This window comes from Phocoena phocoena, chromosome 12, assembly GCF_963924675.1.
Source record: "Phocoena phocoena chromosome 12, mPhoPho1.1, whole genome shotgun sequence".
NCBI classification, from domain to species: Eukaryota; Metazoa; Chordata; class Mammalia; order Artiodactyla; family Phocoenidae; genus Phocoena; species Phocoena phocoena.
The window spans coordinates 15,890,884-15,954,291 of record NC_089230.1 but is presented as its reverse complement, the minus strand read 5'-3'; the positions used below and the strand labels follow the sequence as shown (position 1 = coordinate 15,954,291).

At 39.1% G+C, this 63,408-nt stretch overlaps 1 protein-coding gene across 1 annotated transcript; it reads right to left on the bottom strand.

Annotated features, from left to right (window-relative positions):
* Window positions 1-20,301: 20,301 nt before the first annotated feature.
* PPIL4 (peptidylprolyl isomerase like 4) lies at window positions 20,302-54,771 on the bottom strand. Its single transcript, XM_065888787.1, has 13 exons — window positions 54,666-54,771; window positions 49,713-49,780; window positions 49,561-49,625; window positions 48,860-48,977; window positions 48,122-48,264; window positions 47,518-47,614; window positions 46,652-46,768; window positions 41,711-41,835; window positions 40,152-40,218; window positions 34,802-34,913; window positions 31,968-32,064; window positions 27,053-27,200; window positions 20,302-21,090 (listed from the first exon to the last, which is right to left on the bottom strand). The coding sequence occupies exons 1-13, from the start codon at window positions 54,733-54,735 to the stop codon at window positions 20,839-20,841; spliced, it is 1,479 nt and encodes a 492-aa protein (XP_065744859.1). The 5' UTR covers window positions 54,736-54,771; the 3' UTR covers window positions 20,302-20,838.
* Window positions 54,772-63,408: the final 8,637 nt, after the last annotated feature.

The following is a 63,408-nucleotide window of genomic DNA, read 5'->3' as shown; positions in this document are numbered from 1 at the left end:
CCACTGCCAAACGTTCCTGATCTGCCAGGAAACTAGACACCTGCCAAAAAACATCTAGTCTAGAAGATACTTTCAGGAGCACAGAGACAGGTTTCAGATGTGCTTGAGAGCTCTAGTCCTTCTGAGTTCATAAAATTAAAACATCTTCAAAGACCACAGCAAGAGTTTTTACTTAAACTGAAGAGTTTCCTCTCATTAATCTTTCTCCCACAAAAGCCCTCTTTTTTAAAATAATAACAGAAAGCTTACTGAGAATTTTTTTATGTGCTAGACATGGTGCTCACACTTGACAAATTCTCATTCAGTCCTATGACAACCCTTCAAGGGAGGTACACAAAAGCCCTCTTGACATTAACTACAATTTTGCTAGAATGAGCAAGGTTTCACCCAAAGGAGGTTAAAGATGCTTACCTAATTGTTTTCTACTGAGCCCTCAAAGTAACTGAAGGAGATGATATTGCTAGGACGCCACGCATCCAAGAACTGCTCCCCCTTCCCCGTGTGCTCTGTCTCTCTCCTCCCACCCCTGGACCCAAGTCTGACAGCATTCTGTCACACTGAGGGATGGCCAGGGGACATGCACTCACCAGCAGGGCGTGTCGAGGGCCCTCACAGTGGATGCTGTGCTCCCCTCAGCAGCGGTCACACGCTGTCCTCCCTGCTGGCCAGGTGTCCCCGAGGCCCGGGGAGCCACTTCAGGCCAAAGCTCCACTTCCTTTCACCAGAGTCATGTTCAGCTGCAAAGGTAGTTTTGCTTTGCACTTAAAAAAAAAAAAAAAAAGGAAAGGAAGAAAGCAATCAGATGAGGGAGGGAGATAAAGCCTGTGCCTCAGTATGAGTCACTGAATCAAAGTTCAACAACCACATGCAAAACACGCTCTGTGAGGGCAGGGCTGGCCGCAGACAAAAGCATGAGCTCTCTGGTCTCCGACAGTGGACACAGCTGCTCCCACTCATGCCTCCAGAGGAGAAGAGCATCTGAACTTAGATGCTCCTTAGGAGGCTGGGTGCTCACAACTTCACAAACAAAACTACAGCATGGGGCTTCCCTGGTGGCGCAGTGGTTGAGAGTCCGCCTGCCGATGCAGGGGACATGGGTTCGTGCCCCGGTCTGGGAGGATCCCACGTGCCGCGGAGCGGCTGGGCCCGTGAGCCATGGCCGCTGAGCCTGCGCGTCCGGAGCCTGTGCTCCGCAACGGGAGAGGCCACAGCAGTGAAAGGCCTGCGTACCGCAAAACAAAACAAAACAAACAAAAAATACGGAATGCAGGAGCCAAGAGGGGGCAGGGCAGGGAGAGAACAGACATGGCTGTGGAGACTCCGTGCACGGGGGTGTGGGCAAGTGCCTGCCATCACAGGGGTGCCAGGCAGGTCACAAAGTCCTTCCAGCTCGAGGATCAGGGCACTGGCCTCTGTTGGGGATTATATGACCCTGGGCTCCCCTCTCTGCAGCCCTGTATGGGGTGTGCAGCTGCTTCTCTCTCACTGTGGCAGGAGGAGCCTAACCCTGGACACCGTGACCCCAGCGTCCGGCGGCCCAGCTTGCTGCAGCCTCAACAGGTACAGGCAACAGACCCCGAGCTCTGTGGTTATCTCCTGCATTGGAGGATGCCCATCAGGGGTCAGAAGAAGAGGAAGGAACACAATCAAATTCCAGAGCAGCCCACCTGCCAGCAAGTGACAACGGCCCTAAAGTGACTTGTCCAGAAATGCACAGTCAGCCAGATGGTCAAACTGAGTTTAGATCCTGGGAGTTGGTGCTGAGGAAATAAAGTCACAAGTTACCAGACCTTTGCTGCTTTTCTTTATTTATTCCCCATCTGTCTCCCACAGAAGATTGGACGCAGTCTGGAATATTAAAGCACCTATAGAATGGATCATCTAAATAAAAAAAAGTACAATCAGAGGAGGGGAGGGGTAAATTAGGAGTTTGAGACTAACATCAACACACTACTATATATAAAATAGATAAGCAACAAGGACCTACTGTATAGCACAGGGAATATACTCAATATTTTGTATTAACCTGTAAGGGAAAAGAATCTGAAATATATATATGACCGAATCACTTCGTTGAACACCTGAAACTAACACAACATTGTAAATCAACTATACTCCAATTTTTTTTAAATGATGAAAATTCATAAAATTAATAAAAAATAAAAGAATAAAAGTACAACCAGAAATCATTCAAAGAAAAAAAGAACATGTACTAGAACTGGATGAAAATAGTCACTTCATTTGAACACCAATCATAGCTTAACTTTCCATCAAAGTTTCCTCATCCCCACAATAGCTCTACGCATAGGAATTATTATTGCCATTTTTGAGATGAGGTCATCAAGGTTGAGGAAGGGTAACTAAACTGCCCAAGTTCACTCAGTAAGTGGCTGAGTCAGGATTGAAACCCAGGGCCGACAGGCTCCAAAATACTCTTTCTTTTTTTTTTAATTTAGGCTGCGCCAGGTCTTAGTTGTGGAATCTTCATCGCGGCATGTTTAGTTGCCGCGTGAGGGATCTTTAGTGGGGGCACGCGGACTCTTAGTTGCCACATGTATGTGGTATCTAGTTCCCACACGAGGGATCGAACCCTGGCCCCCTGCATTGGGAGCACAGATTCTTACCCACTGGACCACGAGGGAAATCCCCAAAATACACTCTTTACATGGTCACGTGTAGCCTCTCAGCTCCCACCCCCTAGTAAAGCATGCACAGTTTTCAAGAGAAGTAAATATTTTCCTGACACTGAATTTTAGGAGCAATCAAAGTCCTTATGTTAAGTAACATATCAGATAATATCTTCAGCTCAAGTCCTATAGAAGAGGCATGGGCCATCAAATGCCCCTTCTTTACTGGAAGCCTCCGTCAAAGCGGAATTGTCACACCTCAACTCAGGAGAGGGTTTCTGTGGGGAAATGACCTAATGTTGTCCAAGAGCCTTGTTCTCTGACTGTCTAAGCCAAATAAAGCTATAGAACTCAGAGCCACACACTGCAAAGGGGCTCCTTGGACCATCTCTCCCAAATACCGGATTCTGAGCCACAATATTTTTACGTACAGGATAGAAATCCATCAAGGAAGGAGTTCTCTGTGGAGATTGTCAAGTGCCACCATGCTATGAACTTAATAAAAGATGAACCTGGGCGGTGAACCTTATGAATCCTGATCTGTGTCAACCCCAGGTGAGTGGCACCTCTGCACAGGACAGGCACCACAGTGGCCAGCAGCTAACAGTTTCGCCAAAAAGATGCTTGAATCTGCTCAACTATCAGACAAGTAAGTATTTGGCAGACATCCTAGAATTCTGTGTCTGAAATCTTGGAGATGTTATGTAGACCAGAAAAATTATTACTTAGCTGGCTTCCTGAGAAAAGAGCCACCATCTGGTGACTTTAAATAACATAATCTGATTTAAAGAAATCTCACCTTGATTCCTCTACAGCTAAAATGACTTAGCTGCCACCACTCTGAGAAGCCAAAAGATTTGCACCACTGTTTAGGTTATTTCTCCCCAGTTGTAACTTGCCAGAGGTTACAATTTTAGGTACTGTATCACTCACCCCAAACTAGACTCTGTCTACAGTAGACTGAAAAGAGGACAGCAGCTTCCCACTTGCAGAGGTAACTGGGTCAATGTCTACATGTCTCTAAAGCTATTAGACTTGGAGAACAGTGGCACACTTCCTTCTTCTGCTCTGTTTAAGATTGGCACTGAGTCTGCCCTGAGGCTATTTTTTCTGCACTCTGGCCCTCGTTGTAAGAGACAGAGGTCTGTACTTTCAGGAAGCAGCCTGGAGGTGTTGAGACAGTGTTCCTAAATGTGGGGTACAGACCCTCCCCAGAGAGGAACACACGAACGCGTGGGCAGATGGCATGGGCTGTTTCAGGACCCTGGGAGCCTGCGGATGGACCCAGGGCAGGACCCCTGGCTTGGCTACCTCCCGTCTATGTGTAGCATCAGTGAGCACCAAGAACAGTCTTTTATTGTATGATCTGTTTTCTCTGTGAGCTGAAACAGGGTGCAGCTGTTTGTAGCTAGGGCACGCAAAGGCTCAGCCCTGCTGGAGGTCACCCAGCTTCCTCCCCAGAGACTGCGCTGCTGGCAGCGCGTGGGAGTTCTTGTTTCTCTGTCACCCCATGAACATTTGAGCCTGTGAAACTTTTTGCTTCTTGCCAACCTGATGTGTGAGAAATGGTTTGTCACGTCTCATGGTTATTTTAACTTTTATTTCCCTGATTACTAGTGAACTTGAGGATTTTTTCATATGTTCATGGAGAGTACAGTTTTCTTCTTTTTTCCCTCTATTGCCCATTTTCCTACCGTGTAGTCTTTTCCTTATTAATTGGTATTAACCTTCATATATTCCTCCTACTAATCCTTTATGTTTTGTATATGTATATCTTCTGTAGCTTTCAGCTCCCAGTCAAATGCTTGTCTTTTTAGCTTTGTTTATGATGTTTTGGGGCCTGCAGATGTTTTTCCCTTCATGTAGTCAAATCTACTGGCTTTTCCTTCATCATTTGTGCTTTTTGAATCTTGTTTAAGAAATCCTTCCCTATCCTGAGATTGTAAAGATATTTTCCTAGATTGTCTCTAAAGTTGTAAGTTTCTATTTTTTATAATCAGATCTTTTATCATGATCTGGATTTTTTTTTTTTTACAAATTGTATGAGAAAAGGCGTAAGCTTATCAGGATAGGCAGTTTGGTGTCATGAACTTGAAGTCGGGCTGCCCTGTCACTTACTAGCTGTGTGACCTTGAGCAAATTATTTAACCTCCCTGTGCCTCCATTTTCTCATGTGTAAAATGGGGATAATAATTACACCTATCCCACAAGGATTTCCTGATAATTAAATTAATTAATGCATGTATAGTGCTTAGAAGAGTGCTTGGCATAGAGTAAGTGCTTAATAGTTAGATGTTATTATTATGAGCACAAATTTTAATGAAGATAGGATTACCAGAACTTATGATGGCAAAGTCTAGCACCCAAGGGAACACTGCAAAACTGTCAGAGGGCTACAGGGACAAGTAGAACAACCCTCTGGGTCATCAACAGGGAAGTGTACGTCCACTATCCACACAGAAGCAAGTGGGAAAGCTGCTGTCATTGTTCTATCACTTAGCCAATAATCTAACCTCAGTTGTTATTGGCTTAGCCCAATAATCTAATTTAAAACAATTGTGCATTTAAAACAATTTTTGTTATTAAATAAAATCTATGTGTCACTTTCTTTGAGTTCCACCTGAGATGTTACCATAAACAAGTGCAGGGATTAAGGCAATAAAAACATTGCTTTAAAAAAAAAATTGCTAAATTCATTTCAGTTTCATTTCACACCACGCACCGGGCTGAGAACATAAACACCAACTAAACAAAGTTTCTGCCCCCTGAGTGACACGATTGTCAACAAAGAATGACAGAGACACTGTAAATGTTAGTTGAAGCAGCGTTAGACTAAAGCAACCTCGGCACCACTGATGTCATGGGCTGGATAATTCTTTGCTGTGGGTGCTGCCCTGTGCAGGGTAGGACGTTCATCTGGCCTCTACCCACTAGATTCCAGCGGCACAACCTTCCACATGGCGACAACTAAAAATGGGCCCAGACATTGTCAAGTGTCCCCTGGGGGTAAAATCACCCCTGATTCAGAACTGCTGGGCAAGAGGTTCCATCAAAGAGGAAGTACTGACTGCACGAGGGGCAGAGGAGGCCTTGTGGAGGACAGGGTGGCTTGGGTGACTTCGAAGGATAGGCCAGAGTGTCCCGAGAGAAAGCTGGGTTCTCTGGGATATTCCAGATGGAGGGAAATCTAGGCAGAGGCTCAGAGGGACAGGAAGCATGCCCAGCTCCCTGGGGCTGAGGCTCGGACTCAAGGGGAAACAACTCAGCTTAGGAAAAACTTAACAAGCTTTTTTTTTTTTTTTAGGAAGCATTTTCATTTTTTAAAATACAATTAACTGAATCATTAATATGTTCTTTCACACATGGGTTGTTTTGTCGTGATTTCCATTTCTGGGCCGTCATGAAGCTACCAGGTTGGGAAAACCGAGGGTATCAGAGTACTCGAGGTTATCAAGAGAAAAGCCTGGGGCTTCCCTGGTGGCGCAGTGGTTGAGAGTCCACCCGCCGATGCAGGGGATGCGGGCTCGTGCCCCGGTCCGGGAAGATCCCAGGTGCCGCGGAGCAGCTGGGCCCGTGAGCCATGGCCGCTGAGCCTGCACTTCCGGAGCCTGTGCTCCGCCACAACAGTGAGAGGCCCACGTACCGCAAAAAAAAAAAAAAAAAGAGAAGAGCCTGGCCTTTCAAAGGTCGTCTAATCTTTGAAGCATCTCAGACCTTCTTACCAACCAGAAGTAAGAAAAGTACCGGTTTTCCAGGGCACTGTCCAGCTGACTCTATTCTTTCTCCAACCTTGGTTACCGAATTCGTTGCGCTATTGTTTAGTGTCTGAGTCGCTGACTGAGGGCCCGAATGCCTTTGTGTTTGGTCCTGGAGACAGTCTCTACTTAGATCGTGAGATTGCATCTATGTAATTATAATAAGTTGGCATTTTGGAAAAGCTGCTGCAACCACAGTTACAGTTTCAGTTGACTCTGGGGAACCCACATTTTCTGGAGTCCGTAGTTCTCTCACAAAAAGCCTTGAGGGAAATATGAGACGGTCTAACACTCTAGCCATTGCAAGGAAGAGAGACCGTGAATCAAAAGGTGTGAGGTCTATGGGAAACAGCTGGAGGAACCCAGGTTAAGGGCGTAGAATGAGTGACAATACATGTGTTCAGATAAAGCACTACTCTGGGTCTAATGACAGCAGATGTAAGTGGTCACATTTGAACACCTGCAACACATTCTACGTCTAGAAACTTGGGCTCTAAGGCTCAGCTCCATATTCTCTTAACAGCATCTTTTCTGGCCTCTGGCCAAAGTGCTGCAGAGGCTTTTCTTGAACTTTGCAACACCTCACTCCTTGCAGTGGGTTGAACTGTGCCCCCCAAAAAGATATGTTCAAGTCCTCACCTCCAATATCTGTGAACGTGACTTTACTTGGACATAGGGTCTTTGCAGATGCAATCAAGCTAAGATGCTGTTGCACTGGATGAGGGAGGCCACCACGTCCAATGACTAGTGTCTTTATAAGAGAAAAGATCTGGATACAGAGACACAGAAGAGCTGCAGGGAGGAAGGCCAGGTGAAGAGAAGCAGAGACTGGAGTGATGCAGCTATAAGCACCAGAAGCTAGGAAGAGGCAAGTTACGATTCTTCCCTAGATCTTTCAAAGGGAGCACGGCCCTGCTGACACTTTGACTTTGGACTTCTAGCCTCCAGAACTGTGAGAATCAACCTCTGTTGCTTTAAGCCACCCAGTTGGTGGTAATATGTAATGGCAGCCCTAGGAAACGAATACACCCCTTAACCTCCAAAACGCCTTCCCTCAGGGCTCTTAGCCATGGTAACCGCTGACTAAGCTAAACACACTCCTCCTGTGTAGCGGGAAGAGTTGAGTCCTTGCGCCCAAGGGCTGCTTGGCCGGCCGAGAAGCGGCTGTCTGCACGTGACGCACACGGCCTGTGCCTACACATGCTGGGTGTGTGCAGCGAGAAGACATCTAAGACAAGCCTGAAGATCAAGCAGGTTTTACGGGGATGCCTGTCACATTCTTTCCCATAAGCACACGCTAGGGGAAAAGGCCATGAATGTGTGTCTCTGGTTTACTTTTAGAGAATGAATAGTAGATAATTATCAACATAATGATGAAACACCACTTATGATAAAGTTAAAAACACATTACCGGGCTTCCCTGGTGGCGCAGTGGTTGAGAGTCCGCCTGCCAATGCAGGGGACACGGGTTCGTGCCCCGGTCCGGGAAGATCCCACATGCCGCAGAGCAGCTGGGCCCGTGAGCCATGGCCGCTGGGCCTGCGTGTCCGGAGCCTGTGCTCCACAACAGGAGAGGCCACAACAGTGAGAGGCAAAAAAAACCACATTACTGCCATCTGCTGAGATCACAGAATCTGTGGGCTGGTTTCCCACTGAGGTGAGGCACTCTCCTGCGTGTCAGATGTGCAGAGATGAATCTGACGAGGTGCCTGTTCTCAGGACGGTTCCACGCTAGCCCTACACACACATCCCACCAACGCAGTACGAAGTGAGCAGCCCTCAGCCAGGGGGTCTCCATTCCGACCCTACACCACATCAAAGTTTTACTAAAAGCATGTCCATCTACCACCATTCCAAAGATATTTGAATTGTTTTCTATAACGCTCAATGAGTGATTATGTCACCAAGATTGTATGAGTTTTACAAATTTTATTGGGCGGCCCATTCCACGTTCTGCACCAACTTGGATATCAAACACAGAAGGTGTCAGCGTATATACACCGTCTCCCCTGGGAAGCCTGCTTTGATGTAAATCTGGATTGGGGGCTATGTGTCAATAGATGACAAATGAATCACATGCAGTGCCATCTGAGGAATTCGGTGCCAACCCTTGAGTAACTATACACAACTCCCAGAGTAACTTTCTCAACTATCCCAGTGCCACTTCCTTTGTTAGGAATATGTTCTACTTTTCCACTGCCTGGCAAATCAAGTCCAAGGTGCCCAGTTTTGCATTCAGCTCACTCCCTTCCCTAATCTCCTCCCGCCTTTCCATGCTCTCTGCTTCACAGTCCTCTGCTTTAGTCAGACCAGCATATTACTCTCCCTCCACCTCTTGCCTTTTGATTTGTTTTCTGACTTGGAATCCCAAGCTCTCTCCACCAGATCACACTGCCTGGAGGAAACAAAATTAAACAAAATTTGTCTCTTTTTCAGGAACCAGAGGTCACTGTGGTCTTTTTCTAGATTCACAAAAACAGAGAGGCACTTTTCTAACTTCCCATTTTATGTAAGCTCTCTTGCTCGTAAGTTACCATATTTTTGATTCTTTATGTATCTTGAGCATGCTAGTGTCCTAGGTAAAATAAATAATAGCAATACAACCTTGTAATTGCACATAAAACATCTCTCATAAACTCTGCCCATCTGCCCATTCAATGCACAAGGAATAGGAGAGGAAGCAAAGCTAAAATTAAACCTAATTAGCAGTCCTGGGTGGGTAAGGTAGGGTAAGAGCAAAGAGTGTCCCATTAGAAGGAATAATTGAGGTTACTTGCTTTTTAAAAAGGGCAATTTTAAAAATTAAGGGGATCTCCATATTCTATCATTTAACAACAGGAAGCACAAGCTTCTCTAAAATTTCCCATCAAAACATGGTTTCATAGCAACAGCTACTGAAAGGTAAGTCTTCTGTGATTTCGATTTTACTATCTATAATGCATTCTTTGTGACTCGATCTAGGTGGGTAAGAAATGTCAAATTCAAGATTAAAAATTTTTTATGATGAGTGGAAAACATAGGTATGAAATATATCTTTCAGTAATAAAAAGCAACCAATTTACTAAAAGACGTTTGTGAAAGTACGGACCTATTTAAAGTTTCTCTTCTTTTAGCCTTTAATAGTTCCGATCAAAACCTTTGAAAATTCAACGGGTAAGGGAGATCAAACCTGAAAGTTTACAGCAAAGTTACAAGGAATGAGCAATTTCGTCCCAAAATAACTATTTTTTTCCTCTTAAAGATAAAAATACATACCTACAGCTCACTTTTTTTTTTTTTAAGCAAAAGTAAGATATTACTGGAGCCTGGTTTTAAGAGTTCACCTAAAACCTAGAGAAGCAAAACAGAAGAAGCAGGGAACATGGTCACTTTACCCTACTTGTTAGCAATACTAACATAGCACCACAGCTGCCCTGTATCTAGTCAAGGAGACTTGATGGACACTGTAATTAGAGGTCATCACCATTAAAAACACTTTCTGATTAATAGGACTCAGTGTTTCCATATATACAACTTTGTTAAAACTAGAGTCTTTCATACCTAAGATATCAGCTATTGCAATTAAGGACAGTTTTTCCTTGAAACAATAGGTTCAGAAATTTTTACCACTTTTATTCTTCCCACTGAACCTATTGAATTCAAGTTTTAGTTATCAGTAAGTTTTTTCTTCTCATGACTCCTGTCACAGTCAGCAATCATTTCTCTCTTGCTCATTTATCTTTCAAACCACATTTTAGAATCTTCTGCGTGGACAATATTTATTTTTCTATATTCAGGGTGATAGTTTCTTATGTAATGTCATTACAGTTTTCTTCTATTGGTGGCTAAGGGTTATGTATACTAGCGGAGAGACGTCTGCTCTTAGCAGTGTGGTGGGCTGGATATTCTGAACTGTAACCATACACATGCCAGATAAATCCACATGTAAGATAAATCCAGATAAGTCCCAGCAGTCGTACTTTAAATGCATTGATGAGATTGTAAGACAGTTGGGGAAACTCCTCAAGATCAAAAATATATAAACAAAATGGTAAGCAAACCACCAGCCCTCAATGTAGAGCTCTGGGGACTAACAGCCTCAGGCCACAGTGATGAAAGACATTGATGGAGACTAGACTTTAGGCTTGAAAGAAAGTTCAGAAACTGAATCTAAGATTTTCACATGAAGCCAGGAGATTAGAAGAGAAGGACTAGGCTAGGAAAAAAAAAAAAAATCTTCAGGCATCTTCCCAGCTCTGCAATGATGGAGATGGCGATAGATCCTAATAATAGACTTATCTTCCCTAATATTTTGTAAACTCTCACTATATTCTGCGGTTCAAAAGTACACTATGTATGCACATGGAAATAGTAAGCCAAGAAATTAAAATGGCCCCAAGTGATAACATCACCTGGAGCCTAAAAAATAAACATAAATCTTCTTTGGAGAAAAGCATCCTCAATTCAGATACCTTGGGAGTCCCAAATTATGTATCCCCCATTTAAAAAAACATCAGAAACACACAAAATAATCCACTATGCACAAGTTAGCAGAAAAAAACTAAAGATTCAAATTCTCAAAAAATTTAGATATTGGAATTGTCAAAAACACAATATTAAGTAACCATGGAAACAAAACAGAATGGAAATAAATAAGCAAGGAAAATGTAAAATAACCATACAGGATTTTCTCACCTTCTGAGATGGCCCACACTCTGTCCGTGGAGTGTTTCTCTCTAAATAAATCCGCTTCTTACCTATCAAAATAAATAAATAAAAATAAGCATACAAATTTGAAAAAGAATTAAATGGGACTTCTAAAAATGAATCACTGAAATCAAAAATTCATTGGATGGATTAAATAGCCGATTATGTTTATAGGAAGAAAGAAAGAATCAGTGACCTGGAATATAGATCTGAAGAAATTATTCAGAAAACACCATATGGAAAATGAGAGTTAAGATTCAAAGAACCGAATGAGAAGGTTTAAACAAAAAACTGATTGGAAAAAAAAAAAACTGATTGGAATTGCAAAAGGAAAGAATAGAATGAACAGAAGAGAGGCAATATTATGGTAGAGAAGTTTCCAGAATGGTGAAAAGTATGAAGCCATCAAACATAGAAATTATATACCAAGAATGATAAATAAAATAAATCCATACCTAGACACATCATAGTGAAACTCTAGAATACCAAAGACAAAGAAAAACCTTTCAAAGCTGCCAGAGCCTTTTCAACAAATCATGCTAGAGTGAGTGGATATCCATAAAAGAACCTCAACCTAAGTATTACCTCTTACTCAAAAGTTAACTCAAGGGCTTCCCCGGTGGCATAGTGGTTGAGAGTCCGCCTGCGATGCAGAGGACACAGGTTCGTGCCCCGGTCCGGGAAGATCCCACATGCCACGGAGCGGCTGGGCCTGTGAGCCACGGCCGCTGAGCCTGCGCGTCCGGAGCCTGTGCTCCGCAACGTGAGAGGCCCGCGTACCACAAAAAAAAAAAAAAAAAAATTAACTCAAAATGGATCACAGACTTCAATTTTAAAACTACAAAGCTTTTAGAAAAAGAAAGGTAGGAGAAAAACTTCAGGATCCAGGGCTAGACAATTCTTATTCTTGACACCAAAAGTACAGTCCACAAAAGGAAAAATTGATAAACTGAACTTGAATAAAACTAAAATCTTTTGTTCTACAAAGACCCTGTTAACAGGATGAAAAAAACAAGCAATACGCTGGGAGAAAGTATTTGCAAACAACATACCCAACAAAGACCTAGTATCTAGAATATACAAAGAACTCTCAAAACTTAAAAGTAAAAAAATCCAATTAGAAACTGGCAAAAAACCATGAAGAGACATTTCACCAAAGGGGATATATGAAGATGACAAAATGAGTACATGAAAAGATGTTCAACATCGTTAGCAATTAGGGTAATGCAAATTTAAATCACAGTGAGATGTCATTATACATCTACCAGATGGCTAAAATAAAACATAGTGTAAACACCAAATAGGCAATGATGCAGAGAAACTGGATCACCCATACACTGGAAATGTAAAATGGTATGACCACTCTGGAAAACACTTTAGCAGTTTGTAAAAATTTATGCAAGCAATTACTATATGTTCAGCAATTGCACTCCTGGGCATTTACCCAAAAGAAATGAAGATTCCTGTTCACACAAAAATCAATAGCAGCTTTATCCATTATAGCTCCAAACGGTGAATAACCCACTGTCCTTCAGTGGGTGAATGGTTAAACTGTGGTACATCCATACCAGGAAACACTACTGGCCATAAAAACAAATTAACTATTTTTTTAAACATCTTTATTGGGGTATAATTGCTTTACAATGGTGTGTTAGTTTCTGCTTTATAACAAAGTGAATCAGTTATACATATACATATGTTCCCATATCTCTTCCCTCTTGCGTCTCCCTCCCTCCCACCCTCCCTATCCCAGCTCTCCAGGCGGTCGAGCTGATCTCCCTGTGCTATGTGACTGCTTCCCACTAGCTATCTACCTTACGTTTGGTAGTGTATATATGTCCATGTCTCTCTCTCGCTTTGTCACAGCTCACCCTTCCCCCTCCCCATATCCTCAAGTCTGTTCTCTAGTAGGTCTGTGGCTTTATTCCTGTCTTACCCCTAGGTTCTTCATGACATTTTTTTCCCTTAAATTCCATGCAACAACCTGTAAGAATCTCTGGAGAATTAGGCTGAATGACAAAGAAGCCAATCTCAGACGGATACACACTATGTAATTCCTTTTATATAAAATTCTTGACATGACAAAATTACAGAAATTGAAAACAGATTAATTGGTTGCCAGAGGTTAAGGAGGTACTAGGAGAGGCAGGGCAGTGGGTGTGGCTATAAAAGGGCAACTGGAGGGACCCTTGTAGTAATGGGAATATTCTGCGTCTTCACTGTGTCAGTGTCGATATCCTGGTTGTGATATTGTACTACAGTTTTTTTGGTTTGTTTGTTTGTTTGTTTTTTGGCTGTGTTGTGCGGCATGTGGGATCTTAGCTCCCCGACCAGGGATCAAACCTGTGCCCCCTGCAGTGGAACCACGGAGTCTTAACGACTGGACAGTCGGGGAAGTCCGTGTACTACAGTTTTACAAGATGTTACCACTGGGAGAAACTGAGTGAAGGGTACAAGAGTCTGTTTATTTCTTATAATTGCATGTGAATCTACAACATGAAAAGTTTAATTAATAACAACAAAATAACAATGTTAAAGCATTTCTTTAGAAATGGTTGAATATGCTTCTTAAATGTGATTATAGACCACTATAATTGTTGACATTCTTTTTAGAAGTTGTGAAATGTTACAACTTATGCTTATGCAGATGCAGTCTTCTCAGTGCAGTTCAATAAAGACTATTTATACTAAATATAACAACAACAACAATAGCAACAAAAGCAACCAGAAAGAAAAGACACATTACCTCCAAAGTAATGACATTAGGAATAATAATGGGCGTCTCCACAGCAATAACGAAAGATAGTAGAACGTCTTCAAAGTGGTGAGAAAAAAATAACTGTCCACTTAAAATTGTGTATGTAGAAAATCAACTTTAAAGAACATAGGTGAACTAAAAACATTTTTGATAAGCAGAAACTAAGGGTTCACCATCAACAGACTGTCACTGAAGAAATATCAAATGTCGTGTTTCAGAAAGAAGGAAAATTACATCCTATGTGGAAGATCTGAGATGCAAGAAGAATGGTGAGTAAAGAAATGATTAACACATGGGTAAATCTAACAACTACCTATATAAAGAGAGTAATAACAATGTCTAATTGCTAAGGTTAAAAATCACAAGCTTAGACTAAAATACTGGAGGATTATGGCACAAAAGTTGGAAGAGGGGTGATTGAAACTTAAAGATTTCTAAGATCTTCAATTAGAGAGGAAGGTGAAGATATTACCATTACATTTTAACTACGGATGGTAAATTCAAAAGCAATTTCCCAAAACAAAGATGAGGGGAAGGAGGGTAGATTTTATTTATTTATTTATTTTATTTACTTTTGGCTGCTTTGGGTCTTCGTTGCTGCACGTGGGCTTTCTCTAGTTGCGGCGAGCAGTGTGTACGCTTCATTGTGGTGCGCAGGCTTCTCATTGCAGTGGCTTCTCTTGTTGCGGAGCACAGGCTCTAGGCGCACGGGCTTCAGTAGTTGTGGCTCGTGGGCTCTAGAGCGCAGCCTCAGTAGTTGTGATGCACGGGCTTAGTTGCTCCGCGGCATGTGGGATCTTTCCGGACCGGGGCTCGAACCCATGTCCCCTGCATTGGCAGGCAGATTCTTAACCACTGCGCCACCAGGAAGTCCCTAGATTTTCTTTTTTTAATGTTTTAAATTAATCCAAAGGAAAATGAAAGGAAAGCAAAAACAAACAAAAAAAGCACAAAATAAGGTGACAGGAATAAATCTAAATATATCAGTAAATAATCAGGACTAAACTCATCAGTTAAGGTTAAGATTAGATTAAATATAATCCAATTTGCTATATGCTGTTTCTGGGACACACTAAAACATCTGGACCAAGTAAGACAAAATTAAAAGGGAAGTAAAAAATCTACTAGGTGTACTGTGAGCATCTTCATGTTAATAAATTTAAAACTTCAATGAAAATGACAAATTAACAGAAAGATGTAGTAATAAAAATGACTGAACTTTTTTTAATTTAATTTTTTTATACAGCAGGTTATTAGTTATCTATTTTATACATATTAGTGTATATATGTCAATCCCAATCTGACTAAACTCTTGAGAGAAACAGAAAGGCTAACAATTCTATAATCATTGAAATCTAATCATTAGTTAAATTTTCTCACAAAAGAAATACAAATGTCAGACAATTTTATAGGCACCCTCTATCCAATATTCAAGGAAGATATTTAAATCTTTCTCTTCTATTTCAATAGAAAAAAAAAGAGAACAGTCACTAAGTTATTCTATAACATGGACATCAAATCCAGACAAGAGCAACACAAAAATGGAAGATTATAGGCCAATTTTATCACGGTACTAGAAATTTTAGCCAGCAAGCACTATAAGAACACCACTATCATTTACTGTCCACATAAAAGACCCAAGAGGACTTCCCTGGTGGTCCAGTGGTTAAGACTCCATGCTTCCAATGCAGGGGGTGGGTGCAGGTTCCCTCCCTGGTCAGGGAACTAAGATCCCACATGCCACAAAGCATGGCCAAAAAAACAAGAAAACCCTATAAATTTTAAATATAAGACTTTTAGCAAAATGACTGGATATAAGAGGAGTAGTCAAAAATATAACTTCTTAGGTCAGGAAAAAGAAAAAAAATGTTTTAAGGTATCATTTGTAATAGAACATAAAAGATAAAGAAGCTAGGACATACCTGGTGGCACAGGGATATTAGCTCGGTGCTTTGTGACAGCCTGGAGGGGTGGGATAGGGAGAGTGGGAGGGAGGGAGACGCAAGAGGGAAGACATATGGGAACATATGTATATGTATAACTGATTCACTTTGTTATAAAGCAGAAACTAACACACCATTGTAAAGCAATTAAACCCCAATAAAGATGTTAAAAAAAAAAAAAAAGAATCCGCCTGCCAACGCAGGGGAGATGGGTTCAAGCGCTGGTCCGGGAAGATCCCACATGCTGCGGAGCAACTAAGCCCGTGTGCCACAACTACTGAGCCTGCGCTCTAGAGCCCATGAGCCACAACTATTGAAGCCCATGCTCCGCAACAAAGAGAAGCCACTGCAATGAGAAACCCGCGCACCGCATGGAAGAAAAGCCCCCACTCGCCGCAACTAGAGAAAGCCCGCGCGCAGCAACGAAGACCCAACACAGCCAAAAATAAAGATAAATACATAAAAAATAAATACATAAATAAACAAGATAAATAACATTACTCTTCTAAAAAAAAAAAGGATAAAGAGGCTAGGAGTAAATCTAACAAAAGATGCTCAAAAGCTTTAAAAGGAAACTTCTAAGAACTAAATGGAGGGGTATGCTATCTTTATGAATAGGAAGATTATGAAGATGTTGTTTCCACAAACTAATCTACTGTTTGATTGCAAATGCAGCTGAAGTCCCAACAGAATTTTTTCGGAAACCTAACAAGTTTGTACCAAAATTGCACAGAAAAAAAGAGCCACAGTATTCCTAATGAAACAGATGGCAGGGGGGGGGCGGTACTGAAATATCAAGACTTCCTATAAAGCCACAGAAATGTAGATGTTTAGTATCAGTGCTGGAATAAACAATAAACCAGTGGAGTAGAGAGCCCATGAAACAAAACCCACATATATAAAGAAACTTATATGACAGATCAATGGGGAATAGATGAACCACTCATAATAGATTTTGGACAGTTGGTTACATCCCTAAGTGGAAAAAAAAAGTGAATTTGAATTCCTATTATCACACCATACACATACACACATACAATTTAATATGGATTAAAGTCAAATGTAAAAAACAAAGCTTTATAACCTTTAGAATATGGGAGAATATCTTTATTAAGGACTTCTTAAACAAAATACAAAAAAGCACAAAATACACAGGGAAAGGCTAATAAATTTGACATTAAACTTAAAAATTTCTGTCTAAAATGCATAACCTAATTTCAATCAAACATCGAGACTTAACTTAGTTTACAGAAAGTAGAGAGGATGGAGGACACCATGAAGATACCGTCGAATAATTCCAGAATGTGGAATATTCTACAAAGCAACTGGCCTGAACTCTTCAAAAAGTCAATGTCATAAAAAAATTTTTTAAAAACATGTGGTTGGGGTGGATGGATGGGTAGGAAACTCTTTTAGATTAAGAGAATAAAATGACAAAACAACATGCAGTTCATGAAGCTTGGTTGAGTCTGGGTTTAAAAACAAACCAACATATAAAAATGACATCCTTGGGACAATGGGAGAAACTTGAGTTTATACTATATATTACATATTATGAGATTACTGTTTAATTTTTTTCAGTGTGATAATAGTATTGTGGTGATATAGGACACTTGCTTTTTAGAAAATGCATGGTGAAATACTGAAAGGTGAAATATGTTTTCAATTTACTTTCAAATTGTTCAACAAGAAAATGTTACTGTTTAATTTGGATGGAATATATATGGATGTTCATTATGTTTCTGTGTCGCTACACATGTATGAAACTTTTCATATTAAAAAGTTGAGGAAAAAAGTTGGGGGGAATTTACAACTTGTGCCCTCCCAAGGGCATCAATAGGTGAAAAAATAACTACAAACTGAGAGAAAATGTTTACAACATGTAACAGTAAAAATGGACTAGTATCCACAATCTATTTTTTTTAACTCCTTAAGAAAAAGGCAACAACGTAATATAAAATGGGCAAAAGACAGGAAATAAGCTTTTCACAGAGAGCAATCAGGAATGAATATAACATACGTGAAAAGCAGCTCAACCTTGTTAGAATTTAGGAAATGCACATTCAAACAATGAGACTCCCAGTCTGGCCAAAATGGAGTAACAGGGGCAGAATTTCCCTTCCCCAAATTAAACAACGAAACACCCGTACAAAATATGTACAATAAAGTTTTTCAGACATTGGACAACTGTGCAGGACAGTGACTCTTGAGAGGAGAACAAACAGGGAAAGTCCTACCATTGCCCAAGCTTAATGCAGGGAGAGCCTGGGCGTTTCCCTGGGTAGAGCATTTAGGGGAGCCAAGGTAAAATCTGTAGGGTAGAGTATTGGAGAGAGGAGCTACAGAGGGAGGATTCCAGATCTACAGAGAGTTCCCCTGAGGCTTCGGCTAATCAGTGCACGCACTTCAGAAAACTACCCCAAGCTGAGAAAGAACCAGAAAAGAATAAGTGGTAAAATTCAAGTTCATACAGGGCTCAGGATGGTTCTCGCTCTCAATAGACAGAGTGGAGAAATCTCATAGTAAACCACGTGTAAGGAAGATTATTCAGAAGGGTATTATCTCAGTAGTGAGCCAAATTAGCCTAGATTAAAGGCTGTCTGGTCCTATCTCATTAAGTATAAAAGCAAGCTATGAAATGATCAAATTATTTCTAAATAACTATGTCCCAGAACAAAACTCAACATATTAAAAGGAATACAAAAACCTCCAGCACCCAACAGTGTAAAATCCAAAAATTATCAGGCGTGCAAAGAAGGAAATTACAACCCAATAATGAGGGGGAAAAAAATCAATCAATAGCAACAGACAAGAAATGACAGATGACAGAATGGTCAAGTATATTGAAACAGTAATGTTCAGTCAGATGTTCCAAAAAATAGAGGAAAGCAGGAGTCTGGAAGGAGAGACAGGGAAGATATAAAAAAGACCCAAATGGAACTTCTAAAGATTAAGAATATAATGTATGAGGTAAAAAATACACTGGATGGGCTTTAACAAGAGATTAGATACTTCAGGAGAAAACATTAATGAACTTGAGGACATAGCAATGGAAACCAATCTGGAACACAGAAAAATAAATAAATAAATAAAAAGACAAAGAAAAATAAAACAAAACAGAGCATCAGAGTGCTAAGAGACAGTTTTCAAGTAGCCTAACATACAATTAGAGTCCCAGAGGGAAAGAAATGAAGGACAGAGACAGAAAAAAATAAATGAAAAAGCCTCCAAAATTCCAAATTTGATGAAAACCATAAATCTACAGGTAAAGAGCCCCAGCAGAAGAAACATGAAGGGGGAAAAAAAACTACACCAAGCACATCATAACCAAAGTGCTTAACAGCAGTGATCAAGAAAAACCTTAAAAGCAACTAAAGAAAAAGAGGGGCTTCCCTGGTGGCGCAGTGGTTGAGAATCTGCCTGCTAACGCAGGGGACACGGGTTCGAGCCCTGGTCTGGGAAGATCCCACATGCCGCGGAGCAACTAGGCCCGTGAGCCACAACTACTGAGCCTGCGCGTCTGGAGCCTGTGCTCTGCAACAAGAGAGGCCGCAATAGTGAGAGGCGCGCGCACCGTGATGAAGAGTGGCCCCCACCTGCCACAACTGGAGAAAGCCCTCGCACAGAAACGAAGACCCAACACAGCCAAAAATAAATTAAAAAAAAAAAAAAAGTTTCATACAGAAGAACAAATGTAAGAGTAATAGATGTCTTCTTGCTGGAAACTACAATAATATACCACTTAACAGCCACTGGATTGGCAAAATTAAAAAGTCTGAAATTAAGAAGTATTAGAAATGCTATGAAACAAAGGTAGTTCATATAGTGCTGGTAGGGATATGACTGGTATAGCCACTGCAGAATATAACTTGGCATTATCTTATAAAGATGAAGATATCCAGGGGGTGGCGCAGTGGTTGGGCGTCCGCCTGCCGATGCAGGGGACATGGGTTCGTGCCTCGGTCCGGGAGGGTCCCGCATGCCGCAGAGCGGCTGGGCCCGTGGGCCATGGCCGCTGGGCCTGCGCATCCAGAGCCTGTGCTCCGCAGCAGGAGAGGCCACAGCGGTGAGAGGCCCGCATACCGCAAAAAAAAAAAGATGAAGATATCCGTATCACATGACCAAGCAAATCACTCCTAGATAAAGAATGTTCATAGCAGCATTGTTTGCAATAGCAGAAACAAAAACAAACCCCAAACATCCATAAACAGAAGAATGGATAAATTATGGTCTATTCATATAATATAGCAATAAAAATGAATGACTGGGCTTCCCTGGTGGTGCAGTGGTTGGGAGTCCGCCTGCCGATGCAGGGTACACGGGTTCGTGCCCCGGTCTGGGAAGATCCTACATGCCGCAGAGCAGCTGGGCCCGTGAGCCATCGCCGCTGAGCCTGCGCGTCCGGAGCCTGTGCTCCGCAACGGGAGAGGCCACAACAGTGACAGGCCCACGTACCGCAAAAAAAAAAAAAAAGAATGACTTTCCAAAAACACTAAGCTGAAAAAAGCAAGTCACAGAAGTAAACGTACTTTATACCATTTATATAAAATTCAAAAACATACAAAACATTTCATTTAAGGATACGTACATACGTTGTAAAACTATAATAACAAGCAAGAGAATGACAAACACAAAATACAGAATAATAATTATTTGAGAAGGAGAGGGCACTTTTAAAATGCCAGTAATATTCATTTCCTAAGCTGGCCAATGGGTACACGGCAGATATTATTCTTTATACCTATATATACACGTTTGTGTATTTTTGTAGGCATGAAATACTTCATTAAAAATAAAGACTGAAAAATATGAAAGACTTTAAAAATGAAGACTACTATTTATGTATAACAATAAAATTAGTGTAAAAAAGTATACAAAGAAAATGTTCAATTCTTTATTTCTTTCAGTGCCCCGTACAATCAGTATTAATCTAAAAGGGCTATAATCCTACTGTGAAAAAAAAATAACAGGCAGTGTCTTTAACTGCTTTGACACAAAATCTGAACGTCTGGTACTCGAAGTTATACAAGAGCAAATATGTTAGCCACTCATGTCTGATTCTTCAACTTTCATCTGTACTTAGACTTTTCTTTATCTTTGGATTTCTTGGGACTCCTGCTTCGTTCTCTCTTTTTACTCCTTTCTCTTTCATAGGGATCTGTCTGGTATTTGGATTTGTGACTATTACTATAGTGGCCATCCCTTTCTCGAGATCGGCTACGACTTCGGTTTTGAGGTCGGTCTCTCTTTTCACTCTTTTGCTTCTCCCAACAACTTTCTTCTTCTTCATAGTGACCAAAGCCCATTTCCCTGTAGATATCCTGTCAAAGGAATAAAGTGAATCAGTAAAATAATCATTTTGTACACACTATCAACAAAACTTAGACAAGTCCTCCATTAGCAAGCAGTTTTTACAGCTCAAATTTGAACGCTACCACTAAGGCCAAGAATCTTGTAAGTTAAAACGCAAAAATAATTCAGAAAAAGACTTAACCATTTTCTCATCGATCTCATTTTTCTGTACTTACTACTTCAGCTGAACTGAAAGATCAGATCCAAAAACAAGGAACTGAAATAGCCCAATTGAAATAAGAAGTCTCTAGGATGAAATTGCAATACCAAGGATTCTGGTTATGTGCGGTCACATTTCCACCTCCCCCTCTCCACTCCCCAAAAATGTGGTTCCATCACTGATCTGCAATGAAACTACTAAAATCCCCATAAGAATCCTATAAAGAAGACATCATTTAAATAACATAGCCAGAAGACGTTTCAGAAGGTCAGTCAGTCTAAAGAGAAGAGAAAACAGATTCTGAATACTTGGGTCTGAGCAAGTATTTTTAAAGTATTTTTTTGTGACAGCTCCTCTCTAAATCTCTAAATAAAGTTTCTGGTTTAGACTAAGCTGATAAATGTTTTTATTAAAATCATTATTGACATATTTCTTTAAAATGAGTTAAGAAACAATGAAATAATTCACTGCCCCAAAGAGAACAAAGTGGGTACATTTAGTTCTATTCTCAATAACTAAGGAGCAGTAGTAACGTTTCCATATGCAAAAAAGGGCGAGTTACAACACAACAATTCTATCTCCGCTTGTGTCTTATCCCTGATTAAAATGAGTACCTCCACAAGTGGCTGAAATCTAAAGATGCCAGAGCCAATGCTCTTTTAAGAATAGTTCATAAAATTCAACTTTCTTAAAAGATTTCTCAAAGGAAAGGCAAAATTCTAAGGACTGAACTCCCACGTGCCCAACTCTATCACCTTAGACATTATAATAGTAGATGTAAATATCAAGGTTTAAAACCCAAGTGGTGAAAACCCATGGTTAAGGACTGGGCTTTAAGCAAATGATTCACAATTATTCCATATACTATCTAGATACTGTACATTATGCCTGGCATAGAGATTGCAGTATGTGAAAACAGACCTAATATGATTGTTACATTCCACAGTGTTTGTGGAATACCTCACTATAAACTGATTCATGATTTCCCACACAATACCAATAGTTCTTGTCATTCTATAAGAGTCCTGGAGGTAGAAAATGAGTAGGTGGTTCAGCTTAACCTTTTATCAACTATTTTCGAGCAAAATGTGACATCCCTAGATAAAAGAATTTTTTGTGCTTCCTGTAACATACACAAAATCTATGTACTATTCTGACTGTACACCTAGTACTTATTTCTGTACTGGTTGAGGCAAGAAACTTTAAATGGAGAGACTGTTTTAGCTGATGTATAATCCTATAAAGTCTTCAGCACATTATTATACAAACAGGCACTTAAATGCTTTGAGTGTTTAAAATAAGAGAGAGAAAAGATTGTGCAGTATTTAATTCTTTGAAAAAATTGACTAAGCTGAAAATCTGAAATGGACTGAAACCTTAAAAACCTCTCCTACTTGGCACAGTTTTCAAAGCTACACAAGCTTTGAAGTCGGGCAGCTCTAGGTTCAAATGGTCTTTGCCATTTAGACGTGTCAAACAAGAAATGCTCGAGGTTAGATTTATCAGTGAAGGTTTCATAGAGAAGTTATAACGGACTTGAGATGAGCCTCAAAGGATGAGTGGGTTAGGGCTTGGAATGGCTTCAAGAAGACTAATGCAAGGAGTGTTAAGTGAAAACTGAAAAGCAAGGAAGAATGAGTACTGTATGTATGAAGGAGAAAAGTTTAGGCAGCTGGATGAAGCCATATTAGAACAGATCTAAGTATGTGCTTGCACAGTGCTAAGTGCTTTTGGAGTACAGTATTATCCTCCTTCCAGATATAAGGAAACTGAGACGCAAGGGATCCCCATAGGTTGGAGATAATTATTTCATTGACCAGTAACTCTACATATAAAATTGAAAAGGGGGTGGTATAGAGTAATGAAAAAAATAATACCACATCCAACTGAATTAAAATAAATGTTAAACTTCCAGTCCTCCCACTAAACTATAAGGCCCATGGGCTTGTGGGGTCAGGATCTTCATATCTAAGGTGAGGGAAACAAATCACATGAGCTCTAAGTCCTTTCCAGTATGGACTTTTAAAAATTCTATTTGTTTTATACATTTAAGACATAAGACAAGATGATTAAACAAACAAGCAGCTGAAAAAAAGAAAGAAAGAAAGAAAAAGAACACCATAAAATGTTCAATTTAAGGCACTCAACCGAGCCAATAATTTCACGTTTAGTAGTCAAAAAATTAAAAAATCAACCAAAAACTGTCCTTGCTGAGGTCTCTGGGAGTAAATCAGAGGTTTAGTTACATCTAAATCACTAAAATAATATTAAAAGATTAAAATGACAACAAAAAGAGAGTCCCAAATTATAAGAATACTGAACACCTATGAAAACCACAGAGGAGGACAGGCAAGTAGTCTGAGTACTTCTCAGCCAGGCAGCCCACGGCTGAGTACTCATTTCCTGTAACCCCAGTAAAACTCAAACCTCAAGAACACAGTAACCAGCTCTGGAATTAAGACATGTGGTGGAAAAATTAAACAGAGATTTCGAATTGAACAGTAAGGCTGTCATTCAATAAAAAACAAAGCCCTTGAAGAAGTAAGTTAAAACATTCTTAGGAAACTAAGCTCACCAAGCAAAACACCACCGAACAGGAAAATCTGAGCTATACCTGAAAATTCCCTAGCACTGAAAATTCCCTTTAATGATTATGTTTTTGAGATTAAAATCAAAAGGATAAAAAGCAGAATAACAGAAAAAAACTGGGCCCACTGAAATCTTAAAAATGGACGCTATTTTATTAGAAGAGAAAATTAGTACAGCTATATTATTAAATCAAAGTACAAAATCAGAAACAATTGCTTTAATACACTTTGAAGGGAGAGATAAAGTTAGAATATTATTGCAGAAAGAGAAAGACATTTGCTACTGTAAAGTTTTAAGTAATCAAACAGCAAGATAAAAAAGATTCACAAAAAGGCAGGGGTGCAAGGGTGGGAACCACAGACTTAAAATGCAGCCAGTCTTCGGAGTTTTTAAAGATGTCTGATTATCTCGAACACACCAATGTGTATTTCGGGCCTAAATTCATTGAGGAATCCATGTACAAGCGCAGGATGAACAGCTGTAGCTATAAGCAACACATGGTGGGTGGGGGGATTAAGGAGTTTTAGTGGAAAACCTGCTAAATATTCACAGAAGTGTGATACAACCACCATTAAAAAAGATGTTGGGGTGATCTTCGGCTAAATTAATAGAGTATAAAAACTAAGAGGGAGATGTTCCTATTGGATGACACTGGAATATTATACTATGAGACAAATTATATTAGAATTAACAACTGGAGTTAGGAAGGAAAACTGCTGACAGGAATATATTCCAGGTAAGAAGATTTAGAAAGAAACTGACAGAAATATATTCCAAGTAAGAGGAACAGCAGTAAGGGTACAAGTCCAAATTTAAATTGTGGTTCCATTACTTATTAGCTGTGAAAAACCACTGGCAAGTGGCTGAACCTCTTTATTCTTTACTTTCTTTTCTGTGAATGGAGACAACGGTATCCACCTCGCATTATAAGGACACAGAGACGTTACTATTACCGATTCATGTGAGGATTACTTGAAGGATTGACAAGGATGTAACTTAAAAACTGAGGGCAGGGGGCTTCCCTGGTGGCGCAGTGGTTGAGAGTCCACCTGCCGATGCACGGGACATGGGTTCGTGCCCCGGTCCGGGAAGATCCCACATGCCGCAGAGCGGCTGGGCCCGTGAGCCATGGCCACTGAGCCTGCGCGTCAGGAGCCTGTACTCCCCAACGAGAGAGGCCACAACAGTGAGAGGCCCGCGTACCGCAAAAAAAACAAAACAAAATACAAACGGAGGGCAGGGCATAAATGATGGGAATCTTTAAGTAGTAAAAGGTTTATGGAAAGAAGAGAGATTAGATCTCTGCTGGATGACAGCAAGGAGTAGGAAGATCGGCTGTCTAGAAAATAGGGTGCTAAAAATATATATAAAAAATGCGGGGCTTCCCTGGTGGCGCAGTGGTTAAGAATCCGCCTGCCAATGCAGGGGATAAGGGTTCGAGCCCTGGTCCGGGAAGATCCTACATGCCGCGGAGCAACTAAGTCCGTGCGCCACAAAACTGCTGAGCCTGCATTCTAGAGTCCGCGAGCCACAACTACTGAGCCTGCGTGCTGCAACTACTGAAGCCTGCACGCCTAGAGCCCGTGCTCCGCAACACGAGAAGCCACCGCAATGAGAAGCTCCACACCGCAACGAAGAGTAGCCCCCCCTCGCTGCAACTAGAGAAAGCCCACACGCAGCAACGAAGACCCAACGCAGACAAAAATAAATTAATTTTTTAAAAATGCATTTGCTGACAATTTTTAAAATAAAGAATAAAACACATAAAATGGTTACCTTTGGGGAAAGAAGAAAAGGGGGAAAGGACAGGGATGGAAGCTAGGTTTTCTATACGTACCATTTTGTAGATTTTACTTTGGAACCATACAATTATTATTATTATTATTTTTTGCGTTACGCGAGCCTCTCACTGTTGTGGCCTCCCCCGTTGCGGAGCACAGGCTCCGGACGCGCAAGCTCAGCGGCCATGGCTCACGGGCCCAGCCGCTAAGCAGCATGTGGGATCCTCCCGGACCGGGGCACGAACCCGTGTCCCCTGCATCGGCAGGCGGACTCTCAACCACTGCGCCACCAGGGAAGGCCCAATACAATTAATTTTTTTAATTACAAAACAAAAGAAAAAATTTTAAGCTATCTTTAAACATCAAAAAGAACAAGTTAATTTAAATATGAATCCAGTTAATGGCCTTACCAGAGAAATTATTCCAAGTGATTTAAAACACAATGATTTGACTGTAAAAATAACAGTAACAGCCAGTGTAGAAAATGTTTGCACACACATTTTTTTTTTTTCACTTAACTGTAATGTGCCTGGACAATAAATATTATCTCGATTTCACAGAGGAGGAAACTATGGCTCAAAAAACTTAAATAATTTGATGAGGTCGCATCAATGATTAGCAACGTAGAAATCTAAACCCAGCTTTTCTGACAGCAAATCCTTTACTTTGCCAATCACACTAAATCTCTCCATCTCAGTGTCTTTGCTTAACATTCTCACAGTCTTGAGTCTCCTCTGCCAACTGAAAGCCTCCTCGTCTACCAGGGCCCAGGTTGAAATGCCCTTACGTGGCAAAAACCATAGCAAGGGAATATAACGTAATCTGCTTTTCAATTAACTGAGAGTCAAAATACAGGCTGGAAATGATTTCTTCTCTTTATAATTAATTTTCTTTGGGGAATTTTTATTATCATTGTTTTAGAAAAAGTATTGTTCAGGAAAGCTTTGAGGATGATCAAGCTAATTATTAGTGCTTTTATTTCATATATACCATATGGAAGGGCATAAACGTTTCTCAGGTCCTAAAACCTCAAGACCTGTAAGTGCTGTACATAACACTTGGTGATAAATTAACATGATACATTATAAGAACTTTTTTACCATACCACACTTGTTTTTGATGGGAATAAGTGAGTGTCCACAGGTATGAAAATCACTCTTGCTTCACAATGTGGAACTATATGATATATTAAGTTATTTCAAAAACAATCTTTTATAATCTGTTATATATATTCTTGAAAATTAAAGTTCACTACCCTAGTGAAACCATTCTACATCTTAAGAGTTAGGAACACATCCATCCCTGTTCAGGACTATACCCTTATCTCCTAAATTAAGATGTAATTTACAAATGGATGAAATATTTATTTCTCTACAGCTAAGTCTGAACATCAGTAAGTACCTGATTTGTATTTTTGACTGGCATGTAGTCCTCATCTTCTTTTTCTTCAGAGCAGTGGCGGGTTTTCTTCTTGTGTTTTTTACTTGTGTGTGAGTAACCTGACTTTGAGTCTTCTGCCTGCTCATCGAGTATAAGATCATATTTTGCACTGCAGCAGCTAGTTAAGGACAAACATGAGAACTGACACCGGTAATACATCAAAACATAAGAATCTGGTAAACAAAGTAGGCCATGAGGTTAAAGGTAACTTTTTAAAGCAAGAAACATCTCAGAAGCACAGAGTATATTTCTAAAACAAAACTAATTCATATTTTACTTCATTACAGAGTCAGGAAAAATGGAAAGAACACCTGTCTTTAATAAACGGTTATAAATTGGTAAGTGGGCCAAAAATATAGAGTAAAAAAAAAAAAAAAGAAAAATATAAGTAGCATAAAAAATAAGGAAGCATATTTGTCAATAATGAAAAACTTAAACTTAGAAAATGAGGCACATTTTTAACTAGAAAAAAGTAAGACATTATAAACCCCAATGCCAGAGAAGCTGTATAGATGAAAAACATACTCATGTGACTCTTCTGAGCGTAAATTAGTTCAGTCCTATAGGAGAAAATTTAGCTATGCATACCAATAGTTAGCATGCTTAAATTCAAATAAGAATTTATAAAATAACAGTAAGTTAAATGAACATAAGCACAGCTGTCTCTCATTATCCACAGGGGATTTGTTCCAGGATCCCGACGATACCAAAAGCTGCAGATGCTCAAGTCCTTTATATAAATGGCATAGTGTTTGCATATAACCTACGCACATCCTCCTTTATACTTCAAATCATCTCATTACTTAAAAACCTGACACAATGTAAATGCTATGTAAACAGCTGTAAATACAACATAAACGCTAGTAAATAGCTGCCTGCGCAGCAAATTGAAGTTCTGCTTTCTGGAACTTTCTGGAATACTTTTCCTGAATATTTTCCATCTACAGTTGGAAATCCATGGATGCGGAACCTGCAGATACAGAGGGCCGACTGTATACGTAACAGGATTTTTTTTTTTAGGATTATTTTTAATACAGAAACTAAGAACAATAAACAGCCTAGTAATAAAGATATACTTAAATACATCAGGGTATTTCAACTGATATATTACTATAAAGGAAGTTATTAACAATGACAAACGAATGCTATTAAATAACCTGGGGGAAAAAAAAAAAAAAAATAACCTGGAATGGTGTTTATAAAAAACTAAAAGTGGAAAAAGCCTGAAGCAAAAACTGTATCTACCACACAGTGATTATAACTTTATAAAGCTTTATAAAAGATCAAGGCTGGAGAGGAACAAGGAGAAATAAAAAGTATCATTTGCCTAGGTGGTAGATTTATGAGTGAATCATTTTTAAATTTCACATAAATGTTATAAAAATTGTAATAATATGTTTTAATTCAGAAATAAGTGTTTAATATACTATAATGTCTTAGAATAAGAGAAAATGTAAGACTATTAGAACCTCTTCTAAAAAGAATCTTAAACTCTAAAACAGATTCTGAGGAAGGCTGACAAGGACTAGAACAGTGGTTTTCAAAAGAAAGGCTAGGAGGAAGCCCAAAGCGCAGAGCTATTTCAGTGGCGTGTGGGACTAGAGTAACAGTAGACACACTTCCCTCAGGACTAGGGCTTCACCAGGCTACAGCTCTATGCTTCCTCAGCGATGTCTCTCATTCAGTAGGAAAACACTGCAACTTCTGGCTTTTCACAAGACGGCTAACGACAGCTAATCAGCCTGTACCATCCTATTATTACTCTATTATCTCCAACTTCTTTTCTCCTTTATACCATGTCGCAATGTTTTCATAGTACCTTCTGGATGGTCTCCTTCTCCAGATACAAATTCAATAGTCCTTGCCTATGATTTTACCTCAGTGTTTGCTCTACACATGCTGCTCCCTGTCCAAAGTGCTTCAGAGGGGGCTTCCCTGGTGGCGCAGTGGTTAAGAATTTGCCTGCCAATGCAGGGGACACGGGTTTGAGCCCTGGTCTGGGAAGATTCCACATGCTGCGGAGCAACTAAGCCCGTACGCCACAACTACTGAGCCCGTGTGCCACAACTACTGAAGCCCATGCGCCTAGAGCCCACACTCCACAACAAGAGAAGCCACCGCAATGAGAAGCCCGCGCACCGCAACAAAGAGTAGCCCCCGCTCGCTGCAACTAGAGAAAGCCCGCGCACAGCAATGAAGACCCAATGTAGCCAAAACTAAATAAATAAATAAATATTTAAAATAATAATAAACTATTCAAAAAAAGTGCTTCAGAGTGTTTCAAACTACTGATCATAATCCATCAATGAGGTGTAAAATCCAGTTAGTGGGTCACCAAAAGCCAGCATTTTAAAATAACATAGACTAGAAAATAGAGTACATGGCATCTAATGAAAATATTATTTTATAACACTGTTGTTTCAATTATGTGTGTGTGCGTGAGAATGATTATATACTTGGACTGTACTGAGTCAAGATGTAAACTGTATTTAATGGATCACAGATAAAGAAAATATTGATAGTATCCCACCTCAGCCCTCCTCTCCCCCCATATTCAAGCTGTAGCTTTAATGTCACTAAGAGTATTACTTGAGGATCCTCTGACCCCTTACCTCTATTATGAGTCCCATATCCCACAAATGCACTTCTCTGTAACACTCTAGACGTATTTAATTAATGGTGATTATTTAATGTCTGTTCTTAATGTCTTTAAGGTCCAGGGGCTACATTTCATTGCGAAACTTCACTGGGCATGTAACAGATGCCAAATAAGTATCGGCTGATTACTTGTAATACCACCAAGACACTTGTTGTATCTCTTCCTTCCTTGCTCATCCACTATCTTCTATTCACCACTACAATCAAGACTTTTAGAAGACGTCAAATCTCTCCAAAATCCTACTTTGTGATCTCCCTGTCCTCTTTTCCCCAATTACTTCCCTGAGGTCTAGTGCAGCCAAGTTAAACTTCTCTCTTCTACTTCTATTTTTGAATCTTCTTATTAATGGTTTAACAGCACCTTCTCTCTCATGACCTATAAAGTACATCCCATGTCTTTCTAATTGGCTTATCTGTACTTAGATTATCATCAGAATCCCCTTTCTTCACCATGGTAATAATGTATGTGAAAATATATATCTATGTGCTACATATGAAGACATATGTTCTGTCCCTCTATAATTGTACGTATAATTTGTAGATTACAAATGACTTGCTAAAATGAAACCTATCAACTACCAGGAATGTAAAGATCATCCTACTGGGTCAGACTCATGAATTCCTTTCTCTTGTTCAGTATGCTGTTTGTGAATAATGAATAGTGGTTTGCACCAGGACATGCCTGTCTTCTCCATCAACTTCAAAAGGTTAAAAGCAGCACTGTTCAATACCAGCCATGGGTAGTGGTTTAAATTTAAATTGATTAAAATTAAACAAGTTTTAAAATCCAGTTCCTCAGTCCATTTCACAAGCTCGATAACCACATGTGGTTAGCAGCCATACTGGACAGTGGAGTTACAGCACATTTCTATCACTGCAGGAAGTCCCGTTAGACAGCACTGGCCTAGAGACTGATTCTCAAACACACCGAGTTCCTTTCTTAACTCTCAGTAGTCTATCATCTTGAATTTAAAACACTTTAATACTAGGTATCCCTCCTTTTCAGCCTGAACACCTGCTATGCGGGGAAGATGCCCCCTCCTACTTCATACTCCACAGCTGACCTTCCTTTCATTTGTCCTACACACTTCCCTTCTTCCAGCTGCAGTTTCTAGTGGTTGGCCTCAATTTAATTTCAAAGATTTGGTGAATAAGTCACAAGTGTATTCCATCCACACCTTTTATGATTCTAAGATTTCAATCATACCCCCTCTAATGTCCATGTTTTCAGACCAATCTTAGTTTAATGTTTGGTTTGTCTGTATGTGAAAGCCTCTTTTCATGCTGATTATGTCAGTATACTCTAACTCCTTACAATGCTTTGTGCATTAGACAACCAACACAATAAAAAATATTTAACAGGTCAACCTGATATTCACCTTTCCTGATGAATACTTGGAAAAAAAACGTCTATATAGTATGGGCAAAGAGAATCCCTAAAACACCAACAGAAACTAGGAAACAAAGAAACTACTTACGAGAAAGAATCACAAAAGAAATAACCTTTGCCATGTATGCAGTGATAGATTTATAACGAGAATATCAATGAACAAACTAAAATGACATAATATGAGAAGTATGTTTCATTGCTCCTTATTTGTCTCAGCCTAAAACTTGAAAGAAATCTATAAACTAAAGGGTCAAGTCAATGGATTTCTTTTTAATCCTATAAAAGTCAACTCTTGTACACAATAGGAGCCCAATAAATATTTGTTGCTAGACTGACAATGTATTATGCAGAAAGAAGCAATCTAATAACATAAAACAACAACAGGATTTTGTTATCTACATATTCACCAACTCCAAAGAAGTTAAACATATAAGAAGGGTTAACACAAAGCATTTAGCTTAGCTATAACAAAGAAATTTCTGACTATGAGAAAATTAAAACATTAATATTATATATAGAAAATACAACTCTTACCTGCAGATCTTCTGAGAATAAGAGATAACCTTAACCTAAGTGTAGGGAGGTAAAAGAATTAAGCTCAAAACTTCTTTCAACCTTAACTTTCTCCATACAATAGAGAATATACTGAAAAAGCAAGGTATACATATGTAAAATGGTGAAAAGAGATAACAATAAACTAAGTGATTTCTTCACAAACCATCTGGATTCAGGAACTTGTCTTCTACAGCCTTTTTATAAGGTATCACACTCAACTCTCCAGATTGGATGGTCAATACGTATTGACCAACTGGTTCTTGTGAAGGATACTCCTGTTTGGGCTTTACTTTATCTTTCAGAACCAAATTACATGGTTTATCCTGTTCCTTTTCATACTCCTTGAAATCACTCTTGGTGTACTTCCCACCTATTTATTTAAAAAAAGAAGAAACAACCTAGTAATAAAATCACCTGATTCATCAAGAACAATAATTATTTTATAAGAGGTATAATATATAAGAACTATTTATAAGTGGCATATATATCAGGGGATAGAAAAAGGCTGAGAAGAAAACAAAAGAATCATAGTAATTCACTCTCCACCACTATTTTAACTGAAATCAGATATCCATTTTGCTAGGTAGCCAGATGCTGCCCCCTAATGACATACATGAATATTACAACACCAAACTTCCAAATCCTAAATTACGCAGTGAATACAATCACTGGAAAATAATTCAGAGTTCAAGTAGAGCCATTAAGTCTATGAGAAAAAAAAAAAAAAAAAAGTCTATGAGAACATTAGGCCCAAAGGAAATTGAGAGCTTGGGACCTGTGTCTGAGATCTGAGAGGCTTATAAGCATCAAAGACAAGATGAATCTATTTGGCAATTCCAGAAGCTCTGTAAAGGAAAAGGGCCAGTAGGCAAAGTTTCATATAAATGTGAAACAGACAACTGTAAGAGTTAAAATACTGGTAACTGTAACAAACAGGCATCATTTCATCACTGAAAAATATGTGCCATGTGCCTGCCATTAGAAGTCTCACTACGGATGAAGCAGTTATGGTATATAGTAGAAGGAGCAACAGATCAAAGTGAGAAGTTCTGGATTCAAATATTGACTCCAGTGGGAGGTCCTAGGTAGGACACTTCAATTCTCTGAAAGTCATTCTCTTCATTTAGGAGCTGAAAATAGTATCAACATTTCACAATGCTGTTGGAATCATTAAACAAGGCTATAAGGAAAAGTACTTAGCACTGTGAATGGTACACAAGATATGTTCAATTTTTTAAAATGTGAATCCATAATATACAGAATTATCTCAGGAACCTCCCTGGTGGCACAGGGGTTAAGAATCCACCTGCCGGGGCTTCCCTGGTGGCACAGTGGTTGACAGCCCGCCTGCCGATGCAGCGGACGCGGGTTCGTGGCCCGGTCCGGGAAGATCCCACATGCCGCGGAGCGGCTGGGCCCCTGAGCCATGACCACTGAGCCTGCGCGTCCGAAGCCTGTGCTCCGCAACGGGAGAGGCCACAACCGTGAGAGGCCCGCGTACCGCAACAAACAAACAAACAAAAAAAAGAATCCACCTGCCGGGCTTCCCTGGTGGTGCAGTGGTTAAGAATCCGCCTGCCAATGCAGGGGACACGGGTTCAAGCCCTGTCTGGGAAGTTTCCACATGGTGCGGAGCAACTAAGCCCGTGCTCCTCAACTAGAGCCTGCGCTCTAGAGCCTGCGAGCCACAACTACTGAGCCCGCGTGCCACAGCTACTGAAGCCCGTGCACCTGGAGCCCATGCTCAACATGAGAAGCCACTGCAATGAGAAGCCCACGCACTGCATCAAAGAGTAGCCCCCGCTCGCCACAACTAGAGAAAAGCCCGCGCGCAACAAGACCCAATGCAGCCAAAAATAAATAAATAAATTTATAAAAAATAAATAAATAAAAACACTGCATCAGCAATCAAAAGCCCATAGTATTTCAGTATACACAGATTCAACCTTAAGTTTGTTATGGTACCACTAGCAGAAATTTGCATATGTGGGATATGTCATTATGTGTAGGGATAGGACCTAGTACACAGAAGATCTTTTAATTTTGTACCGTATGACAACTAAAACAAACAAATTTTATAAAAAAGAATTTTTTTTTTTAATTTGTTTTTGGCTACGTTGGGTCTTTGTTGACGTGCATGGGCTTTCTCTAGTTGTAGCGAGCGGGAGCTACTCTTTGTTGCAGTGCGCAGGCTTCTCAGTGCGGTGGTTTCTCTTCTTGCAGAGCACGGGCTCTAGGCACGCCGGCTTCAGTAGTTGTGGCACACGGGCTTAGCTGCTCCGCAGCATGTGGGATCTTCCCAGATCACGGCTCAAACCCATGTCTCCTGCACTGGCAGGTGGATTCTTAACCACTGCGCCACCAGGGAAGCCCCAGAAAAAAGAATTTTTAAGAGTTTTGCATCTAGAAGAGCCAAACCACCAAATGATAATTACTTTGGAAACATGTTATGTCTGCAGTGGGGTAATTATAAGTAATTTATAATACAGTCAAACAAAAAATATATTCATCATCAGTTTAAAATACACATATACATCAGAGAGAAGGACAAATATCATATGATATCACTTGTACGTGGAATCTAAAAAAATAGTACAAATGAACTTGTTTACAAAATAGAAATAGAGTTACAGATGCAGAAAACAATCTTACGGTTAACAGGGGGATGGGGGAGTGAGACAAATGGGGAGACTGGGTTTGACATACACACACTAAAATACATAAAACAGATAACTAGTAAGGACCTACTATATAGCACAGGGAACACTACTCAATACTCTGTAATGACCTACATGGGAAAAGAATCTAAAAAAGAGTGGATATATGTATATGTATAACTGAATCACTTTGCTGTGCACCTGAAACTAACACAACATTGTAAATCAACTATACTTCAGTAAAAATTAAAAAATTTTTAAAAATACAAATATACACACTCACACACACATACCCCCATCTTATATACTAGATAGCAGCTAGGTAAAATCAAATAGCAGGAGTTATATCACTGAACATTTCTAATTAACAGCACTGTCAAAAGAGGTACACACACACACACACACACGATGCAAAGCAGAACAGAAACAAAGGAAGATGAACCAACATACCTTTTCCTTTCCATTTAACCTTTGCAACAGACTGGCTAAAGTCCACATGTATTCTTCTGTCATCTATAAGTACATTGTCCATTTTGAAGAACGCTTTCTCACAATCTTCTTCCTGATAGTAATTATAAAAACTCAAGCATAAATCTCTATGGAAAAGATTTCTGCAGCTAGAACAAATACTGAAAATACAAAAAGTTTCTTGTTACTAAAACTAATATTTGAATATTTACTATGCACCAAATGCTGTTAAATGCTTTGCATCTATTATCTCAATTAACTCTGATAACAACCCTATGAGGTATTACCTCTTATTACCTCCATTTTGTCAAAGAGAAAACAGAGGTTTAGAGAGGTACAGAAGTTACTAAAGGGCACACAGTTGGCAAGGGCAAGAGCCAGGATTTGAACCGAGGCAGTCTGATTGCAGTGCACATACATATACTTACCAACTGTGTTATACAAATCCATAATCCCTTTTACTCAAAACCCAAAAATATCCTGAAAACTGTTTTTATAAATTTGGTGTTAAAATCCATGTGACAGCAAAACCTAATGGAATGATAAACCTTAACTTATTCTACTTAGTATGAATATTCATTTGTTTTCACAGCAGAAGTATTTCTGTGATTACGGAATGCTGACCCAGAAGTGTGCCACGTAATCCAGAGATATGTGTGTTGCGCGCGCACACACACACACACACACACACACACACACAAACATGCAGTATTACATTTCTAAATTCTGAAAAAGTCTGAAATGGGAACAGCTATTCCCAAGGATTTTGGATAATGGATTGTGGGCCTATGATACCAAGGTCTATGTTACATAAGAATCCTTGTCAGTAACTTTGCAAGCCCTACATCCCCATTTCTGACATCTGAAGACTAGAAATGACACATTTCAATCCAGCACTGATCAATTTTCTCCTAGGTCCCTGGAAACTTATTTTTTGGTCTGTTCACAGCTCAACTAGAAACAATCCAAAGAGAAGCAGATAAAAGAACTAGCTATAATCATATTTATTTACAATGTATATCAAGAATTAAATGGAATATAAACTCCAAGGGACAAAACTTTATTCATCTTTGAATCGACATCATTTAGACCATCATCTGGCACATGGTAGGCAATCAGTGCATGTTTGATAAATCTGACTGATGACCCTTAGGCAGGCATAATTCCATCACTGTGCCATTTCCCCAAAGAGAAAGTTCTCAGATACTTTTTTTCAGGAGGATAGTATTTGCAAATACTCAATTTACTTATACCTAAACAATAGTTAAGGAATCTCTTCAAAATTTAGATTAAACACAACATTGTAAATCAACTACACTTCAATTAAAAATTATAAAAAACACATATGGAAATGCATGCAAAGGACAAAAATATCCAAGAAAATCTTTAAGAAGAACAAAGTTGGAGGACTCACACTACCAGATACCAAGACATTATAAAGCTATAGTAATTCACACAATTTGAGAGTGGTGCAAGGACAGACAAATAGATCAGTGCAACAGTGCAGCATCCAGAAACAGACTTTACACATGTGGACACCTGATTCATAACAAAGTTGGTACTGAAAAGCTATGCAAATGGGTCAACCTTTTTAACGAATTTCGCTGGGTCACCTGGCTATCTTATGCAAGAAAAATGAAATTTAACATGAAACACATAATATACAAAAATCAAATTTCAGATCTAAATGGGAAAGATAATTTCGCAACAAAGCTTCTAAAGATAGAATAGAGAATATTTTCATGACTTCAGGTAGGCAAACATCTTTAAAAATAGGCAATAAGGAAGAAAAGCTGACAAACTGAACTAAAAATTAGAAATTTCTGCTTATCAAAAGATACCATTAAGAAAGGGAAAAAGGCAATCCACTGAGCAGCAGATACTTGCAACACATACAACCAAAAAAAGAGTTTGTACCCAGGAAGTACAAAGAATTCTTACAAATCAATAAAAAGGCACAAACACCCAATCCCAAAGTGGCCAAGTCTTGAACAGGTACTTCATTTTTATAAAGGACGTTTAAATGGCAATAAACATATGAAAAGGGGCTCAATCAGGAAAATGCAAAATAAGACCACAATAAGATACCACTACACACCCACCAGAGTGGATAACATTTAAAAGACAGACCATACCTAGAGTTGGTAAAGCTACAGAATAATAGGGACTCCCATACATTGCTAGTGGAAGTGAAAATTAGGATAATCCCTTTGGAAAGCTGACTGGAATTATCTCCTGAAGCTACACCTACCCTATGACCCAGCAATTCCCTCTTGGATATATACCCAACAAATATGCATACATCTGTACACTGAAAGACATGACAGAAATGGTTTAGAGCAGCACCATTCATAGTAGCCAAAACTGGGAAAGACCCAAACGTCCATCAACAGCAGACTGGAAATCTAAATAATGTTATATACACGCAATGAAATACCATATGGCAACGAAAATTTACATACACACAATAAAATACTATATGTCAGTGAAAATTTACATGCACACATAAAATACCGTATTTCCAATGAAAATTAACAAAAATGTTAAAAGCTACATGCAGTAACGAACAAATCTCACAAATGTTAGTTTAGCACTGAGTAAAAGAAGCTAGACAGCAAAAACACATTGTGTTTACACTGATATCAAGTTTAAAATTAGACAAAATCTATGATATCAGAAGTAGCAGCAATGGGGAAGTTTGTGGAAGGGGACACAGGTGGGGCCTCTGGGATTCCAGTAACCTTTTTTCTGCTGGTGTTTTGTTCCTTGACCCGGGTGGTGACTTACATGGGTGTATTAACTGTGATTAATTCATCAAGCTGTTCACTCATGAGCTGCAAGTTTTCGGCATGTATTTCATTCCTCAGTTTCAAAAACATTTTGATCAGATTATCCAAAGCATAGAGAACTTGCATAACATGCAAAAAAGACTCAGCAATGGACACTTACAAAGAGGCTACCGCTCATGAGAAGCATGAAGCAGAATAATATAGCTTAATCTAATTTTCAAGAAAAGAGAAAGGCTACAAAAGATTCACCTCAGGGACTCCCCCGGTGGCACAGTGGTTAAAGAATATGCCTGCCAATGCAAGGGACACGGGTTTGATCCCTGGTCCGGGAAGATCCCACATGCCACGGAGCAACTAAGCCTGTGCACCACAACTACTGAACCCATGTGCCACAACTACTGAAGCCCACGTGCCTAGAGCCCGTGCTCCGCAACAAGAGAAGCCAGTACAATGAGAAGCCCGTGCACCGCAATAAAGAGTAGCCCTCGCTCGCCGCAACTAGAGAAAGCCCGCGCTCAGCAACGAAGACCCAACACAGCCAAAAATAAATAAAAGATTCACCTCAAAAACTGAAATGTTGAATCATGATAAAGAATCCATAGATTCTAGGGCTTCCCTGGTGGCGCAGTGGTTTAGAGTCCGCCTGCCGATGCAGGGGACACAGGTTCGTGGCCCGGTCCGGGAAGATCCCACATGCCGCGGAGCGGCTGGGTCAGTGAGCCATGGCCGCTGGGCCTGTGCGTCCGGAGCCTGTGCTCCGCAACGGGAGAGGCCACAACAGTGAGAGGCCCGCGTACCGGGGGGAAAAAAAAAAAAAAAAAAGAATCCATAGATTCTAGAACCACTCTGTGCTCTACAGTTGACCTGAACTATGTATTCATGGCAAATGGGATACGTGCAGAAGATATTAGTCAATCTGCCATAAACAAAATGAAATTATGTTTGTAAGCAAATAAACAATATAATCTATGCTCAGTGATGGAATAACACTGTCAAGTTGACAAAAAGTATTCATAGCAAACTAAAGGTAGAAATCTCCTTTCTGCTGACACCAATGTACCTTGTAAATATTATTTCTGGTACACCTGACACAGTGTCTAGGTATAATGTGTTATGTGTCTGTCTTCCTCAACCCTCCATTATTCATCTTGTACCCCTAAGGCCTACTGCAGTGCCTGAAATATAAAAGGTGTTTGACAAGTACTTTGGAATAACTATAACAGAATGAGCTACTATTGGACATACTTCAGTCCAAAGCTGCAAAAAGAAATAACGTAGCCTAGCAAAATGGCTAAACACATTGGGAACAGCATCAGACATATCTAAGTTCAAATCCTAAGAGCAAATACAAGCTTTTTTCTGTTTTGTTTTGTTTTGTTTTTGCGGTACGCGGGCCTCTCACTGTTGTGGCCTCTCCCGTTGCAGAGCACAGGCTCCGGACGCGCAGGCTCAGAGGCCATGGCTCACGGGCTCAGCCGCTCCATGGCATGTGGGATCTTGCCGGACCAGGGCACGAACCCGTGTCCCCTGCATCAGCAGGCGGACTCTCAACCACTGCGCCACCAAGGAAGCCCAAGCTTTAGTATTTATTTATCAGATGAAGAAAAGTGCAAAGAAGAAATAGAATTAATACAAATGTTCCTAGTCACTGTATAAGTCACACTTAAATTTGATGGTTTTTTTAAAAAGAATAACACTAAATTTATGAGTATTAACATTTTAAATCTGAACAATTTTATAAATATGGGTGGTAGTTAATATTTGTTACATAAAATGTTAATTGAGTTATTAACTATTTCTTTGAAAATAAAACAGCAGGACAGAAGGCTATGACATTCACTAGGTACATGATTTTAAACAAGTCACGCTACCACTGTGTGTCTCAGTTTACTTATTTGGAGGAGGAGGACAGTACCTATCTCAGAGTTGTGAGGATTAAATGCAGGTCAAATAGCATAATGCTTGCTTAAAGAAAATTACTTGAGTAACATAAGCTATCATTCCTATTATAGATCTAGAAAGTACCCATCTAACCTAATACTCAAGCTTTACTTATAAGGAAGATAATGCCTAGAAAGAAGAATTCTAAATAAACTGCCAAATATCATAGAACAGCTGGTCAGTGATAGAGCTGAAATTAATATCTAGATCATAACACCCAGACTGGTTCTCTTTCTATTACTCAATTATCATATCTACCTAAATAGCACTGAAAAATTATTCATAGAATGCGAAGAACTTTACCTAAAACTTTAAAATTTTAAAGATACATTCACGTAGGTTGAAACTGAAAAGTAAAGATAAATATAAAGTAAAGATAAAAAAGTAAAGATAAAAGTAAAGTAAAGATACATATATTAACATTGATAGATGTTAAATTTATCCCCTATTTGAATATAACAAAGTTATTTTTCTTGGGTGCCTAAAGAAAGGGCAAACTAATTTTCTAATCTTAGAGACTAGAAAAAGTTCTATACATTTTCACACTTTAATATCATAGAACAAAAAAAATACATATTTAATATATCTATATTATGACCTACTTTTTCAAATTCAATAAAAGCGTAACACAGGGATTCTCCAGTCTTCCAATCCCGGATAACTTCACAACTGAAAAATAGTTCGGAAAAAAGTGACTTTAAAGAAAAAGCATTCACTCTTACTCTTCAAAAGTAAAAAACAAAATAAGCCAAAGTTAAATTCACAGAACTATATTTCTCCAAATCTCTTCAATAATAACTATTTTTTAAAAAATAGTTCATCAGTCTAGAAACTAAATTATCTAGATTCTACTATAAATGCCCTATCTAAGCCTACAATCCTACATTCCCAAAACACTGAAGGAAGAATAAGATAAAAATATTTAATTTTCCTTTGGCAAAGGGAAATTACTGCTAAAAATCCTTTTAAATCGTAATTTATTTGTAGTCCAAATACAGATGAATTACAGATTATCTAATGTAGAATAATGCACACACATTCATACATATACATATGTTTAGTAAACTTACGATTTGGGGTTTTTGAATTTTAATATAAACCAAGCTCAAATGTAATCGCATAAGTCTAGCTATTATACAGAACTAATCCATCTTAACCAAGTGAAAGGGCCAGTAAGATGGAATTTAAAGCAACTGGCTTAATCCTTTTTCCTCATGTATCTCAAGCCTCATTTTAAACACATGAAATGAAACAGGGATATAAAACATTGTGAGAGAAAGGAAAAGTAATCACATTATAGCATATGGTTCAGCTGCTACAATATTTAAGTATACATTAAAATGTAAATATTGAACAAAGATCTAACCAAAATTATGATACAACCAAAGTTGTAGGCAGGTAGAATGAAGAGGGCAGGATAGAAATAGACGTGAATCCTCATCTTCCTTAGCAAGAAGTTAGAACATAATGTCTCCAATTTAAAAATAAGAAGTAGCAGTATAGGAAATATTTTTATAAAGATGATATATTATAAGTGAGTAGAGGAATAAAGCCAGGTAGTCTTTTATAGAAAGATTTTTCTTTCAATAGGAAGAATAAAGAATGGCTTCATAGAGAAAAAAAAACATGAAATGAAAGGAAATTCTAAACTTAAAATAATATTTTTTAATCAATTACAAAATATTCCCCTTTCTCACAGAAATACTAGTTTCATAAACTTTTGCATTAATAATACAAGGAAAATTAACCAAAAGAAAAATTTTAGAAAACTTAGATTCAAATTAATTTTGACATAGGTTGCTGGTAATTCTAGGGAGAATTTAAATGAGATAGATATTTAAAATATTAAAGAAGAATACTACAGAACTAGACTTAAACTGTTCCATTCACTTCCTGTTTTAGAGTTGAAAATGTCTGTGCTGGGAGTGAGAGAATCATTCAATGTATAATGCATACACACACATTACAATATATATACACACATATATCTACTCATACACATTTACATACATGTTTTTCTTCCCTACTGTCCAACAGACTCATCTGTAAAACTCACCAGTATAAAATTCACTTTGAGTTCACAGACTCATCAAAAATGTTATTAGAAAACTACTAACTAATACCTAGTTTTTCTAAATCTTTCACTAATTCTAGAGACTACCTTCTTATTGGCCCAAATCTTGAGAATATTATCTCCAGATCTTCATCTGTGGTCACTGGATTCAATTTACACACAAAGAGCACATTTTCTGGAGGTTTAATATCTGCATCAGGTAGATCTCCCACCTAAATGACAAATAAACAAGAATATAAATCAACTCCTTTATTTAATTCGCATTCTAAATATCCCATATTTAGCCCACAATGCTGATTCCCTGAAATATCTAAATTTACATTATAAACTACAGCCTCAGGAAAATAAATCTTAATAGATTTCAAAATTCAAAACTCCATGCTTCCTGGCAGTAACAATATTAATAGCCAAAATATTTACCAGATCCCTACTTTGTGTGAAGACCATGTTTGGCACTTCATATACATTACTGCCAATTCTTAAAACAACCATGCAATTTCCATTTTACTTTTCCATGAGTGAAAATTCAAAAAGGTTAAATAACTAACTTGCCCAGGGTCACACAGTTGTAAGCAACAGAGTTGGGATTTGAACCCAGGTCTACCTGGTTTCAAAGTCCCAATTTTATCTCCACTTTTTCTTTCTTCAAGTATTTAATATATTTTTGAAAGAATTTATGTAAAGTATATCTAAGTTATGAAGCATGAAAATAAAAACACCCATGATGCCACCAACTAGCTTTAGAACTAAAATGTCCCCTGATCCCATTATCCCTCTGCCTCTCTCACCACGAATGAGCTTTTTGGTTTTCCTTTCTGGCCATTCCCTTACAGATCTTTATAGAGTTCTGACACATAAGTATATACCCCTAAGTAACATACTGTTTAGTTTTACTTGTTTTTAAACTTTTGAAAAATACCGTCATGCTGAATCTAGCCTTCGGCAATAAGTAATGCCCAATTCTTCTCCACATTATCACTCAGTATGGAACACCAACAATTCCTGGATAGTGTTTCTAGCTTTTTAATCTCACCCTCACTATCATCTTCTACTTCAGTCAAACCAAAGTCAACTTCATGGTCAACTACTGTGCTGAGCCGAGCCTACCCCTTCCTACTGAAGAACTAGAGAGGGTGACAGTAAGAGAAAACCATGACATAATGAGATGATATAATGATGGTGTTGTTTTCCTTGTGGGAAAAGTATGGTGACCATGAGCCTTTAGGTGAGGAAACAATATACCTTCATACATATATTCAAAAACTCTCAGAGATGATTTCAGGTAAGATTACTATATAAAGTGTTTCCTCTTGGATAAACACATTAAAAAAAAGAGAGAGAAATCTTGGAAATCATAAACAGTAAGAAGCAACTGGGCCAGTAAGATCTGCTCAGTGTCTCTAAAGTCTATCAAAAGATAGCAATAACCTATGCCCAATAAGCAGCATTACAACATATGTGGGGAAGAGCAAATCAGGAAAAATCCCAAAAGGCACCTATAATGGCAGAAATACATCTAATGGAAGCACAAATGAGAAAAAAAGTTAATGAGTTAAAAAAGAACTTGTTATACTACTTAGTCAAAGATAACTTTAAAATACTACAAGGAAATTTAAAATATTCATAAGCTATGAAGGTCAAAACAATATTGCAAAACACTAGCTGAATTACCATTACATTATACACAAATAAAGCGAAACTGATGTTCTTAGAAAATAGAGGAAACTTGTTAATTGTGAGAATTGAAAGGACACAGGATCACCTAATGGAACAGCTAAAACCCAAAACACTGACAACACCAAGTGCTAACAAGGATGTAGAACAACAGGAAGTCTCATTCTTGCTGGTGTGAATGCAAAATGGTAATTCAATTTGGAAGAGAATTTGGCCGTTTCTTACAAAGCTAAACCATACAATCCAGCAATTGTGCTCCTAGGTATTTACTCAAATGAGTTAAAAATTATGTCCACACTAAATTCTACACACAAATGTTTATAGCAGCTTTATTCATATTTGCCAAAACTTGGAAGCAACCAAGATATTTAATAGGTGAATGGATAAACAAACTGTGGTAGACCCATATGAAATATTATGTAACTATCAAGAGAAATGAGCTATCAAGCCATGAAAAGACATGGAGGAACCTTAAGTATACGTTGCTAAGTGAAAGAAGCCAATCTGAAAAGGCTACACACTGTATGATTCCAATTATATGACATTCTGGAAAAGGCAAAACTATGCAGACAGTAAAAAAAGATACTGGTTGCCAGGAGTTAGGGGGATGAACAGGTGGAGCACAGAAGACTTTCAAGGCAGTGAAACTATTCTGTACAATACATGGCATTTGTCAACACAAAGAGTGAATCCTAATGTAAATTATGGATTTTAGTTAATAATAATTTATCAATATTGGCTCACCAATTGTAACAAATGTACCACACTAATGGAAGATGCTAATTAAAAAGGTAAACTGTTGGGGAGGGTGAAGGGAGTACATAGGAACTCTCTGTACTTCTTGTTCAATTTTTCTGTAAATCTAAAACTACTCTATAAAATAAATTCTATGTATTAAAAACAAAACAAGAAAAGGAATCCACAAGTCCATATAGATAATGAATATATGCTAAGTAGAGATAATAAAGGAGTGCTCTTCCTTACAAAAGAAGGCAGGCTGACAAGTGTGGAAAAAAGGGCAGAGTTGGGAAATCACCACTTTGCACCCATCAGAGTCAAGATTGGTTCAAGCAATAGTCACGGATGGCTAAGAAATCCAGAGGGACAGTTTGACAAGGAATAAGATATCTGAAGGTCTCAAAGTGCCTTTCTACAGATGGCTTATTAGTTGCAAGGGGAAAACAGAAACTATGCAGTGGAGTCCCCAGACAATGGATTACCTTGACCAAGTGATCAAAACAAAACACTTTCCAATGAGAGGCAGATGGATATTATCCACCTCCAGATGTGACATCTGAGAAGGATACAATGTCACCTATGTAGTACTCTGGCTATGGGTGTATAACCTGAATCTTAATCACAAGGCAACAGCAGGTAAACCTAAATTGAAGAATATTCTACAAAATAAATGACCTGTATTCTTCAAAAATGTTAATGTAATGAAAAATAAGGCAAGTTAAGGAATTCTTCCAGCTTAAAGAGATTAGAGCAACATGACAACTAAATGCAACAGATGATTGATCATGAGCTGGATTCTAGACTGGCAGGGAAAAAAAAAATCTATGAAGGATATTACTGAAGTAACTGACAAAACTGGAAGGTAGACTGTAATTTCTATCAATTTTAAATTTCATGATTTTGATATCTATACTGTGAATATGTAGGATAATACTGTTGCTCTTAGGAAATACACACTAATGAAAGAGAAAAGATACCTGCACCGCAATTTCAAATGGTCCCCCCAAAACAGTATGTGCGTATGTGCACGTATAATCAGAGACAGAGAGGGAGAGGAGAGAGAAAGAGAAAATGAACGATCAAAGCAGATGTGGCAAAATGTTAAAAATGGGTGAATCTGGGTAAAAGGTATATAGAAGTTGTCTGCGTTATTTGTAATTTTTCTGTAAATTTGAAATTATCTGAAAATAAAAAGTTTAAAGAATATGTCAACTCCTCTTATTCTGGCATAAACTTTCTATACTTTGTTGATGAAAGCTCTGATGATAAGCTAATGTTCTTTCCCTTATAAATCACTTACTCTTGCTGCCCAGGTGCTCAAAGGATTTTTCTTTTAAGTCCAGTAATTTTCTTAGAATTTATCTTGGTGTTGGCTATTCTGGGTCAATATTCTCAGATAACACAGTGTGCTCATTAAACTATATTTTAAATTTTTTTTCAATTCAGTAAAGTTTTCTTGAATTATAATCTTTAGTATTTGTTCCTTCAGACTAGTGATGCTAATACGAATTTTAAAACATAATGAACCTGAAAGCTCTACTATATAAAATAATGATAGTAATAAAAACTTAATTATTATCCATCGATTCCAATATTATTGATGACCTACTACGTGAAAGGTATACCTATTCCACAAAAATAAGAAATGGGAAAAATGCCTAGTAGGTCAACTAATCATGTACTGAATAACTGTTCCCCAAATGACTTCATATTGCTAGTAATACAAAAAAGAGTATACTTTACGGTGTTCAATTTCTGCCCAGGTTTTATCCTGTACTTAGTATTTTACTATTTAATCTCAATACTTGAGACGTACAAAGAATTATTCTCTAATATACTTAAAATTCAGTCCAAGAAACTCTTTAAAAATGAGATGAGTATAAACAACTGAAACCCAATTAATATTTGTAAGCTGGATATCCACTTCCCTTTTTTTTTTTTTTTTTTTTTTGTGGTATGCGGGCCTCTCACTGTTGTGGCCTCTCCCGTTGCGGAGCACAGGCTCCGGACGCGCAGGCTCAGCGGCCATGGCTCACGGGCCCAGCCGCTCCGCGGCATGTGGGATCTTCCCGGACCGGGGCACGAACCCGCGTCCCCTGCATCGGCAGGCAGACTCTCAACCACTGCGCCACCAGGGAAGCCCCCTCCCATATTTTTAAAAAGGCACTTAGCGGGCTTCCCTGGTGGCGCAGTGGTTGAGAGTCCGCCTGCCGATGCAGGGGACACGGGTTCGTGCCCCGGTCCGGGAAGATCCCACATGCCGCGGAGCGGCTGGGCCCATGACCCATGGCCGCTGAGCCTGTGTGTCCGGAGCCTGTGCTCCGCAACAGGAGAGGCCACAACAGTGAGAGGCCCACGTACCACAAAAAAAAAAAATAAAATAAAAAAAATAAATAAATAAAATTAAAAAAAGGCACTTAGCACTATATTAATAGTGGAATCAAATCTGTTTACTTTCATACGTGTTATTATGTCATACAAAATTTAATCCAGAAAAAAACTCTTAGCTAAATTTTTTAATATTTTAAAGACTATCAAAAAGTCAGAAATAAACTCACAATGAGTATGTATTAAATATATTGCTGAAAAACTATTCGAACAAAGTAATTATCTTACCATTTCTAGTAGAATAGCTTGAGTTTTGGCCTCTTTTTCTGCCTTTATTTCTTCTACTTCTTCAGCCGATCTTCCTTTGAAATCATCAATTTCTTCATCTGCTCCTATCCGACCACTCTGTAAGGCAGAAGTTACTCATATATATATTTAAAGAATAGAAAAATCTAAGAAACATGAGAGACATTATGCTTTATTCTTAGTTCCATCAAATGTGTTAGAACATTTGTTTCACAAATGTGAAACAAACTTACAAACCTCTGAAAATTGATTTAGATGAATTCAATAATACTAGCCAGACTAGGCATCTAATTTATTTTAAAATCAAAATAAACATTTATATAGGAACTACCTGGTAACCAACTAAGTGCTGAATACAGAAGATAAATGATCTTAGAAATTAAGCATTAAATCCCAACTATAAAGATAAATTCAGCTTTGAGGAAGCCTCATATGCAGAAATTTTTACCTCAAAAGATCTGAGGGAAAAAGTCTCCATTATGCCACAGAAATTTCTGGGTTCTAGCCTGGCTCAAAAGTATCCCCAGTTGAAAAGTTCCTTCACAAGCTGATAATTTAATTTAGCCTCAAAGCTACACTCCTATCTAGAGTTAAGAGATAAGAGAAATATTTCCCCAAGGTATTCATATAAGCTTCCAGAGCTAAGGAAAGAATATTAGGGAAATAAAAAGATAGGTAGAAAAATGAGTATCTCCCTGGAAGAGAAAAAAGAACTTTAAACTTGTCCTAGTATTACTGATCAAGCAAGATAATCATTCTGAAGAAATAAGTTTTAATAAGGTAAAAAGCAAATTTTATGCAAAACATTAATATGTATATACATTCAATCACAAGAAGACTCTACTTACATCTAGTTGTTCCCTTGTAGGTTCTGGTGATCGATCAGGAATTAATAGATCAGGAGGGTCATCAAATGGATCATCTAAAATCACTGTATGATTTATCCTTACAAAATAAATCCAAGTCAAATGTTACATTTATGTCATTTCAGAATCCATGTTTTACTTTTTATAAAAATTATAACAAATATCTTAAGTATCTCTAACACCAAAAAAAACCATCAGCTCTTAAATTTTATTGCACAAGGATATTACTAGTGTATACTTTCACAATTAGTGTTACTGTTTTTGATTGTTTGATATTATATATTATATTTATTACTCTGCATTATGCTAAGATGTAATATAAATGACTAAATCCTAGTAATTTTGTCATAGCTCTCAATAATCTGCATTTTTTAAAAGATAAAGGATTAATAATTCCTCCCAACGTAAGCATTTATAATTAGTATAAGTATTTTTTTAAATAAAGGTCTTCTCTATTATAAAGATTCTTATAGTCACACATTTTAGAATTGTCCAAAAACCAGTCCTATGTATGCCATCCCCATTACCTGTCAAACATCACATATAAAACATTCTAGTACATTTCAACAGTAAACTATAACCATACCTGATATCTTGATATGGTACAAAGTCCTTATCAACAAAGGTCTCATTAATTTTCTTAATTATGTCCATGCCCTCTGTCACTTCACCAAACACTGTATGAACACCATCAAGGTAATCTAGATTATCTCCTGTTGTAATAAGAAACTATATAGAAAGACATAGAATAAATACAAATATATATATAATTCAAACTGAAATCAGTTACAAAAGACTACATTAATTGCATGAATTCTCACCTACTTGTCACTACTACTAAGTATAAGGCACAAAGCTTAAACATAAAATATCAATAAATACAGATGCTCTGACTGTTTAAAATACTTGAACAAACCAAATCTCAGTTTTTTCACATGTAAACTGTGAGGAAAAAAATGCATCTACTCCAATGGGGCTGTTGTGACAATGAATGAGAGGTGCTCAACACGACCTGTTTTGAAATAAGTAATCAATACTGAAAGGAAACGGGCCACACTGTGAACAGTGATATTCCAGGAATGGTGGGATTGTAGGCAACGTTATTTTCATCTTTGTGCTTTTCTGTATTTTCTAAATTCTTCCCAATGGACATGCTTTACTTTTAAAAGGACAAAATAATGATTTTTTTAACATAGGAAAAAATAGTGTCATTTTTTTCTTCTAACAAATATCTTTGATTGAAATTCTCTCATTACTAGATATTTACAAAGATAATTTTGTGGGTTCCCTAGAGCAAAACTCATCTCCTCACCCATTTCCTTACCTGAGATCCATGCTGATCACTGCCATTGTTCACCATGGACACAGTGCCCTTCTTCTTGTGCTTAATTCTTGGCACTTTTTCAGCATCGAAAAAGCTTGCTTGATCGCCATACAGTTGACTAAAAATACATCCAATAAGGTTATAAAATATAAGTATACTCAACATGAAATATAAAACTACTAGGGTTACATATAGGGCGCTAGGGTTAACATATAAGGTTACCATTTGTTTTTGGTTTTTTTCAGCTGTGCGCATGGCTTGCGGGATGGAACCCATGCCCCCTGCAGTGGAAGGGCAGAGTCTTAACCACTGGACCGCCAGGGAAGTCCCAGGTTACCATTTCTTTATAGAAATGCCACTATGATTCAAAATATTCCTTTTATTTGCTATAGACATTTATGGAACTTGGGGGAAATCTATCTATCTATCTATATATATATATATTTTTTTTTTTTTTTTTTTTTTTGCGGTACGCAGGTCTCTCACTGTTGTGGCCTCTCCCGTTGCAGAGCACAGGCTCCGGACGCGCAGGCTCAGCGGCCATGGCTCACAGGCCTAGCCGCTCTGCAGTATGTGGGATCTTCCCAGACCGGGGCATGAACCCGCGTCCCCTGCATCGGCAGGCGGACTCTCAACCACTGCGCCACCGGGAAAGCCCGAGGCAATTCTATTTTTACTCGTTTGAAAATAAAAGAACTTACCCAAAAACTGACTCTCCTCCACGGCCAGTCCCTGTAGGATCACCAGTCTGTATGATAAAATCCCTCTATAATATATAGGATACTTTGTTAATTCAGAGAGCTTGCTAGATAGTTCCAATAACAAAGAACATGACTAATATCCACCAACTCACCTGTACATTGTGAATAAGGCAATAATTGTAATATTTTATTTTGCACAACTTCAGGAAATTCAAGCAAGCTGAAAGAAAGTAAATAGTAAATGTATCACAGTAGTTCACAAATGTATTTTTAACCAAGTAAAAGCACAGTTAGTATAGTTTAATTTCTAAGTTACCATACAAAAACTTCCCCAAATGGTCAAATGTCCAAAGCCACTGAAAAAGGTAGTAATCCTAGAAAAAGGCAATATGTTTTAAATTATCATTTTATTCTCTTTTTCTTTGGATTTCTTGGGCATCTGAACTGTATAGAAACCTGAAACTTATCTGGGACAAGCAATCATTTGTTGATGAATTGATTTTGTAAGGGAAAGAAAAAATGAAGAGGACACTATGACTGCAAAGGATCTAGCAGAGTATCTGAAAATGGGTACACATTATTTATATTAGAGAAAACAAAATATCTGGGACCATTTTTTTCACAATGATTAAACAGCCCTTCACAAAAATCCATATACTTATCATGTACCATGTTTTTTAAATAAATTCACTCATTTATCCAATAAACACTGACTGAGAATCTTCTAAGTACCTGTCACTGTTGTTAGGCCAAATGCCATTAAATCTCGATTTCTACCCTTAACAAGTTTTCAGTCTAGTTGCAGAGAAACATGCTAACAACTTCTCGAGGCACTAAGCTAGAAACCAAACAGTCAGAAAGACATATGAGGCGGTCCCTGCCCTCAAGGAGCTTATACTAAGCTAGGGTCCTTTCACCTGAACATAAATAGTTACAATAGTGGGCACACCTGATAATACCATCTGTGCACTTAAATGGTACAAAGTTTAAAAGTGCTTTTAAATATGCCACACAAGTTGAAAAGAGATTGTTTCTGGCTGGGGAAATGAGAAGACCTCCTGGAGGCTTAAGGGAGCATTAAAAGAACTGGATTGGCAGAGAGTAGAGAGTGGGCATTTCAAGCTGGGAAGACATTATGAAATACCCTGGAAGCGGGAATTTAAATGTTTTGGGGAGGGTCCAGGAGACCAGTCTAACTTCTATAACTTCTCCAGTGACACAGAGGAATAGAGGATTAAAAAGCTGGAGAGGTAAGATGGAGCCAAGTTATTGGAGGTTCTTGAATATCAGGCTTTTGATCATTTTTCTAGAAAAAAAAATATATTCCTGGAGTTACTGTTAAACATATAGGAGTAGTCCTTTAACTAGAAAACAAAATAATGAATCTAAGTAGTGATCAACAATGGTTGCCAAAATCTTTAGGTGAAAAGCTAATGGGAACACTGTTAACAGATGTATCAGGTAGACAGGCCTGAACCACTAACCAATCTTAACATCACAAAAAGGTCCAACCAGACATCAAGTGCCTCCTGAACGTGATGCAGCTGGAAGTACAGACTACCTGATATGAAATATTCTTGCCAAAAACATTAAACCTGAATCTGATTAAGGCTCTGGATCTAAGGAGCAACTCATGAGAAATAGAAGGGATAGAAGAATATATTAAAAGATACAACAGGGATAAAATCAGTCAAATCCAAAATGAGAAAAATCTATCAATGACCCAGATTCTTTCTCAAAAATTTTTCAGGGAAAAAAGGGGGGCGGGGGGAACTTACAGATTAAAAGATATTTAAGAGATGTATCAACCAATATAATATAAGGACCTTCTTACAAGACTAGACTAAACACACTCTTATCATACAATCCAGCAATCATGTTCCTTTGCATTTACCCAACGCATCTGGAAACAGGTCTATGCAAAAACTTGCACACGGATGTTTATAGCAGCTTTATTCATAACTGCCAAAATTTGAAAGCAATCAAGATGTCCTTCAGTAAGTGAATGGATAAATAATCTGTGGTACAACCAGACAATGAAATATTATTCAAGGCAAAAAGAACTGAGATACCAAGCCATGACAAGACGGGGGAACCTAAAATGCATTACTCAGTGAAAGAAGTCAATCTGAAAAGGCTACATACCGTATGGTTCCATCTGTATAACATTCTGGAAAAAGCAAAACTATGGACACAATAAAAGATAAGTGGTTGCCAGGAGATGCGGGGGAGGGGAATGAACAGGCAGAGCACAGAGGATTTTTAGGGCAGTGAAATTACTCTGTATGATACTGTAATGGTGGATACATGTCACTATACATTTGTCCAAAGCCACAGAATGCACACCAACAAGAGTGTACCCTAACATAAATAATGGACTTTGGGTGATAATGATGTGTCAATACAGGTTCATCAAATGTACCACTGTAGTAACAAATGTAAAGTATGTACAATGTTACATGGTTGAAACATTACAAATGTATCACAAATGTACCATTCTGGTGGGAGGTACGACAATGGCAGAGGCCTATGCACTGGGTGTAGGGGGAATATGGGAAATCTCTGTACCTTCACCTCAGTTTTGCTATGAACCTTAAAGTGCTTTAAAAAAATAAAGTCTTAATTTTAAAATGGGGTGGGGGAGAACCTACAGATTAAAAGATATTTAAGAGAGACTTCCCTGGTGGTCCAGTGGTTAAGGCTCTGTCTGCACTTCCAATGCAGGGGGTGCGGGTTCCATCCCTGGCGGGGGAACTAAGATCCCCCAAGCCGAGGGGTGCGGAAAAAAAAAAAAAAAAATTTAAACATCCAGTGGAGTGGGGCTATAAATGAAACATTTCACAACTGTTAAGCAGAAGCTGATCATCAGTACATGAGGGTTCATTTACATGATTCTACTTCTGTGTATGTTTCAAGTTTTCTATAATAAAAAGGTTTAAGAAAAAGAGGGCTTCCCTTGTGGCGCAGTGGTTGAGAATCCGCCTGCCGATGCAGGGGACACGGGTTCGTGCCCCGGTCCGGTTAGATCCCACATGTCACGGAGCGACTGGGCCCGTGAGCCACGGCCGCTGAGCCTGCGCGTCCGGAGCCTGCGCGTCCACAATGGGAGAGGCCACAACAGTGAGAGGCCCGCGTACCGCAAAAAAAAAAGAAAAAGAAGGGAGAGAAGGAGGGAGGAAAAATGAAAAATAAGTCTGGATATATTTACTATAAATTGATAAGTAGTTACATATAGAAGTAGATACCCAATCACATGCTTATAAATATATACAAATAGGGTGGACTTATGTTTTTAGTGTCCCAAGCTATCTTTTCAGAAACATTGCTTGTCCATTTTGTCCGTGTTAATTAGATGAGATAACCCTACCTCCCCTTTATTCTCTCATAGTTCTACGGAAAAAGGCCCACAAACTTGCCAGGTGCTGCTCCACATGGAGCGTGTCAAACTCAAAGGAAAGCAAATCCAAGAGATGAAAAATACAATTCCCTATAAAATCCTGTGTACCCCCTGGTCCTGCCATCTTTAAAGCTTACCCCAGTAACATGAGGCAATCAACTGTTTTCTTTAAGCCAGTTTGTGTTGAGTTTCTATCACTTGCACAAAGAATCCTAATACAACACATATATTTGCATTACTCAATATAATGAACCTTTGGTGTATGCCCTCAAAGTGTCAGGCACTGCAGTAGGTGCTCAGGATATAGAGATAATTAAGACACAGTCCCTATTCTCTTAGAGTTTACATTCTTGAGAGGAGCCCAGGACTTGCAAATTAATTCCAGGAAAATAGGTAAATGTATAACAAAATATGTACTGTGATTTATAAAGGACCTGAGACAGAACACAAGAAACCAATCGAACTCTACTTAGGGACACTGGAGAGTTTCACAGAAGAGATCATGCTTGATCTGAAATTGAATAATAAGCAGGAACTTTGCCAAAAAGACAACAGCGGAGAGAAATGTGGGGTAGAGGCAACAGTATGAGAAAGGCATAGAGGTATGGCTGAGTGTTGAGGGGTGGCGATAAGTGAGCGTGGGATAAAGTGCAGCACGTCAGAAGGCACTCATGGTACCATATTGCAGCTTGTTTCATCTTCTTTCATAGACTGCATTCCATGGGGGCAGGACCCTGCTTGTAACTAAACTCTCCTGGTCTCCAGCTTCTCTCCACTCTGAAACATTCTCCACACTGCTACTTATTATCGTCCTAAAACAAGAAGTCTGCCATGCCTCCATCCTGCTCTTAATCCCTTCAAAGACTCTGGGCTCAAGGCTATTCACGACCTGACCTAACCTAAAAACGTATACAACCAGACTCGCAGTCGGCCATTCCACTGTCAAGCCACGCGGATCTACTTGCTATTTCCATTAAATTCCAAGCAAACAAGAAAACCCTCGCTCCCACTCATTTTTCAAAGAGCTAGCTCAAGGGCTCTGAATTCTTTGCTAGCTTTGCTTCTCCCCGCCCCCTGCCAAAATTACACCCTCCTCTGGTTTCCATGGCAACTTACACATTCTTCCACTACAACGCTTAAGAAATTAAATGGGTTGCGGCGCCTATTTCCACCAATGGAAAATTAGACCCTCAAGGGTAAGAGGCCCATTCTACGGCTTGGCACAAAGTCTCGCATAGTGGGCGATCAATGAGTGTTTGCTAAGGTTGGGTGCACACCTCTGGACAGCCCTTCCTCCAACCACGAGGGAGGCCCACACTCACGGCTCCAAGCCCATCCTCCCTGCTTTCATCAGGATATACTGATTACACACGAAGGAATACTGCTTGCGTTCCTCTGACTAGTGAAAAGCAGTAAAGCCGCAAAAGCTATGGGCATTGTATATGCTGCATTACACACACACACACACACACACACACACACACGCATTTAATAACCACAAGCACCCGCCACCCGGACCCAGCACTAGATGCGGAGAAGGGCTGCTCCTCAAAAAAACTTTTCAACCAAGGCCCGCTAATAAAACAGCGCAGTCGCGGGCACCATCAGCCCAGAAGCTCCAACCAGTCCACGGCAACCTGGCAGAAAAGGCAAAGTGGGGAAGGCAGATAGCGGCCCGGCGGAGAGGTGAGCGGGACCCGGGCCTCACCGCGCGGCCGCTCCTCCGTGTACAAGTCGATGACGACATCGCCCAAGGTGGTCTCCAGCAGAACAGCCATGGCGCCCGCTCCTCCTCTGCAACAAGCCCCGGGGGTGACAGGCTCAGCCCGACGTCAACTACGCCAGGCGTCACCCTCGGCGCGACGCCTTTTACATCATCCCTCCGACGACAACGCCCCCTTCCGGGAGGCTCCTTTGGGCGGATCTGGTCGGTGCCCCGCCTCCCCCGGCTGTCGGGCGGTGCCCTGGGTCCTGCCCATGGCGCGGCCCTTTTGAAAATCGTTCTTAGCCCTTGGCGACTGGCGCGGAAACCTGTCACTCAAAGGGGCTTCTGTGAAGGGTTTGTGACCCTTTTGTGCTCCATCTCAAAAATGGGGCGCTCTTGCACTGTTAGTGGGAATGTAAACTGATACAGCCACTATGGAGAACAGCACGGAGGTTTCTTAAAAAACTAAAAATAGAGTTACCACACCACCCGGCAATACCACTCCTGGGCATGTGCCCTGAGAAAACCATAATTCAAAGAGAGTCATGTACCACAATGTTCATTGCAGCACAATTTACAATAGCCAGGACATGGAAGCAACCTAAGTGTCCATCAACAGATGAATGGATAGAGAAGATGTGGCACATACATACAATGGAATATTAGTCATAAAAAGGAACGAAATGGAGTTATGTGTAGTGAGGTGGATGGACCTAGAGTCTGTCATACACAGTGAAGTAAGTTAGAAAGAGAAAAACAAATACCGTATGCTAACACATATATATGGAATCTAAAAAAAAAAAAAAGGTTCTGAAGAACCTAGGGGCAGGACAGGAATAACGACTCAGACGTAGAGAATGGATTTGAGGACACAGGGAGGGGGAAGGGTAAGCTGGGACGAAGTGAGAGAGCGGCATGGACATATAGACACTACCAAATGTAAAATAGATAGCTAGTGGGAAGCAGCCACAAAGCACAGGGAGATCAGCTCCGTGCTTTGTGTTCCCCTAGAGGGGTGGGATAGTGAGGGTGGGTGGGAGGGAGACGCAAGAGGGAGGGGATATGGGGATATATGTATATGTATAGCTGATTTGCTTTGTTATACAGCAGCAACTAACACAACAATGTAAAGCAATTATACTCCAATAAAGATGTTAAAAAAAAATAAAGAATGGGGCGGACCTTTCTTTAATGCTCCTCAGGCCCTCCCTTCATCGCAGTGTGGGCGGGGGCGGGGGGGGGGCGGGGAGGAGGACCGCGGCGCCACCTTCCCCTGACCTGTTGGGACAACCACTCGGAGTTTCCTAGTTGGTCTCTTTTTATCTCCCAGAATCAGAAACTTTAGGCCTTAAAGGCAGAATTTGCTACCCAGAAAGATGGTTAACAGGCAGTTCTTTCCTGGCTAATTGCATCTAGGGAAAAGACTATACCTGTTACAGCAGCAGATGGTGGGTGGGTCCTTAGTGCAACAAGCTAAAGATGGTAGGCTTCAGCCTGTATCTCTACTGGTTTTATCAGTAATCTTGATGAAATAAGAGAAAACAATTTTAAGGCAAGACAGAGAAGTTCAAGATCAATGATTGTAATAGTGTAACTCTAAATGTGAGAAGAAGCAACAATAGGGAACATTTCCTGGACCATAATGGACTAGTAAGACAGGTGGTCTAGAGGCTTTGGGCTACTGTTAACAGGGTCTAGTACAGTCATAGCACATTGAGTGGCCTATCAACGAAATCCTCGCTTGACCTGGAAATGAGCATTCCTAGCACCCCAGGATAGATTGGTCATGATATGCCTCGCAAAACTTGGTTGAAATTAAGACCTAAAGGGAAAGGATTGTAAAATTAAAAAATGTTGCCCACCATCCAGCTCTACAAGAATCAAGTCATCGGCCACTGCAGTCACTGGCCTCTAATACACCTTGAAAGGAATTCAGGGCGAAGGTCAGGATGAGGCACTTTGTGCTTTGGGAAAAACTGACAGAACTGGCCCTCGGTTAGATATTTTCAGGAGAAAATTTCATGAACCCGGTTTCTTGCATCTTCTCACACTTAGAAAAGCACTAGAACCATTAACTAAGATATTTGTTTCTCTCGAATAGCAGTAACCTACTAAGGTGATGGATTTCATGTACTCCTTCACCAAAATCACGTATATACTGGCCTCCGCCTTTACCTCTTCAGAACAGTTCTCAGAGCTCTCTGAGAGACTATCTCCCAGGTTATAATCCTCAGGTTGGCTCAAATAAAATTTTCCATTTCTTTTATAGGTTGACTATTAATTAATTTTTTCATCGACACTCTAACTTAGAAGACTTATGAAACTACTTTTGTCTTCCTTTGAGGGTTTCCATGAAAAGTTTATTCCCCAAACTCTCCTGGTCAAGCTGACCACTCTTTTTCATGCCATTTTATACACACTTATAACTTCCAATAACTTCATTTCTGACTAAAAACCAAAGTTTCTATAGTCTACAAGGCCTTACATGACATTCTGCCACCCCTGTTCCTGTCTTCACTCTTAGTCCCCTGAGGTCACACTAGCCTTTGCTATTCTTTGAACACTATGGGGCAGGGGATGGGGTGAGGGGTTCTGCCTGAGGCCCTTTGCATTGCTGTCCCATCTGGTTGGAACCCTCTTTCTCCAGCTATTTGCATAGCTCTCTTTCACCTCCTTTAGGTCCCTTGCTCATATGTCACCTCTCAGTGAGCCCTTCCCTGACCACTATAATTAAAGCTAACCTAGGACTTCCCTGATGGTCCAGTGGTTAAGACTCTGCACTTCCACTGCAGGGGGCACGGGTTCGATCCCTGATCGGGGGAGCTAAGATCCCACATGCCTCGTGGTGCAGCCAAAAAAAAAAAAGTTAACCCCACATACATACACTTTTACTTTTCTACATAGTGCTTTTTACCATCTAACATGCTAGTTAGGAATTTGTTTATATTTGTATGTTGTTACTAGAATGTCAACTCCAGAGGGAGAGCCAATTTTGTCTGTTTTGTTTACTGCTCTATCCTTAGTGCCTATGACAGCCTGCCACATAATAGGTGAATAATTATTTACTGATGAATGAATATTGGCGATTAATTAAAGAAATGCAAATTAAAATAACAATGCAATTGTTGATGGAAATGTAAAATAGTACGGCCACTTTGGAAGACAGTTTGGCATTTTCTTACAAAGCAAAACATTACCTTACCATGAATTCAAGCAATCACTCACCTAGGTATTTACCCAAATAAGTTGAGTCTTATGTCCACACAAAAACCTGCACACAAATGTTTATAGCAGCTTAATTCATACCTGCCAAAATTCAGGAGCAACTGAGACATTTTTTTAATAGGTGAATGAATAAACAAACTGGTTTAACAAGCTGGAATAAACAACCATGCAATGGAATATTATTTAAAGATCAAAAGAAATGAGCTAGCAAGCCATGAAAAGACATGGCAGACCTTAAATACATATTGGTAAGTGAAAGAAGCCAGTGTGAAAAAGCTACATACTGTGTAATTCCAACTATATGACAACTATTCCTTTTCTGATAAAGGAAAATTATGTAAACAGTATAAAGATCAGTGGTTGCCAAATTTCTGGCAGAATGAGGGAGAGATGAGTAGTTGAAACACAGGCATTTTTAGGGCAGTGAAACTATTTTGTATGATGCTATAATGGTGGCTATTATGTATTTGCCAAACCCTGAATAACTGTATGACAAAAAGAGTGAACCCTATTATAAACTGTGGACTTTAGTTAATAATAGTGTATGAATATTGGTTTATCAGTTGTAACAAATGTGTCAGACTAATTCAATATGTTAATAATAGGGGAAACTGGGAGATGGAGGAGAGGGTATATAGGAACTCCCCATAATTTCTCCTCAATTGTTCTTTAAACCTTAAGTTGCTCTAAAAAAAGTGTGTATACAGAAAAAAGATTTACCATTTTTCAACTTTTACTTAAGTGATTCAAAAGATAAACAGTCCTAAATATTAAATTTTACATATATACCACTTAACATATTTTATGATTTTATGGTTATATTTTCCGTGATTATCTCTAAATATTGAGTCCCCTGAGATAGTAAGCTTCCACTCCTATCCAACCCCACTCATATAAAAGTCTTAAACTTACTATAGCAGGGGCTTAGATCCAGGGGCTTTTGAGAACATTTTGATTGGCTGGAAAGCAGGACATTCCGCCCTCTCTGGGAGCAATCTTCACCTGCTTCTTCGTCTGCCTGTCCTTGTCAAAGACTTTAATTGCTCTTTCTTTTCTTTTTTTTTGCGATTTTATTTTTTTTAATTTAATTTTATTTTTTTATACAGCAGGTCCTCATTAGTCATCAATTTTATACACATCAGTGTATACATGTCAATCCCAATCTCCCAATTCATCACACCACCATTCCCACCCGCCACTGCTTTTCCCCCTTTGTGTCCATACATTTGTTCTCTACATCTGTGTCTCTATTTCTGCCTTGCAAACCAGTTCATCTGTACCATTTTTCTAGATTCCACATATATGCGTTACTATACAATATTTGTTTTTCTCTTTCTGACTTACTTCACTCTGTATGACAGTCTCTAGGTCCATCCATGTCTCTACAAATGACCCAGTTTCGTTCCTTTTTATGGCTGAGTAATATTCCATTGTATATATGCACCACATCTTCTTTATCCATTTATCTGTCAATGAGCATTTAGGTTGCTTCCATGACTAACTGCTCTTTCTTTATTGTGATTATTTTAGCATGACCTTTTCAGTAGATATTGGTATAATGTTTTGAAATGTGGGTTTTAGTATTATTCACACGTGGTGAGGACAACAGATCCCAAGAGGAGGGGGGACACACCATGCCATGAAGGACCACACAGGAAAGCACCAGGGTGGGTCAGGAGGCAGAAGGAGGAAGAGGAAAGCATAGACAGAAGTCTTTACTGTGGTTTCTTTGGAGAAGGCAAGACAAGGGAGCGTAAGCAGGATTAGCACTGGCTGGTTTGAATAATTTCAGTGGGCTCTGGGGGTTGGAGGCTATCTCTAGTTTTCTGGTACGTGGCCCTGGGATGATTAGGGCAGAGAAATATTGCCTCCTGCAGTTTAATAAAAGCCTGATAGTGGAGGTGATCTGGAGTATAAGCTCTGGATTGGTTGGTTTACATATGAAAGGCAGGCTCACAGGGGAGCAGTTTACTAACTCTAGAAATTAGCTTAGCCCTGGGAGTCTCTCTTGGGTCAGCCAGGCCCCAGACAACAGAGCATCCAGAATACAGAAAATAAGAAAATATAGTTAATACATATAGATTATGAAGTTGCCCATAATTTTGCCACCAAATGCGGTAGAAGATGATAAAGTGCAGCTTCTGTGTTCTAGGGACTCAAATATTGTGAAGCTTGACTCAAAAGAAGGAAATGCACTCCCCAACACTGGAAGCCCAATGAAGGCGGAGAAAAGACATCCTGCAATCTGCTTCTGCTTCCACATGGAGGCCCCTTCCGTTCCTAAAAAAGTCTTAAAAGTTCAAAGAAGACAAATAAAAATGCAGGCTTTTGCTTCCCAGGTGTCTGTACATAGCTTGTCTTTGTATCAGAGCACTCTCCTGTGTTCTGCTTTAACAGACAACAGCTGTATGAGGAAGACAGTGTAAATAGAATACAAATTAAACTGGATCTCTATGGCCTAGGTTTTGTACATACAGAAACTGCATGGTATTTAAATTACTGTTTGTCTCTAATGAGGTATGCAGTTTCTTTAAAAACAAACCTCAAAAAAAAAAAAACAAAAAACAAAAAAAAAAAAAAAAAAAAAAACAAACCTCAAAAAAAGTCTTAAAAAAATCAAAAAACAAAAAATGCAGGCTTACTACAAAACATTACCTACTTAGCTGTGTTACTGAATATGAAATCATCCCTAAATAGACTCTCAAAAGGATTTCTACCTCCGCCATTGAATTCTTCCTGCAATATTTATCACAGATGTCCTATATTTTTGAAATCGCAGAGTATTTTTAAATATTTTGGATGTTTATTTTAATCTTTTATTTCCAGAATTTTTATCAGAATACAAATCAAACACTGATTTACAACTAATTTAACATCCTTGGACACAGATGTCTCTGCATGCTTTCAGGTTATTGGAATCAGTTAGCTGGGGGAGCAGAAAGCAGGGACGGCCTCTTTGTCCTGGGGCCCCTCTGGCTACAGTTGGGGTGGAGAAAGAGGCAAAGATCTCCCACGATTTCCTGTTTCTTCATTTCTCTCAAGGCAGATCATGTTCTTAGAAACTCAATTGAACAGAACACTTTGTAATAATCTCTATAAACATATAAAAACAAAGAAAATTATGACTTTTACTTTTTAAACAACTTCTATGAACCAATAGAATGTATTAATTCAGAATACCAGGGTTAAAAACCACAGCTCCATCACTTAGTATCCTGTAACTCAGGGCAAAAAACTTAATCTCTATAAATACACAGAGAATAAGGGTACAGTCAAAACAGTTTTAAAATATCTTAGGAGAAAAATAAGGTAAAATGTGTAAATGGCTCTGGAGATGTAAAAGGAATATCTTTCTTGATTTCCTTTTTATCATCTCCTGGGGGTATTCAGGAAGTTCAAAAATGTGTAGTTGAGTAACTCTGGAAAATAATGGAGTAGACTGTGTTGCAATAGAAATGCAGTGATTCACTCTCTCCCAGAAATTGGAAACAGATACAGATTATGTCCCAGGCTTCTCTTTGGTGCCGAGCCTGCTTTTGGATTACAGAAAAAGAGGAATTCAACTTCTGAGTGTGAGAATAATAAAAACAATGGGATCAGTAGTTTTTGCTTTTTTTTTTTTTTTTTTTTTTTGCCACACCGTGCCGGCATGCAGGTTCCCTGACCAGGGATCAAACCTGTGCCCCCTACAATGGGAGGGTGAAGTCTTAACCACTGTACTTCCAGGGAAGTCCCTAGATCAGTTGTTGAAAAAGGAACTACCTTAAAGTTTGGAGTCAAAGAGTACTATTTTGCGTGAAAATAAAGACGTATTTTTTATACCTCATATAGTTATCTATGTATCAAATTTTTTAAACAATATTTTCTGCTATACGAAAGATTATCTTCAAGAAACATAAAGCAGGGGGCTTCCCTCGTGGTGCAGTGGTTGGGAGTCCGCCTGCCGATGCAGGGGACGCGGGTTCGTGCCCCGGTTTGGGAGGATCCCACATGCCGCGGAGCGGCTGGGCCCGTGAGCCATGGCCGCTGAGCCTGCGCGTCTGGAGCCTGTGCTCCGCAGCGGGAGAGGCCACAACAGTGAGAGGCCTGTGTACCGCAAAAAAAAAAAAAAAAAAAAAAAAAAAGAAATATCTTTAAAAAAAAGAAAAGAAAGAAACATAAAGCATGTAATGTACACAGAACTACATTGGGTTTCTATAGGCAAACTGAACTCTTTTGGAGACAAACAAGTGTAAGAATAATGGATGGTCAGACAAAGGGGAGGGCTCTGTGAGTGACATACAGACTACGTCACTCACCTTCCCCAACTACTCTTTCTTTCAAATGTATTTTGGAAACTTATATTACTAATTCAAATTACACAGATCCACATATGTCATATGTTCTGACCATTAGATTCGATTTGGTTATTTATTTATTTATCTATTTTGGCTGCACCAGGTCTTAGTTGTGGCATGAGGACTCTTAGTTGTGGCATGCATGTGGGATCTAGTTCCCCAACCAGGGATCGAACCCTGGCCCCCTGCATTAGGAGCACAGAAACTTACCCACTGGACTACGAGGGAAGTCCCAGATTCGATTTGTTTTTAATCCCAGAGGTCTGAAACAATGAAAAGGCCAGTGGTTGCAGTTGAAACCCACCAGTGGGTGAGGCTTCATTGCAGAAACCACTTGCCAGTTAATAATGTTGTTGGGTATCTCATCGTAGGCAAGGAATTAGTTGAATGACTATAGTTTACCATACAACAATTTTGGCCAAAGATTTTGTTGTTTACTCTAGCTGAAAACGCAGGCATGGGGGGAGGGGTTGATAAAAGAGGAAGAGGAGCTAAGAGAGAAACAGATTTCTTTTTCTTGTCAAAAGTTCTATTTTTTTTTACTATTTTTTTTCAAAAGTTTTATTTTAAAGAAAGACTGTTTCTTACTCTCCCTGAATGGGACCATCTCCAAGTTCTTCTCAATCAATATGCAATCCTGTTAACCTGAAAATCTGAATTCTTGGCATTTTCTGTGTTAACCTTAAAAATAAGCCAGTTATTTTACCAGCAAAATGAGTTTATTCAAGACTAGCAGAGCAACTGCAGTAAGGGACATGAAAACTAGATGAACCATAGGTTAAGTTGGAGGACAAAGGAGAGGGACTTGCTTTTATAGAGAAAAGGGGGGAGGTTAAGAGGGACTGTTTTGAGTAGAAATCCATTGGAAGAGGGCAGGCGTTCAAACTTCTCATTGGCTGAATGTGGCAGTTTCTCATTGGCAGGCTACTGCTGGGTAAAGATAAAATCTTCCTTCTGCTGGAGTATTTCAGTAAGCCTCTTCCTTTTGGACATGCATGGTACCTCTCTCTTTCTGTTTGGGGTCTGCAGACCAAGGAGTGATCATGCATGAGAGCTCCTCCAGTCCTTCCAGATTTCATTTTATTTTATTTTTAACTTTTTAATTTAATTTTGTCACTTTTCTTCCAATTTTATTGAGATATCATTGACATATAACACTGTTAAGTTTAAGGTATACAGCATAC

Bases quoted from the DNA above. Each gene is read 5' to 3' on its own strand.
- PPIL4 (XM_065888787.1), bottom strand. From the start codon at position 54,735: ATGGCTGTTCTGCTGGAGACCACCTTGGGCGATGTCGTCATCGACTTG. The intron at 48,265-48,859 runs GTAAGGAAATGG...CTTTCTATATAG, and splicing joins GTGATCAGCATGGATCTCAG to TTTCTTATTACAACAGGAGA. The intron at 21,091-27,052 runs GTACTTACTGAT...TTCCTTTGACAG, and splicing joins CAGTCAAAAATACAAATCAG to GATATCTACAGGGAAATGGG.